This window comes from Schistocerca americana, chromosome X (assembly GCF_021461395.2).
Source record: "Schistocerca americana isolate TAMUIC-IGC-003095 chromosome X, iqSchAmer2.1, whole genome shotgun sequence".
Lineage (NCBI taxonomy): Eukaryota > Metazoa > Arthropoda > Insecta > Orthoptera > Acrididae > Schistocerca > Schistocerca americana.
The window spans coordinates 82,940,929-83,013,017 of NC_060130.1; positions in this window are offsets into that span (position 1 = coordinate 82,940,929).

Sequence of the window (72,089 nt, forward strand, 5' to 3'; positions counted from 1 at the left end):
AGATTCCGATGCTACACTTCAGGTTTACTGTATCCCTTGGACCTTCTTATTGGCGATGAAACACAGAAATTCCATCCGAATTTAAAACAAAAGCACAATGCCGACTTAATTACAAGAGGACTGACACTCTAACTTTCTATGATTTGAACCTCTCCAGTGAGTCCAGTTTTAGTTTCCAATGCTTCACTTCAGGTTTACTGTATCCATTGGACCTTCTTATTGACGATGAAACACAGATATTGCATCCGAATTTAATACAAAAGGCACAATGCCGACTTAAGTACAAGAGGACTGACACTCTAACTCTCTATGATTTGAACCTCTGCTGTGAGCCCAGTTTTAGATTCCGATGCTTCACTTCAGGTTTACTGTATCCCTTGGACCTTCTTATTGACGATGAAACACAGAAATTGCATCCGAATTTAATACAAAAGGCACAATGCCGACTTACATACAAGAGGACTGACAATCTAACTTTCTATGATTTGAACCTCTCCTGTGAGTCCAGTTTTAGATTCCGTTGCTTCGCTTCAGGTTTACTGTATCCCTTGGACATTCTTATTCACGATGAAACACAGAAATTGCATCCGAATTTAATACAAAAGGCACGATGCCGACTTAAGTACAAGATGACTGACCCTCTAACTTTCTATGATTTGAACTTCTCTTGTGAGTCCAGTTTTAGATTCCAATGCTTCACTTCAGGTTTACTGTATCCCTTGCACCTTCTTATTGACGATGATACACAGAAATTGCAACTGAATGTAATACAAACGGCAGAATGCCGACTTCAGTACAAGAGGACTGACAATCTAACTTTCTATGATTTGAACCTCTCCTGTCAGTCCAGTTTTAGATTCCGTTGCTTCACTTCAGGTTTACTGTATCCCTTGGACCTTCTTATTGGCGTTGAAACCCAGATTTTGCATCCGAATTTTATTCAAAAGCACAATGCCGACTTAAGTACAAGAGGACTGACTCTCTAACTTTCTATGATTTGAACCTCTCCTGTGAGTCCAGTTTTAGAATCCGATGCTTCACTTCAGGTGTACTGTATCCCTTGGTCCTTCTTATTGACGATGAAACAGTGAAATTGCATCCGAATTTAATACAAAATTCACAATGCCGACTTAAGTACAAGAGGACTGACACTCTAACTTCCTATGATTCGAAACTCTCCTGTGAGTCCAGTTTAAGATTCCGATGAACCACTTCAGGTGTACTGTATCCCTTGGACCTATTTATTGACGATGAAACACAGATATTGCATCCGAATTTAATACAAGAGGCACAATGCCGACTTAAGTACAAGAGGACTGACACTCTAACTTTCTATGATTGGACCCTCTCCTGTAAGTCCAGTTTGAGATTCCGATGCTTCACGTCAGGTCTACTGTATCCCTGGGACCATCCTATTGACGATGAAACACAGAAATTGCGTCCGAATATAATACAAAAGGCACAATGACAACTTAAGTAAAAGAGGACTGACAATCTAACATTCTATGATTTGAACCTCTCCTGTGAGTCAGTTTTGGATTCCGATGCTTCACTTCAGGTACACTGTATCCCTTGGACCTTCTTATTGACGATGGAACACAGAAATTGCATCCGAATATAATACAAAAGGCACAATGCAGACTTATGTACAAGATGACTGACCCTCTAACTTTCTAAGATTTGAACCTCTCCTGTGAGTCCAGTTTTAGATTCCAATGCTTCTCTTCAGGTTTACTGTATCCCTTGCACTTTCTTATTGACGATGAAACACAGAAATTGCAACTGAATGTAATACAAACCGCAGAATGGAGACCTAAGTACAAGAGGACTGACAATCTAAGTTTCTATGATTTGAACCTCTCCTGTGAGTCCAGTTTTAGATTCCGTTGCTTCACTTCAGGTTTACTGTATCCCTTGGACCTTCTTATTGGCGATGAAACACAGATATTGCTTCCGAATTTAATACAAAAGGCACAATGCTGACTTAAGTACTAGTGGACTGACACTCTAACTTTCTATGATTTGAACCTCTCCTGTGAGTCCAGTTTTAGATTCCGATGCTTCACATCAGGTTTACTGTATCCCTTGGTCCTTCTTATTGACGATGAAACAGTGATATTGCATCCGAATTTAATACAAAAGGCACAATGCCGACTTCAGTACAAGAGGACTGACACTCTAACTTCCTATGATTCGAAACTCTCCTGTGAGTCCAGTTTAAGATTCCGATGAATCACTTCAGGTTTACTGTATCCCTTGGACCTATTTATTGACGATGAAACACAGAAATTTCATCCGAATTTAATACAAAAGGCACAATGCCGACTTAAGTACAAGAGGACTGACACTCTAACTTTCTATGGTTTGAACTTCTCCTGTGAGTCCAGTTTTAGATTCCGATGCTTTACTTCAGGTCTACTGTATCCCTTGGACCATCTTATTGACGATGAAACACAGAAATTTGTCCGAATATAATACAAAAGGCACAATGCCAACTTAAGTAAAAGAGGACTGACAATCTAACATTCTATGATTTGAACCTCTCCTGTGAGTCCAGTTTTAGACTCCGATGCTTCACTTCAGGTTACCTGTATCCCTTGGACCTTCTTATTGACGATGAAACACAGAAATTGTATTCGAATATAATACAAAAGGCACAATGCCGACTTAAGTACAAGAGGACTGACACTCTAACTTTCTATGATTTGAACCTCTCCTGTGAGTCCAGTTTTAGATTCTGATGCTTCACTTCAGGTTTACTGTATCCCTTGCACCTTCTGATTGACGATGAAACACAGAAATTGCAACTGAAAGTAATACAAACGGCAGAATGCCGACTTAAGTACAAGAGGACTGACACTCTAACTTTCTATGATTTGAACCTCTCCTGTGAGTCCAGTTTTAGATCCCGATGCTTCCCTTCAGGTTTCCTGTATCCCTCGGAACTTCTTATTGACGATGAAACACAGAAATTGCATCCGAATTTAATAGAAAAGGCACAATGCCGCCTTAAGTAAAAGAGGACTGACACAATAATTTTCTATGATTTGAACCTCTCCTGTGAGTCCAGTTTTAGATTCCGATGCTACACTTGACGTTTACTGTATCCCTTGGACCTTCTTATTGACGATGAAAAACAGAATTTTATCCGAATTTAATACAAAAGCACAATGCCGACTTAAGTACAAGAGGACTGACACTCTAACTTCCTATGATTGGAACCTCTAGTGTGAGTCCAGTTTTAGATACCAATGCTTCACTTCAGGTTTACTGTATCCCTTGGACCTTCTTACTGACGATGAAACACAGATATTGCATCCGAATTTAATACAAAAGGCACAATGCCGACTTAAGTACAAGAGGACTGACACTCTAACTTTATATGATTTGAACCTCTGCTGTGAGCCCAGTTTTAGATTCCGATGCTACACTTCAGGTTTCCTGAATCCCTTGGACCATCTTATTGACGATGAAACACTGAAATAGCATTCGAATTTATTACAAAAGGCACAATGCCGACTTAAGTACAAGAGGACTGACACTCTAACTTTCTATGTTTTGAACCTCTTCTGTGAGTCCAGTTTAAGATTCCGCAGCTGCACTTCAGGTTTACTGTATCCCTTGGACCTTCTTATTGACGATGAAACACAGAAATAGCATCCGAATTTAATACAAAAGTCACAAAGCCGTCTTAAGTACAAGAGGACTGACACTCTAACTTTCTATGATTTGAAACTCTCCAGTGAGTCCAGTGTTATATTCCGATGCTTCACTTCAGGTTTACTGTATACCTTGGACCTTCTTATTGACGATGAAACACAGAAATTGCATCCGAATTTAATACAAAAGCACAATGCCGACTTAAGTACAAGAATACTGACTCTCTAACTTTCTATGATTTGAACCTCTCCTGTGAGTCCAGTTTTAGATTCCAATGCTTCACTTCAGGTTTACTGTATCCCTTGGACCTTCTTATTGACGATGAAACACAGATATTGCTTCCGAATTTAATATAAAAGGCACAATGCTGACTTAAGTACTAGTGGACTGACACTCTAACTTTCTATGATTTGAACCTTTCCTGTGAGTCCAGTTTTAGATTCCGATGCTTCACTTCAGGTTTACTGTATCCATTGGTCCTTCTTATTGACGATGAAACAGTGAAATTGCATCCGAATTTAATACAATAATCACAATGCGGACTTAAGTACAAGAGGACTGACACTCTAACTTCCTATGATTCGAATCTCTCCTGTGAGTCCAGTTTAAGATTCCGATTAATCACTTCAGGTTTACTGTATCCCTTGGACCTATTTATTGACGATGAAACACAGAAATTTCATCCGAACTTAATACAAAAGGCACAATGCCGACTTAAGTACAAGAGGACTGACACTCTAACTTTCTATGATTTGAACCTCTCCTGTGAGTCCAGTTTTAGATTCCGTTGCTTCACTTCAGGTTTACTGTATCCCTTGGACCTTCTTATTGGCGTTGAAACACAGATATTGCATCCGAATTTAATACAAAAGCACAATGCCGACTTAAGTACAAGAGGACTGACTCTCTAACTTTCTATGATTTGAACCTCTCCTGTGAGTCCAGTTTTAGATTCCGATGCTTCACTTCAGGTTTACTGTATCCTTTGGTCCTTCTTATTGACGATGAAACAGTGAAATTGCATCCGAATTTAATACAAAATTCACAATGCCGACTTAAGTACAAGAGGACTGACACTCTAACTTCCTATGATTCGAAACTTTCCTGTGAGTCCAGTTTAAGATTCCGATGAATCACTTCAGGTTTACTGTATCCCTTGGACCTATTTATTGACGATGAAACACAGAAATTGCATCCGAATTTAATACAAGAGGCACAATGCCGACTTAAGTACAAGAGGACTAACCCTCTAACTTTCTATGATTGGAACCTCTCCTGTGAGTCCAGTTTTAGATTCCGATGCTTCACTTCAGGTCTACTGTATCCCTGGGACCATCCTATTGACGATGAAACACAGAAATTGCGTCCGAATATAATACAAAAGGCTCAATGCCAACTTAAGTAAAAGAGGACTGACAATCTAACATTCTATGATTTGAACCTCTCCTGTGAGTCAGTTTTGGATTCCGATGCTTCACTTCAGGTTAACTGTATCCCTTGGACCTTCTTATTGACGATGAAACACAGAAATTGCATCCGAATATAATACAAAAGGCACAATGCCGACTTAAGTACAAGATGACTGACACTCTAACTTTCTATGATTTGAACCTCTCCTGTGAGTCCAGTTTTAGATTCCAATGCTTCTCTTCTGGTTTACTGTATCCCTTGCACTTTCTTATTGACGATGAAACACAGAAATTGCAACTGAATGTGATACAAACCGCAGAATGGAGACCTAAGTACAAGAGGACTGACAATCTAACTTTCTATGATTTGAACCTCTCCTGTGAGTCCAGTTTTAGATTCCGTTGCTTCACTTCAGGTTTACTGTATCCCTTGGACCTTCTTATTGGCGATGAAACACAGATATTGCATCCGAATTTAATCCAAAGCACAATGCCGACTTAAGTACAAGAGGACTGACTCTCTAACTTTCTATGATTTGAACCTCTCCTGTGAGTCCAGTTTTAGATTCCAATGCTTCACTTCAGGTTTACTGTATCCCTTGGACCTTCTTATTGACGATGAAACACAGATATTGCTTCCGAATTTAATACAAAAGGCACAAGGCCGACTTAAGTACAAGAGGACTGACACTCTAACTTTCTATGATTTGAACCTCTCCTGTGAGTCCAGTTTTAGATTCCGTTGCTTCACTTCAGGTTTACTGTATCCCTTGGACCTTCTTATTGGCGTTGAAACACAGATATTGCATCCGAATTTAATACAAAAGCACAATGCCGACTTAAGTACAAGAGGACTGACTCTCTAACTTTCTATGATTTGAACCTCTCCTGTGAGTCCAGTTTTAGATTCCGATGCTTCACTTCAGGTTTACTGTATCCTTTGGTCCTTCTTATTGACGATGAAACAGTGAAATTGCATCCGAATTTAATACAAAATTCACAATGCCGACTTAAGTACAAGAGGACTGACACTCTAACTTCCTATGATTCGAAACTTTCCTGTGAGTCCAGTTTAAGATTCCGATGAATCACTTCAGGTTTACTGTATCCCTTGGACCTATTTATTGACGATGAAACACAGAAATTGCATCCGAATTTAATACAAGAGGCACAATGCCGACTTAAGTACAAGAGGACTAACCCTCTAACTTTCTATGATTGGAACCTCTCCTGTGAGTCCAGTTTTAGATTCCGATGCTTCACTTCAGGTCTACTGTATCCCTGGGACCATCCTATTGACGATGAAACACAGAAATTGCGTCCGACTATAATACAAAAGGCTCAATGCCAACTTAAGTAAAAGAGGACTGACAATCTAACATTCTATGATTTGAACCTCTCCTGTGAGTCAGTTTTGGATTCCGATGCTTCACTTCAGGTTAACTGTATCCCTTGGACCTTCTTATTGACGATGAAACACAGAAATTGCATCCGAATATAATACAAAAGGCACAATGCCGACTTAAGTACAAGATGACTGACACTCTAACTTTCTATGATTTGAACCTCTCCTGTGAGTCCAGTTTTAGATTCCAATGCTTCTCTTCTGGTTTACTGTATCCCTTGCACTTTCTTATTGACGATGAAACACAGAAATTGCAACTGAATGTGATACAAACCGCAGAATGGAGACCTAAGTACAAGAGGACTGACAATCTAACTTTCTATGATTTGAACCTCTCCTGTGAGTCCAGTTTTAGATTCCGTTGCTTCACTTCAGGTTTACTGTATCCCTTGGACCTTCTTATTGGCGATGAAACACAGATATTGCATCCGAATTTAATCCAAAGCACAATGCCGACTTAAGTACAAGAGGACTGACTCTCTAACTTTCTATGATTTGAACCTCTCCGGTGAGTCCAGTTTTAGATTCCAAGCTTCACTTCAGGTTTACTGTATCCCTTGGACCTTCTTATTGACGATGAAACACAGATATTGCTTCCGAATTTAATACAAAAGGCACAATGCCGACTTAAGTACAAGAGGACTGACACTCTAACTTTCTATGATTTGAACCTCTCCTGTGAGTCCAGTTTTAGATTCCGTTGCTTCACTTCAGGTTTACTGTATCCCTTGGACCTTCTTATTGGCGTTGAAACACAGATATTGCATCCGAATTTAATACAAAAGCACAATGCCGACTTAAGTACAAGAGGACTGACTCTCTAACTTTCTATGATTTGAACCTCTCCTGTGAGTCCAGTTTTAGATTCCGATGCTTCACTTCAGGTTTACTGTATCCTTTGGTCCTTCTTATTGACGATGAAACAGTGAAATTGCATCCGAATTTAATACAAAATTCACAATGCCGACTTAAGTACAAGAGGACTGACACTCTAACTTCCTATGATTCGAAACTTTCCTGTGAGTCCAGTTTAAGATTCCGATGAATCACTTCAGGTTTACTGTATCCCTTGGACCTATTTATTGACGATGAAACACAGAAATTGCATCCGAATTTAATACAAGAGGCACAATGCCGACTTAAGTACAAGAGGACTAACCCTCTAACTTTCTATGATTGGAACCTCTCCTGTGAGTCCAGTTTTAGATTCCGATGCTTCACTTCAGGTCTACTGTATCCCTGGGACCATCCTATTGACGATGAAACACAGAAATTGCGTCCGAATATAATACAAAAGGCTCAATGCCAACTTAAATAAAAGAGGACTGACAATCTAACATTCTATGATTTGAACCTCTCCTGTGAGTCAGTTTTGGATTCCGATGCTTCACTTCAGGTTAACTGTATCCCTTGGACCTTCTTATTGACGATGAAACACAGAAATTGCATCCGAATATAATACAAAAGGCACAATGCCGACTTAAGTACAAGATGACTGACCCTCTAACTTTCTATGATTTGAACCTCTCCTGTGAGTCCAGTTTTAGATTCCAATGCTTCTCTTCTGGTTTACTGTATCCCTTGCACTTTCTTATTGACGATGAAACACAGAAATTGCAACTGAATGTGATACAAACCGCAGAATGGAGACCTAAGTACAAGAGGACTGACAATCTAACTTTCTATGATTTGAACCTCTCCTGTGAGTCCAGTTTTAGATTCCGTTGCTTCACTTCAGGTTTACTGTATCCCTTGGACCTTCTTATTGGCGATGAAACACAGATATTGCATCCGAATTTAATCCAAAGCACAATGCCGACTTAAGTACAAGAGGACTGACTCTCTAACTTTCTATGATTTGAACCTCTCCTGTGAGTTCAGTTTTAGATTCCAATGCTTCACTTCAGGTTTACTGTATCCCTTGGACCTTCTTATTGACGATGAAACACAGATATTGCTTCCGAATTTAATACAAAAGGCACAATGCTGACTTAAGTACTAGTGGACTGACACTCTAACTTTCTATGATTTGAACCTTTCCTGTGAGTCCAGTTTTAGATTCCGATGCTTCACTTCAGGTTTACTGTATCCATTGGTCCTTCTTATTGACGATGAAACAGTGAAATTGCATCCGAATTTAATACAATAATCACAATGCGGACTTAAGTACAAGAGGACTGACACTCTAACTTCCTATGATTCGAAACTCTCCTGTGAGTCCAGTTTAAGATTCCCATTAATCACTTCAGGTTTACTGTATCCCTTGGACCTATTTATTGACGATGAAACACAGAAATTTCATCCGAACTTAATACAAAAGGCACAATGCCGACTTAAGTACAAGAGGACTGACACTCTAACTTTCTATGATTTGAACCTCTCCTGTGAGTCCAGTTTTAGATTCCGTTGCTTCACTTCAGGTTTACTGTATCCCTTGGACCTTCTTATTGGCGTTGAAACACAGATATTGCATCCGAATTTAATACAAAAGCACAATGCCGACTTAAGTACAAGAGGACTGACTCTCTAACTTTCTATGATTTGAACCTCTCCTGTGAGTCCAGTTTTAGATTCCGATGCTTCACTTCAGGTTTACTGTATCCTTTGGTCCTTCTTATTGACGATGAAACAGTGAAATTGCGTCCGAATTTAATACAAAATTCACAATGCCGACTTAAGTACAAGAGGACTGACACTCTAACTTCCTATGATTCGAAACTTTCCTGTGAGTCCAGTTTAAGATTCCGATGAATCACTTCAGGTTTACTGTATCCCTTGGACCTATTTATTGACGATGAAACACAGAAATTGCATCCGAATTTAATACAAGAGGCACAATGCCGACTTAAGTACAAGAGGACTAACCCTCTAACTTTCTATGATTGGAACCTCTCCTGTGAGTCCAGTTTTAGATTCCGATGCTTCACTTCAGGTCTACTGTATCCCTGGGACCATCCTATTGACGATGAAACACAGAAATTGCGTCCGAATATAATACAAAAGGCTCAATGCCAACTTAAGTAAAAGAGGACTGACAATCTAACATTCTATGATTTGAACCTCTCCTGTGAGTCAGTTTTGGATTCCGATGCTTCACTTCAGGTTAACTGTATCCCTTGGACCTTCTTATTGACGATGAAACACAGAAATTGCATCCGAATATAATACAAAAGGCACAATGCCGACTTAAGTACAAGATGACTGACCCTCTAACTTTCTATGATTTGAACCTCTCCTGTGAGTCCAGTTTTAGATTCCAATGCTTCTCTTCTGGATTACTGTATCCCTTGCACTTTCTTATTGACGATGAAACACAGAAATTGCAACTGAATGTGATACAAACCGCAGAATGGAGACCTAAGTACAAGAGGACTGACAATCTAACTTTCTATGATTTGAACCTCTCCTGTGAGTCCAGTTTTAGATTCCGTTGCTTCACTTCAGGTTTACTGTATCCCTTGGACCTTCTTATTGGCGATGAAACACAGATATTGCATCCGAATTTAATCCAAAGCACAATGCCGACTTAAGTACAAGAGGACTGACTCTCTAACTTTCTATGATTTGAACCTCTCCTGTGAGTCCAGTTTTAGATTCCAATGCTTCACTTCAGGTTTACTGTATCCCTTGGACCTTCTTATTGACGATGAAACACAGATATTGCTTCCGAATTTAATACAAAAGGCACAATGCTGACTTAAGTACTAGTGGACTGACACTCTAACTTTCTATGATTTGAACCTCTCCTGTGAGTCCAGTTTTAGATTCCGATGCTTCACTTCAGGTTTACTGTATCCCTTGGTCCTTCTTATTGACGATGAAACAGTGAAATTGCATCAGAATTTAATACAATAATCACAATGCGGACTTAAGTACAAGAGGACTGACACTCTAACTTCCTATGATTCGAAACTCTCCTGTGAGTCCAGTTTAAGATTCCGATAAATCACTTCAGGTTTACTGTATCCCTTGGACCTATTTATTGACGATAAAACACAGAAATTTCATCCGAATTTAATACAAAAGGCACAATGCCGACTTAAGTACAAGAGGACTGACACTCTAACTTTCTATGATTTGAACCTCTCCTGTGAGTCCAGTTTTAGATTCCGTTGCTTCACTTCAGGTTTACTGTATCCCTTGGACCTTCTTATTGGCGTTGAAACACAGATATTGCATCCGAATTTAATACAAAAGCACAATGCCGACTTAAGTACAAGAGGACTGACTCTCTAACTTTCTATGATTGGAACTTCTCCTGTGAGTCCAGTTTTAGATTCCGATGCTTCACTTCAGGTCTACTGTATCCCTGGGACCATCCTATTCACGATGAAACACAGAAATTGCGTCCGAATATAATACAAAAGGCACAATGCCAACTTAAGTAAAAGAGGGCTGACAATCTAACATTCTATGATTTGATTCTCTCCTGTGAGTCAGTTTTGGATTCCGATGCTTCACTTCAGGTTAACTGTATCCCTTGGACCTTCTTATTGACGATGAAACACAGAAATTGCATCCGAATATAATACAAAAGGCACAATGCCGACTTAAGTACAAGATGACTGACCCTCTAACTTTCTATGATTTGAACCTCTCCTGTGAGTCCAGTTTTAGATTCCAAAGCTTCTCTTCAGGTTTACTGTATCCCTTGCACTTTCTTATTGACGATGAAACACAGAAATTGCAACTGAATGTAATACAAACCGCAGAATGGAGACCTAAGTACAAGAGGACTGACAATCTAACTTTCTATGATTTGAACCTCTCCTGTGAGTCCAGTTTTAGATTCCGTTGCTTCACTTCACGTTTACTGTATCCCTTGGACCTTCTTATTGGCGATGAAACACAGATATTGCATCCGAATTTAATCCAAAGCACAATGCCGACTTAAGTACAAGAGGACTGACTCTCTAACTTTCTATGATTTGAACCTCTCCTGTGAGTCCAGTTTTAGATTCCAATACTTCACTTCAGGTTTACTGTATCCCTTGGACCTTCTTATTGACGATGAAACACAGATATTGCTTCCGAATTTAATACAAAAGGCACAATGCTGACTTAAGTACTAGTGGACTGACACTCTAACTTTCTATGATTTGAACCTCTCCTGTGAGTCCAGTTTTAGATTCCGATGCTTCACATCAGGTTTACTGTATCCCTTGGTCCTTCTTATTGACGATGAAACAGTGATATTGCATCCGAATTTAATACAAAAGGCACAATGCCGACTTCAGTACAAGAGGACTGACACTCTAACTTCCTATGATTCGAAACTCTCCTGTGAGTCCAGTTTAAGATTCCGATGAATCACTTCAGGTTTACTGAATCCCTTGGACCTATTTATTGACGATGAAACACAGAAATTTCATCCGAATTTAATACAAAAGGCACAATGCCGCCTTAAGTAAAAGAGGACTGACACAATAACTTTCTATGATTTGAACCTCTCCTGTGAGTCCAGTTTTAGATTCCGATGCTACACTTGACGTTTACTGTATCCCTTGGACCTTCTTATTGACGATGAAAAACAGAATTTTATCGGAATTTAATACAAAAGCACAATGCCGACTTAAGTACAAGAGGACTGACACTCTAACTTCCTATGATTTGAACCTCTAGTGTGAGTCCAGTTTTAGATACCAATGCTTCACTTCAGGTTTACTGTATCCCTTGGACCTTCTTACTGACGATGAAACACAGATATTGCATCCGAATTTAATACAAAAGGCACAATGCCGACTTAAGTACAAGAGGACTGACACTCTAACTTCATATGATTTGAACCTCTGCTGTGAGCCCAGTTTTAGATTCCGATGCTACACTTCAAATTTCCTGAATCCCTTGGACCATCTTATTGACGTTGAAACACTGAAATAGCATTCGAATATATTACAAAAGGCACAATGTCGACCTCAGTACAAGAGGACTGACACTCTAACTTTCTATGTTTTGAACCTCTTCTGTGAGTCCAGTTTAAGATTCGGCAGCTGCACTTCAGGTTTACTGTATCCCTTGGACCTTCATATTGACGATGAAACACAGAAATTGTATCCGAATTTAATACAAAAGGCACAATGCCGACTTAAGTACAGGAGGACTGACACTCTAACTTTCTATGATTTGAACCTCTCCAGTGAGTCCAGTGTTATATTCCGATGCTTCACTTCAGGTTTACTGTATACCTTGGACCTTCTTATTGACGATGAAACACACAAATTGCATCCGAATGAAAATAAAAAAGGCACAATGCCGACTTAAGTACAAGAGGACTGACACTCTAACTTTCTATGATTTGAACCTCTCCCGTGAGTCCAGTTTTAGATTCCGTTGCTTCACTTCAGGTTTACTGTATCCCTTGGACCTTCTTATTGGCGTTGAAACACAGATATTGCATCCGAATTTAATACAAAAGCACAATGCCGACTTAAGTACAAGAGGACTGACTCTCTAACTTTCTATGATTTGAACCTCTCCTGTGAGTCCAGTTTTAGATTCCGATGCTTCACTTCAGGTTTACTGTATCCCTTGGTCCTTCTTATTGACGATGAAACAGTGAAATTGCATCCGAATTTAATACAAAATTCACAATGCCGACTTAAGCACAAAAGGACTGACACTCTAACTTTCTATGATTGGAACTTCTCCTGTGAGTCCAGTTTTAGATTCCGATGCTTCACTTCAGGTCTACTGTATCCCTGGGACCATCCTATTCACGATGAAACACAGAAATTGCGTCCGAATATAATACAAAAGGCACAATGCCAACTTAAGTAAAAGAGGGCTGACAATCTAACATTCTATGATTTGATCCTCTCCTGTGAGTCAGTTTTGGATTCCGATGCTTCACTTCAGGTTAACTGTATCCCTTGGACCTTCTTATTGTCGATGAAACACAGAAATTGCATCCGAATATAATACAAAAGGCACAATGCCGACTTAAGTACAAGATGACTGACCCTCTAACTTTCTATGATTTGAACCTCTCCTGTGAGTCCAGTTTTAGATTCCAAAGCTTCTCTTCAGGTTTACTGTATCCCTTGCACTTTCTTATTGACGATGAAACACAGAAATTGCAACTGAATGTAATACAAACCGCAGAATGGAGACCTAAGTACAAGAGGACTGACAATCTAACTTTCTATGATTTGAACCTCTCCTGTGAGTCCAGTTTTAGATTCCGTTGCTCCACTTCACGTTTACTGTATCCCTTGGACCTTCTTATTGGCGATGAAACACAGATATTGCATCCGAATTTAATCCAAAGCACAATGCCGACTTAAGTACAAGAGGGCTGACTCTCTAACTTTCTATGATTTGAACCTCTCCTGTGAGTCCAGTTTTAGATTCCAATACTTCACTTCAGGTTTACTGTATCCCTTGGACCTTCTTATTGACGATGAAACACAGATATTGCTTCCGAATTTAATACAAAAGGCACAATGCTGACTTAAGTACTAGTGGACTGACACTCTAACTTTCTATGATTTGAAACTCTCCTGTGAGTCCAGTTTTAGATTCCGATGCTTCACATCAGGTTTACTGTATCCCTTGGTCCTTCTTATTGACGATGAAACAGTGATATTGCATCCGAATTTAATACAAAAGGCACAATGCCGACTTCAGTACAAGAGGACTGACACTCTAACTTCCTATGATTCGAAACTCTCCTGTGAGTCCAGTTTAAGATTCCGATGAATCACTTCAGGTTTACTGAATCCCTTGGACCTATTTATTGACGATGAAACACAGAAATTTCATCCGAATTTAATACAAAAGGCACAATGCCGCCTTAAGTAAAAGAGGACTGACACAATAACTTTCTATGATTTGAACCTCTCCTGTGAGTCCAGTTTTAGATTCCGATGCTACACTTGACGTTTACTGTATCCCTTGGACCTTCTTATTGACGATGAAAAACAGAATTTTATCGGAATTTAATACAAAAGCACAATGCCGACTTAAGTACAAGAGGACTGACACTCTAACTTCCTATGATTTGAACCTCTAGTGTGAGTCCAGTTTTAGATACCAATGCTTCACTTCAGGTTTACTGTATCCCTTGGACCTTCTTACTGACGATGAAACACAGATATTGCATCCGAATTTAATACAAAAGGCACAATGCCGACTTAAGTACAAGAGGACTGACACTCTAACTTCATATGATTTGAACCTCTGCTGTGAGCCCAGTTTTAGATTCCGATGCTACACTTCAAATTTCCTGAATCCCTTGGACCATCTTATTGACGTTGAAACACTGAAATAGCATTCGAATATATTACAAAAGGCACAATGTCGACCTCAGTACAAGAGGACTGACACTCTAACTTTCTATGTTTTGAACCTCTTCTGTGAGTCCAGTTTAAGATTCGGCAGCTGCACTTCAGGTTTACTGTATCCCTTGGACCTTCTTATTGACGATGAAACACACAAATTGCATCCGAATGAAAATAAAAAAGGCACAATGCCGACTTAAGTACAAGAGGACTGACACTCTAACTTTCTATGATTTGAACCTCTCCTGTGAGTCCAGTTTTAGATTCTGATGCCTCACTTCAGGTTTACTGTATCACTTGGACCTTCTTATTGACGATGAAACACAGAAATTGCATCCGAATTTAATACAAAGGGCACAATGCCGACTTACATACAGAGGACTGACAATCTAACTTTCAATGATTTGAACCTCTCCTGTGAGTCCAGTTTTAGATTCCGTTGCTTCACTTCAGGTTTACAGTTTCCCTTGGACATTCTTATTGACGATGAAACACAGAAATTGCATCCGAAATTAATACAAAAGCACAATGCCGACTGAAGTACAAAATGACTGACCCTCTAACTTTCTATGATTTGAACTTCTCCTGTGAGTCCAGTTTTAGATTCCAATGCTTCACTTCAGGTTTACTGTATCCCTTGCACCTTCCTATTGACGATGAAGCACAGAAATTGCAACTGAATGTAATACAAACGGCAGATTGCCGACTTAAGTACAAGAGGACTGACTCTCTAACTATCTATGATTTGAACCTCACCTGTGTGTCCAGTTTTAGTTTCCAATGCTTCACTTCAGGTTTATCTGTATCCCCTGGACCTTCTTATGGACGAGGAAACACATATATTGCATCCGAATTTAATACAAAAGGCACAATGCTGACCTAAGTACAAGTGGACTGACACTCTAACTTTCTAGGATTTGAACCTCTCCTGTGAGTCCAGTTTTAGATTCCGTCGCTTCACTTCAGGTTTACTGTATCCCTTGGACAATCTTATTGACGCTGAAACACAGAAATTGAATCCGAATTTAATACAAAAACGCAATGCCGACTTAAGTACAAGATGACTGACACTCTAACTTTCTATTATTTGAACCTCTCCTGAGAGTCCAGTTTTAGATTCCAATGCTTCACTTCAGGTTTACTGTATCCCTTGCACCTTCTTATTGACGATGAAACACAGAAAATGCAACTGAATGAAATACAAACGGCAGAATGCCGACTTAAGTACAAGAGGACTGAGACTCTAACTTTCTATGATTTGAGCCTCTCCTGTGAGTCCAGTTTTAGATCCCGATGCTTCACTTCAGGTTTACAGTATCCCTTGGACCCTCTTATTGACGATGAAACACAGATATTGCATCCGAATTTAATACAAAAGGCACAATGCCAACTTAAGTACAAGAGGACTGACACTCTAACTTTCTATGATTTCAACCTCTTCTGTGAGTCCAGTATAAGATTCCGCAGCTGCACTTCAGGTTTACTGTATCCCTTGGACCTTCTTATTGACGATGAAACACAGAAATAGCATCCGAATTTAATACAAAAGTCACAAAGCCGACTTAAGTACAAGAGGGCTGACACTCTAACTTTCTATGATTAGAACCTCTCCTATGAGTCCAGTTTTAGATTCCGATGCTTCACTTCAGGTTTACTGTATCCCATGGACCTTCATATTGACGATGAAACACAGAAATTGTATCCGAATTTAATACAAAAGGCACAATGCCGACTTAAGTACAGGAGGAGTGACACTCTAACTTTCTATGATTTGAACCTCTCCAGTGAGTCCAGTGTTATATTCCGATGCTTCACTTCAGGTTTACTGTATACCTTGGACCTTCTTATTGACGATGAAACACAGAAATTGCATCCGAATGAAAATAAAAAAGGCACAATGCCGACTTAAGTACAAGAGGACTGACACTCTAACTTTCTATGATTTGAACCTCTCCTGTGAGTCCAGTTTTAGATTCTGATGCCTCACTTCAGGTTTACTGTATCACTTGGACCTTCTTATTGACGATGAAACACAGAAATTGCATCCGAATTTAATACAAAAGGCACAATGCTGACTTACATTCAGAGGTCTGACAATCTAACTTTCAATGATTTGAACCTCTCCTGTGAGTCCAGTTTTAGATTCCGTTGCTTCACTTCAGGTTTACAGTTTCCCTTGGACATTCTTATTGACGATGAAACACAAAAATTGCATCCGAAATTAATACAAAAACACAATGCCGACTGAAGTACAAAATGACTGACCCTCTAACTTTCTATGATTTGAACTTCTCCTGTGAGTCCAGTTTTAGATTCCAATGCTTCACTTCAGGTTTACTGTATCCCTTGCACCTTCCTATTGACGATGAAGCACAGAAATTGCAACTGAATGTAATACAAACGGCAGATTGCCGACTTAAGTACAAGAGGACTGACTCTCTAACTATCTATGATTTGAACCTCACCTGTGAGTCCAGTTTTAGTTTCCAATGCTTCACTTCAGGTTTATCTGTATCCCCTGGACCTTCTTATGGACGAGGAAACACATATATTGCATCCGAATTTAATACAAAAGGCACAATGCTGACCTAAGTACAAGTGGACTGACTCTCTAACTTTCTAGGATTTGAACTTCTCCTGTGAGTCCAGTTTTAGATTCCGTCGCTTCACTTCAGGTTTACTGTATCCCTGGGACATTCTTATTCACGCTGAAACACAGAAATTGAATCCGAATTTAATACAAAAACGCAATGCCGACTTAAGTACAAGATGACTGACACTCTAACTTTCTATTATTTGAACCTCTCCTGAGAGTCCAGTTTTAGATTCCAATGCTTCACTTCAGGTTTACTGTATCCCTTGCACCTTCTTATTGACGATGAAACACAGAAAATGCAACTGAATGAAATACAAACGGCAGAATGCCAACTTAAGTACAAGAGGACTGACGTTCTAACTTTCTATGATTTGAGCCTCTCCTGTGAGTCCAGTTTTAGATCCCGATGCTTCACTTCAGGTTTACAGTATCCCTTGGACCCTCTTATTGACGATGAAACACAGATATTGCATCCGAATTTAATACAAAAGGCACAATGCCAACTTAAGTACAAGAGGACTGACACTCTAACTTTCTATGATTTCAACCTCTCCTGTGAGTTCAGTTTTATATTCCGATGCTTCACCTCAGGTTTACTGTATCCCTTGGTCCTTCTTATTGGCTATGAAACACTGAAATAGCATCCGAATTTTATACAAAAGGCACAATGCCGACTTAAGTACAAGAGGACTGACACTCTATTTTTCTATGATTCGAACCTCTCCTGTGAGTCCAGTTTAAGATTCCGATGCTTCACTTCAGGTTTACTGTATCCCTTGGACCTTTTTATTGACGATGAAACACAGAAATTGCATCCGAATTTAATACAAAAGGCTTACTGCCGACATAAGAACAAGAGGACTGACACTGTAACTTTCTATGATTTGAACCTCTCCTGTTAGTCCAGTTTTAGATTCCGATGCTTCACTTCAGTTTAACCGTATCCCTTGGACCTTCATATTGACGATGAAACACAGATATTGCTTCCGAATTTAATACAAAAGGCACAATGCTGACTTAAGTACTAGTGGACTGACACTCTGACTTTCTATGATTTGAACCTCTCCTGTGAGTCCAGTTTTAGATTCCAATGCTTCACTTCAGGTTTACTGTATCCCTTGCACCTTCTTATTGACGATCAAACACAGAAATTGCAACTGAATGTAATACAAACAGCAGAATGCCGACCTAAGTACAAGAGGACTGACAATCTAACTTTCTATGATTTGAACCTCTCCTGTGAGACCAGTTTTAGATTCCGTTGCTTCACTTCAGGTTTACTGTATACCTTGGACCTTCTTATTGGCGATGAAACACAGATATTGCATCCGAATTTAATACAAAAGCACAATGCCGACTTAAGTACAAGGGGACTGACTCTCTAACTTTCTATGATTTGAACCTCTCCTGTGAGTCCAGTTTTAGATTCCGATGCTACACTTGACGTTTACTGTATCCCTTGGACCTTCTTATTGACGATGAAAAACAGAAATTCCATCCGAATTTAATACAAAAGCACAATGCCGACTTAAGTACAAGAGGACTGACACTCTAACTACCTATGATTTGAACCTCTAGTGTGATTCCAGTTTTAGATTCCAATGCTTCACTTCAGGTTTACTGTATCCCTTGGACCTTCTTATTGACGATGAGACACAGATATTGCATCCGAATTTTATACAAAAGGCACAATGACGACTTAAGTACAAGAGGACTGACACTCTAACTTTATATGATTTGTACCCCTGCTGTGAGCCCAGTTTTAGATTTCGATGCTTCACTTCTGGTTTCCTGAATCCCTTGGACCATCTTATTGACGATGAAACACTGAAATAGCATCCGAATTTAATACAAAAGGCACAATGCCGACTTAAGTACAAGAGGACTGACACTATAACTTTCTATGATTTGAACTTCTCCTGTGAGTCCAGTTTTAGATTCCAATGCTTCACTTCAGGTTTACTGTATCCCTTGCACCTTCCTATTGACGATGAAGCACAGAAATTGCAACTGAATGTAATACAAACGGCAGATTGCCGACTTAAGTACAAGAGGACTGACTCTCTAACTATCTATGATTTGAACCTCACCTGTGAGTCCAGTTTTAGTTTCCAATGCTTCACTTCAGGTTTATCTGTATCCCCTGGACCTTCTTATGGACGATGAAACACATATATTGCATCCGAATTTAATACAAAAGGCACAATGCTGACCTAAGTACAAGTGGACTGACACTCTTACTTTCTAGGATTTGAACCTCTCCTGTGAGTCCAGTTTTAGATTCCGTCGCTTCACTTCAGGTTTACTGTATCCCTTGGACATTCTTATTGACGCTGAAACACAGAAATTGAATCCGAATTTAATACAAAAACGCAATGCCGACTTAAGTACAAGATGCCTGACACTCTAACTTTCTATTATTTGAACCCCTCCTGAGAGTCCAGTTTTAGATTCCAATGCTTCACTTCAGGTTTACTGTATCCCTTGCTTCTTCTTATTGACGATGAAACACAGAAAATGCAACTGAATGAAATACAAACGGCAGAATGCCGACTTAAGTACAAGAGGACTGACGCTCTAACTTTCTATGATTTGAGCCTCTCCTGTGAGTCCAGTTTTAGATCCCGATACTTCACTTCAGGTTTACAGTATCCCTTGGACCCTCTTATTGACGATGAAACACAGATATTGCATCCGAATTTAATACAAAAGGCACAATATCAACTTAAGTACAAGAGGACTGACACTCTAACTTTCTATGATTTCAACCTCTCCTGTGAGTCCAGTTTTATATTCCGATGCTTCACTTCAGGTTTACTGTATCCCTTGGTCCTTCTTATTGGCTATGAAACACTGAAATAGCATCCGAATTTTATACAAAAGGCACAATGCCGACTTAAGTACAAGAGGACTGACACTCTAACTTTCTATGATTTGAACCTCTCCTGTGAGTCCAGTTTTAGATTCCAATGCTTCACTTCAGGTTTACTGTATCCCTTGCACCTTCTTATTGACGATGAAACACAGAAATTGCAACTGAATGTAATACAAACAGCAGAATGCCGACCTAAGTACAAGAGGACTGACACTCTAACTTTCTATGATTTGAACCTCTCCTGTGAGTCCAGTTTTAGATTCCGATGCTTCACTTCAGTTTAACCGTATCCCTTGGACCTTCATATTGACGATGAAACACAGATATTGCTTCCGAATTTAATACAAAAGGCACAATGCTGACTTAAGTACTAGTGGACTTACACTCTGACTTTCTATGATTTGAACCTCTCCTGTGAGTCCAGTTTTAGATCCCGATGCTTCCCTTCAGGATTCCTGTATCCCTTGGAACTTCTTATTGACGAAGAAACACAGATATTGCATCCGAATTTAATACAAAAGGCACAATGCCGCCTTAAGTAAAAGAGGACTGACACAATAACTTTCTATGATTTGAACCTCTCCTGTGAGTCCACTTTTAGATTCCGTTGCTTTACTTCAGGTTTACTGTATACCTTGGACCTTCTTATTGGCGATGAAACACAGATATTGCATCCGAATTTAATACAAAAGCACAATGCCGACTTAAGTACAAGGGGACTGACTCTCTAACTTTCTATGATTTGAACCTCTCCTGTGAGTCCAGTTTTAGATTCCAATGCTTCACTTCAGGTTTACTGTATCCCTTGGACCTTCTTATTGACGATGAAACACAGATATTGCTTCCGAATTTAATACAAAAGGCACAATGCTGACTTAAGTACTAGTGGACTGACACTCTAACTTTCTATGATTTGAACCTCTCCTGTGAGTCCAGTTTTAGATCCCGATGCTTCCCTTCAGGATTCCTGTATCCCTTGGAACTTCTTATTGACGAAGAAACACAGAAATTGCATCCGAATTTAATACAAAAGGCACAATGCCGCCTTAAGTAAAAGAGGACTGACACAATAACTTTCTATGATTTGAACCTCTCCTGTGAGTCCAGTTTTAGATTCCGATGCTACACTTGACGTTTACTGTATCCCTTGGACCTTCTTATTGACGATGAAAAACAGAAATTCCATCCGAATTTAATACAAAAGCACAATGCCGACTTAAGTACAAGAGGACTGACACTCTAACTTCCTATGATTTGAACCTCTAGTGTGATTCCAGTTTTAGATTCCAATGCTTCACTTCAGGTTTACTGTATCCTTTGGACCTTCCTATTGACGATGAGACACAGATATAGCATCCGAATTTTATACAAAAGGCACAATGACGACTTAAGTACAAGAGGACTGACACTCTAAATTTATATGATTTGTACCTCTGCTGTGAGCCCAGTTTTAGATTTCGATGCTTCACTTCAGGTTTCCTGAATCCCTTGGACCATCTTATTCACGATGAAACACTGAAATAGCATCCGAATTTAATACAAAAGGCACAATGCCGACTTAAGTACAAGAGGACAGACACTCTAACTTTCTATGATTTGAACCTCTCCTGTGAGTCCAGTTTAAGATTCCGCAGTTGCACTTCAGGTTTACTGTATCCCTTGGACCTTCTTATTGACGATGAAACACAGAAATAGCTTCCGAATTTAATACAAAAGGCACAAAGCCGACTTAAGTACAAGAGGACTGACACTCTAACTTTCTATGATTAGAACCTCTCCTATGAGTCCAGTTTTAGATTCCGATGCTTCACTTCAGGTTTACTGTATCCTTTGGACCTTCATATTGACGATGAAACAGAGAAATTGTATCCGAATTTAATACAAAAGGGACAATGCCGACTTAAGTACAGGAGGACTGACACTCTAACTTTCTTTGATTTGAACCTCTCCAGTGAGTCCAGTGTTATATTCCGATGCTTCACATCAGGTGACTGTATACCTTGGACCATCTTATTGACGATGAAACACAGAAATTGCACCCGAATTAAAATAAAAATTGCACAATGCCGACTTAAGTACAAGAGGACTGACACTCTAACTTTCTATGATTTGAACCTCTCCTGTGAGTCCAGTTTTAGATTCTGATCCTTCACTTCAGGTTTACTGTATCCCTTGCACCTTCCTATTCACGATGAAGCACAGAAATTGCAACTGAATGTAATACAAACGGCCGAATGCCGACTTAAGTACAAGAGGACTGACGCTCTAACTTTCTATGATTTGAACCTCTCCTGTGAGTCCAGTTTTAGATTCCGATGCTACACTTCAGGTTTACTGTACCCCTTGGACCTTTTTATTGACGATAAAACACTGATATTGCATCCGAATTTAATACAAAAGCACAATGCCGACTTAAGTACAAGAGGAGTGACTCTCTAACTTTCTATGATTTGAACCTCTCCCGTGAGTCCAGTTTTAGATTCCAATGCTTCTCTTCAGGTTTACTGTATCCCTTGGACCTGCTTATTGACGATGAAACACAGATATTGCATCCGAATTTAATACAAAAGGCACACTGCCGATTAAGTACTAGAGGACTGACACTCTAACTTTCTATGATTTCAGCCTCTCCTGTGAGTCCAGTTTTATATTCCGATGCTTCACTTCAGGGTTACTGTATCCCTTGTACCTTTTTATTGACGATGAAACACAGAAATTGCATCCGAATTTAATACAAAAGGCACAATGCCGACTTAAGTAAAAGAGGACTGACACTCTAACTTTATATGATTTGTACCTCTGCTGTGAGCCCAGCTTTAGATTTCGATGCTTCACTTCAGGTTTCCTGAATCCCTTGGACCATCTTATTGACGATGAAACATTGAAATAGCATCCGAATTTAATACAAAAGGCACAATGCCGACTTAAGTACAAGAGGACTGACACTCTAACTTTCTATGATTTGAACCTCTCCTGTGAGTCCAGTTTAAGATTCCGCAGCTGCACATCAGGTTTCCTGTATCCCTTGGACCTTCTTATTGACGATGAAACACAGAAATAGCTTCCGAATTTAATACAAAAGGCACAAAGCCGACTTAAGTACAAGAGGACTGACACTCTAACTTTCTATGATTAGAACCTCTCCTATGAGTCCAGTTTTAGACTCCGATGCTTCACTCCAGGTTTACTGTATCCTTTGGACCTTCATATTGACGATGAAACACAGAAATTGTATCCGAATTTAATACAAAAGGCACAATGCCGACTTAAGTACAGGAGGACTGACACTCTAACTTTCTATGATTAGAACCTCTCCAGTGAGTCCAGTGTTATTTATCTGATGCTTCACATCAGGTTTACTGTATACCTTGGACCTTCTTAATGACGATGAAAAACAGAAATTGCATCCGAATTTAATACAAAAGGCCCAATGCCGACTTACGTACAAGAGGACTGACAACCAAATTTTCTATGATTTGAACCTCTCCTGTGAGTCCAGTTTTAGATTCCGTTGCTTCACTTCAGGTTTACTGTATCCCTTGCACCTTCCTATTGACGATGAAGCACAGAAATTGCAACTGAATGTAATACAAACGGCAGAATTCCGACTTAAGTACAAGAGGACTGCCACTCTAACTTTCTATGATTTGAACCTCTCCTGTGAGTCCAGTTTTAGATTCTGATCCTTCACTTCAGGTTTACTGTTTCCCTTGGACATTCTTATTGACGATGAAACACAGAAATTGCATCCGAAATTAATACAAAAACACAATGCCGACTGAAGTACAAAATGACTGACCCTCTAACTTTCTATGATTTGAACCTCTCCTGTGAGTCCAGTTTTAGATTCCAATGCTTCACTTCAGGTTTACTGTATCCCTTGCACCTTCCTATTGACGATGAAGCACAGAAATTGCAACTGAATGTAATACAAACGGCAGAATGCCGACTTAAGTACAAGAGGACTGACGCTCTAACTTTCTATGATTTGAACCTCTCCTGTGAGTCCAGTTTTAGATTCCGATGCTACACTTCAGGTTCACTGTATCCCTTGGACCTTTTTATTGACGATGAAACACTGATATTGCATCCGAATTTAATACAAAAGCACAATGCCGACTTAAGTACAAGAGGAGTGACTCTCTAACTTTCTATGATTTGAACCTCTCCTGTGAGTCCAGTTTTAGATTCCAATGCTTCTCTTCAGGTTTACTGTATCCCTTGGACCTGCTTATTGACAATGAAACACAGATATTGCATCCGAATTTAATACAATAGGCACAATGCCGATTAAGTACAAGAGGACTGACACTCTAACTTTCTATGATTTCAGCCTCTTCTGTGAGTCCAGTTTTATATTCCGATGCTTCACTTCAGGTTTACTGTATCCCTTGGTCCTTCTTATTGGCGATGAAACACTGAAATAGCATCCGAATTTTATGCAAAAGGCACAATGCCGACTTAAGTACAAGAGGACTGGCACTCTAACTTTCTATGATTCGAATCCCTCCTGTGAGTCCAGTTTATGATTCCGATGCTTCACTTCAGGTTTACTGTATCATTTGTACCTTTTTATTGACGATGAAACACAGAAATTGCATCCGAATTTAATACACAAGGCTTACTGCCGACTTAAGAACAAGAGGACTGACACTCTAACCATCTATGATTTGAACCTCTCCTGTGAGTCCAGTTTTAGATTCCGATGCTTCACTTCAGTGTAACCGTATCCCTTGGACCTTCTTATTGACGATGAAACACAGAAATCGCTTCCGAATTCAATACAAAAGGAACAATGGCGACTTAAGTACAAGAGGCCTGACACTCTAACTTCCTATGATTTGAACCTCTAGTGTGAGTCCAGTTTTAGATTCCAATGCTTCACTTCTGGTTTACTGTGTCCCTTGGACCTTCTTATTGACGATGAGACACAGATATTGCATCCGAATTTAATACAAAAGGCACAATGCCGACTTGAGTACAAGAGGACTGACACTCTAACTTTATATGATTTGAACCTCTGCTGTGAGCCCAGTTTTAGATTTCGATGCTTCACTTCAGGTTTCCTGAATCCCTTGGACCATCTTATTGACGATGAAACACTGAAATATCATCCGAATTTAAAACAAAAGGCACAATGCCGACTTAAGTACAAGAGGACTGACACTCTAACTTTCTATGATTTGAACCTCTCCTGTGAGTCCAGTTTAAGATTCCGCAGCTGCACTTCAGGTTTACTGTATCCCTTGGACCTTCTTATTGACGATGAAACACAGAAATAGCTTCCGAATTTAATACAAAAGGCACAAAGCCGACTTAAGTACTAGAGGACTGACACTCTAACTTTCTAAGATTTGAACCTCTCCAGTGATTCCTGTTATAGATTCTGTTGCTTCACTTCAGGTTTACTGTATCCCTTGGACATTCTTATTGACGATGAAACACAGAAATTGCATCCGAATTTAATAGAAAAACACAATGCCGACTTCAGTACAAGATGACTGACACTCTAACTTTCTATGATTTGAACCTCTCCTGTGAGTCCAGTTTTAGATTCCAATGCTTCACTTCAGGTTTACTGTATCCCTTGCACCTTCTTATTGACGATGAAACACAGAAATTTCAACTGAATGTAATACAAACGGCAGAATGCCGACTTAAGTACAAGAGGACTGACACTCTAACTTTCTATGATTTGAACCTCTCCTGTGAGACCAGTTTTAGATCCCTATGCTTCACTTCATGTTTACTGTATCCCTTGGACCTTCTTATTGACGATGAAACACAGAAATTGCATCCGAATTTAATACAAAAGGCACAATGCCGCCTTAAGTACAAGAGGACTGACACAATAACTTTCTATGATTTGAACCTCTCCTGTGAGTCCAGTTTTAGATTCTGATGCTACACTTCAGGTTTACTGTATCCCTTGGACCTTTTTATTGACGTTGAAACACAGAAATTGCAACCGAATTTAATACAAAAGGCACAATGCCGACTAAAGTACAAGAGGACTGACACACTAACTTTCTATGATGTGAACCTCTCCTGTGAGTCCAGTTTTTGATCTCGATGCTTCACTTCAGGTTTACTGTATCCCTTGGACCTTCTTATTGACGATGAAACACAGAAATTGCATCCGAATTTAATACAAAAGGCACAATGCCGCCTTCAGTACAAGAGGACTGACACAATAACTTTCTATGATTTGAACCTCTCCTGTGAGTCCAGTTTTAGATTCCGATGCTACACTTCAGGTTTACTGTATCCCATGGACCTTTTTATTGGCGATGAAACACTGATATTGCATCCGAATTTAATACAAAAGCACAATGCCGACTTAAGTACAAGAGGACTGACTCTCTAACTTTGTATGATTTGAACCTCTCCTGTGAGTCCAGTTTTAGATTCCAATGCTTCTCTTCAGGTTTTTGACGATGAAACACAGATATTGCATCCAAATTTAATAGAAAAGGCACAATGCCGACTTAAGTACAGGAGGACTGACACTCTAACTTTCTATGATTTGAACCTCTCCAGTGAGTCCAGTGTTACATTCCGATGCTTCACATCAGGTTTACTGTATACCTTGGACCTTCTTATTGACGATGAAACACAGAAATTGCATCCGAATTTAATACAAAAGGCACAATGCCGACGTAAGTACAAGAGGACTGACACCCTAACTTTCTATGATTTGAACCTCTCCTGTGAGTCCAGTTTAAGATTCTGCAGCTGCACTTCAGGTTTACTGTATCCCTTGGACCTCCTTATTGACGATGAAAGACAGAAATAGATTCCGAATTTAATACAAAAGGCACAAAGCCGACTTAAGTACAAGAGGACTGACACTCTAACTTTCTATGATTAGAACTCTCCGATGAGTCCAGTTTTAGATTCCGATGCTTCACTTCAGGTTTACTGTATCCTTTGGACCTTCATATTGACGATGAAACACAGAAATTGTATCCGAATTTAATACAAAAGGCACAATGCCGACTTAAGTACAGGAGGACTGACACTCTAACATTCTATGATTTGAACCTCTCCAGTGAGTCCAGTGTTATATTCCGATGCTTCACATCAGGTTTACTGTATACCTTGCACCTTCTTATTGACGATGAAACACAGAAATTGCATCCGAATTAAAATAAAAATTGCACAATGCCGACTTAAGTACAAGAGGACTGACACTCTAACTTTCTATGATTTGAACCTCTCCTGTGAGTCCAGTTTTAGATTGTGATGCTTCACTTCAGGTTTACTGTATCCCTTGGACCTTCTTATTGACGATGAAACACAGAAATTGCATCCGAATTTAATACAAAAGGCACAATGCCGACTTACATACAAGAGGACTGACAATCAAATTTTCTATGATTTGAACCTCTCCTGTGAGTCCAGTTTTAGATTCCGTTGCTTCACTTCAGGTTTACTGTTTCCCTTGGACATTCTTATTGACGATGAAACACAGAAATTGCATCCGAAATTAATACAAAAACACAATGCCGACTGAAGTACAAATTGACTGACCCTCTAACTTTCTATGATTTGAACCTCTCCTGTGAGTCCAGTTTTAGATTCCGATGCTACACTTCAGGTTTACTGTATCCCTTGGACCTTTTTATTGACGATGAAACACTGATATTGCATCCGAATTTAATACAAAAGCACAATGCCGACATAAGTACAAGAGGAGTGACTCTCTAACTTTCTATGATTTGGACCTCTCCTGTGAGTCCAGTATTAGATTCCAATGCTTCTCTTCAGGTTTACTGTATCCCTTGGACCTGCTTATTGACGATGAAACACAGATATTGCATCCGAATTTAATACAAAAGGCACAATGCCGATTAAGTACAAGAGGACTGACACTCTAACTTTCTATGATTTCAGCCTCTCCTGTGAGTCCAGTTTTATATTCCGATGCTTCACTTCAGGTTTACTGTATCCCTTGGTCCTTCTTATTGGCGATGAAACACTGAAATAGCATCCGAATTTTATGCAAAAGGCACAATGCCGACTTAAGTACAAGAGGACTGACACAATAACTTTCTATGATTTGAACCTCTCCTGTGAGTCCAGTTTTAGAATCTGATGCTACACTTCAGGTTTACTGTATCTCTTGGACCCTCGTATTGACGATGAAACACAGAAATAGTATCCGAATTAAATACAAAAGCACAATGCTGACTTGAGTACAAGAGGACTGACTCTCTAACTTTTTATGATTTGATCCTCTCCTGTGAGTCCAGTTTCAGATTCCAATGCTTCACTTCAGGTTTACTGTATCCCTTGCACCTTCTTATTGACGATGAAACACAGAAATTGCAACTAAATGTAATACAAACGGCAGAATGCCGACTTAAGTACAAGAGGACTGTCACTTTAACTTTCTATGATTTGAACCTCTCCTGTGAGTCCAGTTTTGGATCCCGATGCTTCACTTCAGGTTTACTGTATCCCTTGGACATTCTTATTGACGATGAAACACAGACACTGCATCCGAATTTAACACAAAAGGCACAATGCCGACTCAACTACAAGAGGACTGACACTCTAACTTTCTATGATCGGACCTCTCCTGTGAGTCCAGTTTAAGATTCCGATGCTTCACTTCAGGTTTACTGTATCCCTTGGACCTTTTTATTGACGTTGAAACACAGAAATTGCAACCGAATTTAATACGAAAGGCACAATGCCGACTAAAGTACAAGAGGACTGACACACTAACTTTCTATGATGTGAACCACTCCTGTGAGTCCAGTTTTTGATCTCGATGCTTCACTTCAGGTGTACTGTATACCTTGCACCTTCTTATTGACGATGAAACACAGAAATTGTATCCGAATTTAATACAAAAGGCACAATGCCGCCTTAAGTACAAGAGGACTGACACAATAACTTTCTATGATTTGAACCTCTCCTGTGAGTCCAGTTTTAGATTCCGATGCTATACTTCAGGTTTACTGTATCCCATGGACCTTTTTATTGACGATGAAACACTGATATTGCATCCGAATTTAATACAAAAGCACAATGCCGACTTAAGTACAAGAGGACTGACTCTCTAACTTTCTATGATTTCAACCTCTCCTGTGAGTCCAGTTTTACATTCCAATGCTTCTCTTCAGGATTTTGACGATGAAACACAGATATTGCATCCAAATTTAATACAAAAGGCACAATCCCGACTTAAGTACAACTGGACTGACACTCTAACTTTCTATGATTTGAACCTCTGCTGTGAGTCCTGTTTTAGATTCCGTTGCTTCGCTTCAGGTTTACTGTATCCCTTGGACATTCTTATTGACGATGAAACACAGAAATTGCATCCGAATTTAATACAAAAGGCACAATCCCGACTTAAGTACAACTGGACTGACACTCTAACTTTCTATGATTTGAACCTCTGCTGTGAGTCCTGTTTTAGATTCCGATGCTTCACTTCAGGTCTACTGTATCCCTTGGACCATCTTATTGACGATGAAACACAGAAATTGCATCCGAATTTAATACAAAATGCACAATGCCGACTTAAGTACAAGAGGACTGACAATCTAACTTTCTATGATTTGAACCTCTCCTGTGAGTCCAGTTTTGGATTCCGGTGCTTCACTTCAGGTTTACTGTATCCCTTGGACCTTCTTATTGCCGATGAAACACAGAAATTGCTTCCGAATTTAATACAAAAACACAATGCCGACTTAAGTACAAGAGGACTGACACAATAACTTTCTATGATTTGAACCTCTCCTGTGAGTCCAGTTTTAGATTCCGATGCTACACTTCAGGTTCACTGTATCCGTTGGACCTTCTTATTGACGATGAAACACAGAAATTGTATCCGAATTTAATACAAAAGGCACAATGCCGAATTAAGTACAGAGGACTGACACTCTATTTTTCTATGATTTGAACCTCTCCTGTGAGTCCAGTTTTAGGTTCCAATGCTTCTCTTCAGGTTTTTGTCGATGAAACACAGATATTGCATCCGAATGTAATACAAAAACACAATGCCGACTTCAGTACAAGATGACTGACACTCTAACTTTCTATGATTTGAACCTCTCCTGTGAGTCCAGTTTTAGATTCCAATGCTTCACTTCAGGTTTACTGTATCCCTTGCACCTTCTTATTGACGATGAAACACAGAAATTGCAACTGAATGTAATACAAACGGCAGAATGCCGACTTAAGTATAAGAGGACTGACACTCTAACTATCTATGATTTGAACCTCTCCTGTGAGACCAGTTTTAGATCCCTATGCTTCACTTCATGTTTACTGTATCCCTTGGACCTTCTCATTGACGATGAAACACAGAAATTGCATCCGAATTTAATACAAAAGGCACAATGCCGCCTTAAGTACAAGGGGACTGACACAATAACTTTCTATGATTTGAACCTCTCCTGTGAGTCCAGTTTTAGATTCCGATGCTACACTTCAGGTTTACTGTATCCCTTGGACCTTCGTATTGACGATGAAACACAGAAATTGCATCCGAATTTAATACAAAAGCACAATGCCGACTTAAGTACAAGAGGACTGACTCTTTAACTTTTTATGATTTGAACCTCTCCTGTGAGTCCAGTTTCAGATTCCAATGCTTCACTTCAGGTTTACTGTATCCCTTGCACCTTCTTATTGACGATGAAACACAAAAATTGCAACTGAATGTAATGCAAAGGGCAGAATGGCGACTTAAGTACAAGAGGACTGTCACTTTAACTTTCTATGATTTGAACCTCTCCTGTGAGTCCAGTTTTAGATCCCGATGCTTCACTTCAGGTTTACTGTATCCCATGGACCTTCTTATTGACGATGAAACACAGAAACTGCATCCGAATTTAACACAAAAGGCACAACGCCGACTTAAGTACAAGAGGACTGACACTCTAACTTTCTATGTTTTGAACATCTCCTGTGAGTCCAGTTTTAGATTCCGATGCTTCACTTCAGGTCTACTGTATCCCTTGGACCATCTTATTGACGATGAAACACAGAAATTGCATCCGAATATAATACAAAAGGCACAATGCCGACTCAAGTACAAGAGGACTGCAAATCTAACTTTCTATGATTTGAACCTCTCCTGTGAGTCCAGTTTTAGTTTCCGTTGCTTCACTTCAGGTTTACTGTATCCCTTGGACATTCTTATTGACGATGAAACACAGAAATTGAATCCGAATTTAATACAAAAACACAATGCCGACTTAAGTACAAGAGGACTGACACTCTAACTTTCTATGACTTGAACCTCTCCTGTATGTCTAGTTTTAGATCCCGATGCTTCAATTCAGGTTTACTGTATCCCTTGGACTTTCTTATTGACGATGAAACACAGAAATTGCATCCGAATTTAATACAAAAGGCACAATGCCGACTTAAGTACAAGAGGACTGACACAATAACTTACTATGATTTGAACCTCTCCTGTGAGCCCAGTTTTAGATTCCGATGCTACACTTCAGGTTTACTGTATACCTTGCACCTTCTTATTGACGATGAAACACAGAAATTGCAACTGAATGTAATACAAATGGCTGAATGCCGACTTAAGTACAAGAGGACTGACACTCTAACTTTCTATGATTTGAACCTCTCCAGTGAGTCCAGTTTTGGATCCCGATGCTTCACTTCAGGTTTACTGCATCCCTTGGACCTTCTTATTGACGATGAAACACAGAAACTGCATCCGAATTTAATACAAAAGGCGCAATGCCGACTCAACTACAAGAGGACTGACACTCTAACTTTCTATGATTCGAACCTCTCCTGCGAGTCCAGTTTAAGATTCCGATGCTTCACTTCAGGTATACTGTATCCATTGGACCTTTTTATTGACGATGAAACACAGAAATTGCATCCGAATATAATACAAAAGGCACAATGCCGACTCAAGTACAAGAGGACTGCAAATCTAACTTTCTATGATTTGAACCTCTCCTGTGAGTCCAGTTTTAGTTTCCGTTGCTTCACTTCAGGTTTACTGTATCCCTTGGACATTCTTATTGACGATGAAACACAGAAATTGAATCCGAATTTAATACAAAAACACAATGCCGACTTAAGTACAAGATGACTGACACTCTAAGTTTATATGATTTGAACCTCTCCTGTGAGTCCAGTTTTAGATTCCAATGCTTCACTTCAGGTTTAATGTATACCTTGCACCTTCTTATTGACGATGAAACACAGAAATTGCAACTGAATGTAATACAAATGGCAGAATGCCGACTTAAGTACAAGAGGACTGACACTCTAACTTTCTATGATTTGAACCTCTCCAGTGAGTCCAGTTTTGGATCCCGATGCTACACTTCAGGTTTACTGTATCCCTTGGACCTTCTTATTGACGATGAAACACAGAAACTGCATCCGAATTTAATACAAAAGGCACAATGCCGACTCAACTACAAGAGGACTGACACTCTAACTTTCTATGATTCGAACCTCTCCTGCGAGTCCAGTTTAAGATTCCGATGCTTCACTTCAGGTATACTGTATCCATTGGACCTTTTTATTGACGATGAAACACAGAAATTGTTTCCGAATTTAATACAAAAGCACAATGCCGAATTAAGTACAGAGGACTGACACTCTATTTTTCTATGATTTGAACCTCTCCTGTGAGTCCAGTTTTAGGTTCCAATGCTTCTCTTCAGGTTTTTGACGATGAAACACAGATATTGCATCCGAATTTAATACAAAAGGCACCATGCCGACTTAAGTACAAGAGGACTGACACTCTAACTTTCTATGATTTCAACCTCTCCTGTGAGTCCAGTTTTAGACTCCGATGCTTCCCTTCAGGATTACTGTATCCCTTGGTCCTTCTTATTGACGATGAAACACTGAAATAGCATCCGAATTATATACAAAAGGCACAATGCCGACTTAAGTATAAGAGGACTGACACTCAAACTTTCTATGATTCGAACCTCTCCTGTGAGTCCAGTTTAAGATTCCGATGCTTCACTTCAAGTCTACTGTATCCCTTGGACCTCTTTATTGACGATGATACACAGAAATTGTATCCGAATTTAATACAAAAGGCACAATGCCGACTCAACTACAAGAGGACTGAGACTCTAACTTTCTATGATTCGAACCTCTCCTGCGAGTCCAGTTTAAGATTCCGATGCTTCACTTCAGGTATACTGTATCCATTGGACCTTTTTATTGACGATGAAACACAGAAAGTGCATCCGAATTTAATACAAAAGGCACAATGCCGACTTAAGTACAAGAGGACTGACACTCTAACTTTCTATGATTTGAACCTCTGCTGTGAGTCCTGTTTTAGATTCCGATGCTTCACTTCAGGTCTACTGTATCCCTTGGACCATCATATTGACGATGAAACACAGAAATTGCAACTGAATGTAATACAAATTGCAGAATGCCGACTTAAGTACAAGAGGACTGACACTCTAACTTTCTATGATTTAAACCACTCCTGTGAGTCCAGTTTTAGATTCCGTTGCTTCACTTCAGGTTTACTGTATCCCTTGGACAATCTTATTGACGATGAAACACAGAAATTGCTTCGGAATTTAATACAAAAACACAATGCCGACTTAAGTAGAAGAGGACTGACACAATAACTTTCTATGATTTGAATCTGTCCTGTGAGTCCAGTTTTGGATCCCGATGCTTCACTTCAGGTTTACTGTATCCCTTTGACCTTCTTATTGACGATGAAACACAGAAACTGCATCCGAATTTAACACAAAAGGCACAATGCCGACTCAACTACAACAGGACTGACACTCTAACTTTCTATGATTCGAACCTCTCCTGTGAGTCCAGTTAAAGATTCCGATGCTTCACTTCAGGTTTACTGTATCCCTTGGACCTTTTTATTGACGATGAAACACAGAAATTGCAACCGAATTTAATACAAAAGGCACAATGCCGACTTAAGTACAAGAGGACTGACACTCTAACTTTCTATGATTTGATCCTCTCCTGTGAGTCCAGTTTATGATTCCGAAGCTTCACTTCAGGTCTACTGTATCCCTTGGACCATCTTATTGTCGATGAAACACAGAAATTGCATCCGAATATAATACAATAGGCACAATGCCGACTTAAGTACAAGAGGACTGACACTCTAACTTTCTATGACTTGAACCTCTCCTGTGAGTCCAGTTTTAGATTCCGATGCTTCACTTCAGGTTAACTGTATCCCTTTGATCTCCTTATTGACGATGACACACAGAAATTGCTTCCAATTTGTTACAAAAGGCACAATGCCGACTTAAGTACAAGAGGACTGACACTCTAACTTTCTATGATTTGAACCTCTCCCATGAGTCCAGTTTAAGATTCCGATGCTTCAGTTCAGGTTTACTGTATCCCTTGGACCTTCTTATTGACGATGAAACACAGAAATTGCATCCGAATTTAATACAAAATGCACAATGCCGACTTAAGTACAAGAGGACTGACAATCTAACTTTCTATGATTTGAACCTCTCCTGTGAGACCAGTTTTAGATCCCTATGCTTCACTTCATGTTTACTGTATCCCATGGACCTTCTTATTGACGATGAAACACAGAAATTGCATCCGAATTTAATACAAAAGGCACAATGTCACCGTAAGTACAAGAGGGCTGACACAATAACTTTCTATGATTTGAACCTCTCCTGTGAGTCCAGTTTTAGATTTAGATGCTACACTTCAGGTTTACTGTATCCCTTGGACCTTCGTATTGACGATGAAACACAGATTTTGCATCCGAATTTAATACAAATGCACAATGCCGACTTAAGTACAAGAGGACTTACTCTCTAACTTTTTATGATTTGAACCTCTCCTGTGAGTCCAGTTTCAAATTCCAATGCTTCACTTCAGGTTTACTGTATCCCTTGCACCTTCTTATTGACGATGAAACACAGAAATTGCAACTGAATGTAATACAAAGGGCAGAATGCCGACTTAAGTACAAGAGGACTGTCACTTTAACTTTCTATGATTTGAAACTCTCCTGTGCGTCCAGTTTTGGATCCCGATGCTTCACTTCAGGTTTACTGTATCCCTTGGACCTTCTTATTGACGATGAAACACAGAAACTGCATCTGAATTTAACACAAAACGCACAATGCCGACATACGTACAAGAGGACTGACACTCTAACTTTCTATGATTTGAACCTCTCCTGTGAGTCCAGTTTTAGATTTTCGATGCTTCACCTCAGGTCTACTGTATTCCTTTGTACCATCTTATTGACGATGAAACACAGAAATTGCATCCGAATATAATACAAAAGGCACAATGCCGACTTAAGTACAAGAGGACTCAAATCTAACATTCTATGATTTCAACCTCTCCTGTGTGTCCAGTTTTAGATTCCGTTGCTTCGCTTCAGGTTTACTGTATCCCTTGGACATTCTTATTGACGATGAAACACAGAAATTGCATCCGAATTTAATACAAAAGGCACAATGCCGACTTAAGTACAACAGGACTGACACTCTAACTTTCTATGATTTGAACCTCTGCTGTGAGTCCTGTTTTAGATTCCGATGCTTCACTTCAGGTCTACTGTATCCCTTGGACCATCTTATTCACGATAAAACACAGAAATTGCATCCGAATTTAATACAAAATGCACAATGCCGACTTAAGTACAAGAGGACTGACAATCTAACTTTCTATGATTTGAACCTCTCCTGTGAGTCCAGTTTTGGATTCCGTTGCTTCACTTCAGGTTTACTGTATCCCTTGGACCTTCTTATTGACGATGAAACACAAAAATTGCTTCCGAATTTAATACAAAAACACAATGCCGACTTAAGTACAGGAGGACTGACACAATAACTTTCTATGATTTGAACCTCTCCTGTGAGTCCAGATTTAGATTCCGATGCTACACTTCAGGTTCACTGTATCCGTTGGACCTTCTTATTGACGATGAAACACAGAAATTGTATCTGAATTTAATACAAAAGGCACAATGCCGAATTAAGTACAGAGGACTGGCACTCTATTTTTCTATGATTTGAACCTCTCCTGTGAGTCCAGTTTTAGGTTCCAATGCTTCTCTTCAGGTTTTTGACGATGAAACACAGATATTGCATCCGAATTTAATACAAAAGGCACAATGCCGACTTAAGTACAAGAGGACTGACTCTCTAACTTTCTATGATTTCAACCTCTCCTGTGAGTCCAGTTTTAGATTCCGATGCTTCACTTCAGGATTACTGTATCCCTTGGTCCTTCTTATTGACGATGAAACACTGAAATAGCATCCGAATTTCATACAAAAGGCACAATGCCGACTTAATTATAAGAGGATTGGCACTCAAACTTTCTATGATTCGAACCTCTCCTGTGAGTCTAGTTTAAGATTCCGATGCTTCACTTCAAGTCTACTGTATCCCTTGGACCTCTTTATTGACGATGAAACACAGAAATTGCATCCGAATTTAATACAAAAGGCTTACGGCCGACTTAAATACAAGAGGACTGACACTCTAACTTTCCATGATTTGAACCTCTCCTGTGAGTCCAGTTTTAGATTCCGATGCTTCACTTCAGTTTAACTGTATCCCTTGGACCTTCTTATTGACGATGAAACACAGAAATTGCATCCGAATTTAATACAAAATCACAATGCCGACTTAAGTACAAGAGGACTGACACAATAACTTACTATGATTTGAACCTCTCCTGTGAGTCCAGTTTTAGATTCCGATGCTACACTTCAGGTTTACTGTATCCCTTGGACCTTTTTATTGACGATGAAACACAGAAATTGCATCCGAATTTAATACAAAAGGCACAATGCCGACTTAAGTACAAGACGACTGACACTCTAACTTTCTATGATTTGAACCTCTGCTGTGAGTCCAGTTTTAGATTCCGATGCTTCACTTCAGGTCTACTGTATCCCTTGGACCATCTTATTGACGATGAAACACAGAATTTGCATCCGAATATAATACAAAAGGCACAATGCCGACTCAAGTACGAGAGGACTGCAAATCTAACTTTCTATGATTTGAACCTCTCCTGTGAGTCCAGTTTTAGATTCCGTTGCTTCACTTCAGGTTTACTGTATCCCTTGGACCTTTTTCTTGACGATGAAACACAGAAATTGCATCCGAATTTAATACAAAAGGCACAATGCCGACTTAAGTACAAGAGGACTGACACAATAACTTTCTATGATTTGAACCTCTCCTGTGAGTCCAGTTTTAGATTCCGTTGCTTCACTTCAGGTTTACTGTCCCCCTTGGACATTCTTATTGACGATGAAACACAGAAATTGAATCCGAATTTAATACAAAAACACAATGCCGACTTAAGTACAAGATGACTGACACTCTAACTTTCTATGATTTGAACCCCTCCTGTGAGTAAAGTTTTAGATTCCAATGCTTCACTTCAGGTTTACTGTATACCTTGCACCTTCTTATTGACGATGAAACACAGAAATTGCAACTGAATGTAATACAAATGGCAGAATGCTGACTTAAGTACAAGAGGACTGACACTCTAACTTTCTATGATTTGAACCTCTCCAGCGAGTCCAGTTTAGGATCCCGATGCTTCACTTCAGGTTTACTGTATCCCTTGGACCTTCTTATTGACGATGAAACACAGAAACTGCATCCGAATTTAATACAAAAGGCACAATGCCGACTCAACTACAAGAGGACTGACACTCTAACTTTCTATGATTCGAACCTCTCCTGCGAGTCCAGTTTAAGATTCCGATGCTTCACTCCAGGTATACTGTATCCATTGGACCTTTTTATTGACGATGAAACACAGAAATTGCATCCGAATTTAATACAAAAGGCACAATGCCGACTTAAGTACAAGAGGACTGACACTCTAACTTTCTATGATTTGAAACTCTGCTGTGAGTCCTGTTATAGATTCCGATGCTTCACTTCAACTCTACTGTATCCCTTGGACCATCTTATTGACGATGAAACACAGAAATTGCATCCGAATTTAATACAAAATGCACAATGCTGAATTAAGTACAAGAGGACTGACAATCTAACTTTCTATGATTTATACCTCTCCTGTGAGTCCAGTATTAGATTCCGTTGCTTCACTTCAGGTTTACTGTATCCCTTGGACATTCTTATTGACGATGAAACACAGAAATTGCTTCGGAATTTAATACAAAAACACAATGCCGACTTAAGTAGAAGAGGACTGACACAATTACTTTCTATGATTTGAACATCTCCTGTGAGTCCAGTTTTAGATTCCGATGCTTCACTTCAGGGTTACTGAATACCTTGGACCTTCTTATTGACGATGAAACACTGCAATTGTGCCAGCATTTAATACAAAAGGCACAATGCCGACTTCAGTACAAGAGGACTGACACTTAAACTTTCTATGATTTGAACCTCTCCTGTGAGTCCAGTTTTAGATTCCGATGCTTCACTTCAGGTTCACTGTATCGCCTGGACCTTCTTATTGACGATGAAACACTGATATTGCATCCGAATTTAATACAAAAGACACAATGCCGACTTAAGTACTAGAGGACTGACACTCTATCTTACTATGATTTGAACCTCTCCTGTGAGTCCAGTTTTAGATGCGGAAGCTTCACTTCAGGTTTACTGTATCCCTTGGACTTTCTTATTAGCGATGCAACACAGAAATTAAATCCGAATTTAATACAAAGGGCACAAAGCCGACTTAAGTGCAAGAGGACTGACACTCTAACTTTCTATGATTTGAACCTATCCTGTGAGTCCAGTTTTAGATGCGGATGCATCACTTCAGGTTTACTGTATCCCTGGGACCTTCTTATAGACGATGAAACACAGAAATTGCATCCGAAGTTAATACAAAAGGCACAATGCAGACTTAAGTACAGGAGGACTGACACTCTAACACTCTATGATATGAACCTCTCCTGTGAGTCCAGTTTTAGATTCCGAAGCTTCACTTCAGGTTAACTGTATCCCTTTTACCTTCTTATTGACGATGAAACACAGAAATTGCATCCGAATTTAATACAAAAACACAATGCCGACTTAAGTACAAGGTGACTGACACTCTAACTTTCTATGATTTGAACCTCTCCTGTGAGTCCAGTTTTAGATTCCGATGCTTCACTTCAGGTTTACTGTATCCCGTGGGCCTTCTTGTTGACGATGAAACACAGAAGTTGCATCCGAATTTGATACAAAAGGCTTAATGCCGACTTAAGTACACGAGGACTGACACTCTAACTTTCTATGATTTGAACCTCTCCAGTGAGTCCAGTTTTAGATTCCGATGCTTCACTTCAGGTTCACTGTATCGCTTGGACCTTCTTATTGACGATGAAACACAGAAATTGCATCCGAATTTAATACAAAAGGCACAATCCCGACTTAAGTACAAGAGGACTGACATTCCAACTTTCTATGATTTGAACCTCTCCTGTGAGTCCAGTTTTAATTTCCGATGATTCACTTCAGGTTTACTGTTTCCCTTGGACTTTCTTATTGACGATGAAACACACAAATTGCATCCAAATTTAATACAAAAGGCACAATGCCGACATCAGTACAAGAGGACTGACACTCTAACTTTCTATGAATTGAACCTCTCCTGTGAGTCCAGTTTTAGATTCCGATGCTTCACTTCAGGTTTACTGAATACCTTGGACCTTCTTATTGACGATGAAACACAGAAATTGCACCCGAATTAAATACAAAAGGCACAATGCCGACTTCAGTACAAGAGGACTGACACTCAAATTTCTATGATTTGAACCTGTCCTGTGAGTCCAGTTTTAGATTCCAATGCTTCACTTCAGGTTCACTGTATCGCTTGGACCTTCTTATTGACGATGAAACACAGAAATTGCAACCCGAATTTAATACAAAAGGCACAATGCCAACTTAAGTACAAAATGACAGACACAATAACTTTCTATGATTCGAACCTCTCTTGTGAGTCCAGTTTTAGATTCCGATGCTTCACTTCAGAATTACTGTATCCCTTGGACTTTCTGATTGGCGATGAAACACAGAAATTGCATCCGAATTTAATACAAAAGGCACAATGCCGACATAAGTACAAGAGGACTGACACTCTAACATTCTATGATTTCATCCTCTCCTGTGAGTCCAGTTTTAGATTCCGATGCTTCACTTCAGGTTTACTGTATCCCTTGGACCTTCTTATTGACGATGAAAAACAGAAATTGCATCCGAAATTAATAGAAAAGGCACAATGCCGACTTAAGTACAAGAGAACTGACACTCTCATTTTCTATTATTTGAACCTATCCTGTGAGTCCAGTTTTAGATTACGATGCTTCACTTCAGGCTTACTGTATCCCTGGGACCTTCTTATAGACGATGAAATGCAGAAATTGCATCCAAAGTTAATACAAAAGGCACAATGCAGAATTAAGTACAGGAGGACTGACACTCTAACATTCTATGATATGAACCTCTCCTGTGAGTCCAGTCTTAGATTCCGAAGCTTCACTTCGGTTAACTGTATCCCTTGGACCTTCTTATTGACGATGAAACACAGAAATTGCATCCGAATTTAATTCAAAAACACAATGCCGACTTAAGTACAAGATGACTGACACTCTAACTTTCTATGATGTGAACCTCTCCTGTGAGTCCAGTTTTAGATTCCGATGCTTCACTTCAGGTATACTGTTTCATTTGGACTTTCTTATTGACGATGAAACACACAAATTGCATCCAAATTTAATACAAAAGGCACAATGCCGACTTCAGTACAAGAGGACTGTCACTCTTACTTCCTATGAATTGAACCTCTCGTGTGAGTCCAGTTTTAGATTCCGATGCTTCACTTCAGGTTTACTGAACACCTTGGATCTTCTTATTAACGATGAAACACAGAAATTGCATCGGAATTTAATACAAAAGGCACAATGCCAACTTAAGTACAAGAGGACTGACACTCAAACTTTCTATGATTTAAACCTCTCCTGTGAGTCCAGTTTTAGATTCCGATGCTTCACTTCAGGTTCACTGTATCCCTTGGACCTTCTTATTGACGATGAAACACAGAAATTGCATCCGAATTTAATAGAAAAGGCACAATGCCGACTTAAGTACAAGAGGACTGACACTCTAACTTTCTGGGATTTGAACCTATCCTGAGAGTCCAGTTTTAGATTCGGATGCTTCATTTCAGGTTTACTGTATCCCTGGGACCTTCGTATAGACGATGAAACACAGAAATTGCATCCGAAGTTAGTACAAATGGCACAATGCAGACTTAAGTACAGGAGGACTGACACTCTAACATTCTATGATTTGAACCTCTCCTGTGAGTCCAGTTTTAGATTCCGAAGCTTCACTTCAGGTTAACTGTATCCCATGGACCTTCTTATTGACGATGAAACACAGAAATTGCATCCGAATTTAATACAAAAACACAATGCCGACTTAAGTACAAGAGGACTGACACTCTAACTTTCTATGATTTGAACCTCTCCTGTGAGTCCAGTTTTAGATTCCGATGCTTCACTTCAGGTTCACTGTATCGCTTGGACCTTCTTATTGACGATGAAACACAGAAATTGCATCCGAATTTAATACAAAAGGCACAATACCGACTTAAGTACAAGAGGACTGACATTCCAACTTTCTATGATTTGAACCTCTCCTGTGAGTCCAGTTTTAATTTCCGAAGCTTCACTTAAGGTTTACTGTTTCCCTAGGACTTTCTTATTGACGATAAAAAACACAAATTGCATCCAAATTTAATACAAAAGGCACAATGCCGACTTCAGTACAAGAGGACTGACACTCTAACTTTCTATGAATTGAACCTCTCCTGTGAGTCCAGTTTTAGATTCCGATGCTTCACTTCAGGTTTACTGAACACCTTGGACCTTCTTATTGACGATGAAATACAGAAATTGCATCCGAATTTAATACAAAAGGCACAATGCCAACTTAAGTACAAGAGGACTGACACTCTAACTTTATATGATTTGAACCTCTCCTGTGAGTCCAGTTTTAGATTCCGATGCTTCACTTCAGGTTTACTGAATACCATGGACCTTCTTAGTGACGATGAAACACAGAAATTGCACCCGAATTTAATACAAAAGGCACAATGCCGACTTCAGTACAAGAGGACTGACACTCAAACTTTCTATGATTTGAACCTCTCCTGTGAGTCCAGTTTTAGATTCCGATGCTTCACTTCGGGTTCACTGTATCGCTTGGACCTTCTTATTGACGATGAAACACGGATATTGCATCCAAATTTAATACAAAAGACACAATGCCGACTTAAGTACAAGAGGACTGACACTCTATCTATCTGTGATTTGAACCTATCCTGAGAGTCCAGTTTTAGATTCGGATGCTTCACTTCAGGTTTACTGTATCCCTTGGGCCTTCTTGTTGACGATGAAACACAGAAGTTGCATCCGAATTTGATGTAAAAGGCTTAATGCCGACTTAAGTACAAGAGGACTGACACTCTAACTTTCTATGATTTGAACCTCTCCTGTGAGTCCAGCATTAGATTCCGATGCTTCACTTCAGGTTAAACGTATCACTTGGACCTTCATATTGACGATGAAGCACAGATATTGCAGCCGAATTTAATACAAAAGGCACAATGCCGACTTAAGTACGAGAGGACTGACATTCCAACTTTCTATGATTTGAACCTCTCCTGTGAGTCCAGTTTTAATTTCCGATGCTTCACTTCAGGTTAACTGTATCCCTTGGACCTTCTTATTGACGATGAAACACAGAAATTGCAACCGAATTTAATACAAAAGGCACAATGCCGACTTATGTACAAGAGGACTGACACTCTAACTTTCAATGATTCGAACCTCTCCTGTGAGTCCAGTTTAAGATTCCGACGCTTCACTTCAGGTTTACTGTATCCCTTGGACCATTTTATTGACGATGAAACACAGAAATTGCATCCGAATTTAATACAAAAGGCACAATGCCGACTTAAGTACAAGCGGACTGACACTCTAACTTTCTATGATTTGAACCCCTCCTGTGAGTCCAGTTTTAATTTCCGATGCTTCACTTCAGGTTTACTGTATCACTTGGACCTTCTTATTGACGACGAAACACAGAAATTGCACCCGAATTTAATACAAAAGGCATAATGCTGATTTAAGTACAAGAGGACTGACACTCTAAGTTTCTATGATTTGAACCTATCCTGTGAGTCCAGTTTTGGATTCAGATGCTTCACTTCAGGTTTACTGTATCCCTGGGACCTTCTTATTGACGATGAAACTCAGAAATTGCATCCGAATTTAATACAAAAGGCACAATGCAGACTTAAGAACAGGAGGACTGACTCTCTAACATTCTATGATTTGAACCTCAACTGTGAGTCCAGTTTTAGATTCCGATGCTTCACTTCAGGTTAAATGTATCACTTGGACCTACATATTGACGATGAAACACAGATATTGCAGCCGAATTTAATACAAAAGGCACAATGCCGACATAAGTACAAGAGGACTGACATTCCAACTTTCTATGATTTGAACCTCTCCTGTGAGTCCAGTTTTAATTTCTGATGCTTCACTTCAGGTTTACTGTATCCCTTGGACTTTCTTACTGACGATGAAACACAGAAATTGCAACTGAATGTAATACAAACGGCAGAATGCCGACTTAAGTACAAGAGGACTGACGCTCTAACTTTCTATGATTTGAACCTCTCCTGTGAGTCCAGTTTTAGATTCCGATGCTACACTTCAGGTTTACTGTATCCCTTGGACCTTTTTATTGACGATGAAACACTGATATTGCATCCGAATTTAATACAAAAGCACAATGCCGACTTAAGTACAAGAGGAGTGACTCTCTAACTTTCTATGATTTGAACCTCTCCTGTGAGTCCAGTTTTAGATTCCAATGCTTCTCTTCAGGTTTACTGTATCCCTTGGACCTGCTTATTGACGATGAAACACAGATATTGCATCCGAATTTAATACAAAAGGCACAATGCCGATTACGTACAAGAGGACTGACACTCTAACTTTCTATGATTTCAGGCTCTCCTGTGAGTCCAGTTTTATATTCCGACGCTTCACTTCAGGTTTACTGTATCCCTTGGTCCTTCTTATTGGCGATGAAACACTGAAATAGCATCCGAATTTTATGCAAAAGGCACAATGCCGACTTAAGTACAAGAGGACTGACACTCTAACTTTCTATGATTTGAACCTCTCCTGTGAGTCCAGTTTAAGATTCCGCAGCTGCACTTCAGGTTTACTGTATCCCTTGGACCTTCTTATTGACGATGAAACACAGAAATAGCTTCCGAATTTAATACAAAAGGCACAAAGCCGACTTAAGTACAAGAGGACTGACACTCTAACTTTCTATGATTTGAACCTCTCCTGTGAGTCCAGTTTTAGATTCCGATGCTTCACTTCAGGTTCACTGTATTGCTTGGACCTTCTTATTGATTATGAAACACAGAAATTGCATCCGAATTTAATACAAAAGGCACAATGCCGACTTAAGTACAAGAGGACTGACACTCTAAGTTTCTATGATTTGAACCTATCCTGTGAGTTAAGTTTTGGATTCAGATGCTTCACTTAAGGTTTACTGTATCCCTGGGACCTTCTTATTGACGATGAATCACAGAAATTGCATCCGAATTTAATACAAAAGGCACAATGCAGACTTAAGAACAGGAGGACTGACTCTCTAACATTCTATGATTTGAACCTCTCCTGTGAGTCCAGTTTTAGATTCCGATGTTTCACTTCAGGTTAAATGTATCACTTGGACCTTCTTATTGACGATGAAACACAGAAATTGCATCCGAATTTAATACAAAAGGCACAATGCCGACTTAAGTACAAGAGGACTGACACTCTATCTGTCTATGATTTGAACCTCTCCTGTGAGTCCAGTTTTAGATTCCGATGTTTCACTTCAGGTTTACTGAATACCTTGGACCTTCTTATTGACGATGAAACACAGAAATTGCACCCGAATTTAATACAAAAGGCACATTGCCGACTTAAGTACAAGAGGACAGACACAATAACTTTCTATGATTTGAACCTCTCCTGTGAGACCAGTTTTGGATTCCGATGCTTCACTTAAGGTTTACTGTATCCCTTGAACCTTCTTATTGGCGATGAAACACAGAAATTGCATCCGAATTTAATACAAAAGGCACAATGCCGACTTAAGTACAAGAGGACTGACAGTCTAACATTCTATGATTTCATCCTCTCCTGTGAGACCAGTTTTAGATTCCGATGCTTCACTTCAGGTTTACTGTATCCCTTGGACCTTCTTATTGACGATCAAACACAGAAATTGCATCCGAATTTAATAGAAAAGGCACAATGCCGACTTAAGTACATAAGGACTGACACTCTAACTTTCTGTGATTTGAACCTATCCTGAGAGTCCAGTTTTAGATTCGGATGCTTCACTTCAGGTTTACTGTATCCCTTGGGCCTTCTTGTTGACGATGAAACACAGAAGTTGCATCCGAATTTGATATAAAAGGCTTAATGCCGACTTAAGTACAAGAGGACTGACACTCTAACTTTCTATGATTTGAACCTCTCCTGTGAGTCCAGCTTTAGATTCCGATGCTTCACTTCAGGTTCACTGTATTGCTTGGACCTTCTGATTGACGATGAAACACAGAAATTGCATCCGAAATTAATACAAAAGGCACAATGCCGACTTAAGTACAAGAGGACTGACACTCTAAGTTTCTATGATTTGAACCTATCCTGTGAGTCCAGTTTTGGATTCAGATGCTTCACTTCAGGTTTACTGTATCCCTGGGACCTTCTTATTGACGATGAAACACAGAAATTGCATCCGAATTTAATACAAAAGGCACAATGCAGACTTAAGAACAGGAGGACTGACTCTCTAACATTCTATGATTTGAACCTCTCCTGTGAGTCCAGTTTTAGATTCCGATGCTTCACTTCAGGTTAAATGTATCACTTGGACCTTCATATTGACGATGAAACACAGATATTTCAGCCGAATTTAATACAAAAGGCACAATGCCGACTTAAGTACAAGAGGACTGACATTCCAACTTTCTATGATTTGAACCTCTCCTGTGAGTCCAGTTTTAATTTCCGATGCTTCACTTCAGGTTAACTGTATCCCTTGGACCTTCTTATTGACGATGAAACACAGAAATTGCAACCGAATTTAATACAAAAGGCACAATGCCGACTTATGTACAAGAGGACTGACACTCTAACTTTCTATGATTCGAACCTCTCCTGTGAGTCCAGTTTAAGATTCCGACGCTTCACTTCAGGTTTACTGTATCCCTTGGAACATTTTATTGACGATGAAACACAGAAATTGCATCCGAATTTAATACAAAAGGCACAATGCCGACTTAAGTACAAGAGGACTGACACTCTAACTTTCTATGATTTGAACCTATCCTGTGAGTCCAGTTTTGGATTCAGATGCTTCACTTCAGGTTTACTGTATCCCTGGGACCTTCTTATTGACGATGAAACTCAGAAATTGCATCCGAATTTAATACAAAAGGCGCAATGCAGACTTAAGAACAGGAGGACTGACTCTCTAACATTCTATGATTTGAACCTCTCCTGTGAGTCCAGTTTTAGATTCCGATGCTTCACTTCAGGTTAAATGTATCACTTGGACCTACATATTGACGATGAAACACAGATATTGCAGCCGAATTTAATACAAAAGGCACAATGCCGACATAAGTACAAGAGGACTGACATTCCAACTTTCTATGATTTGAACCTCTCCTGTGAGTCCAGTTTTAATTTCCGATGCTTCACTTCAGGTTTACTGTATCCCTTGGACTTTCTTACTGACGATGAAACACAGAAATTGCATCCGAATTTTATACTAATGGCACAATGCCGACATAAGTACAAGAGGACTGACACTCTAACTTTCTATGATTTGAACCTCTCCTGTGAGTCTAGTTTTAGATTCCGTTGCTTCACTTCAGGTTTACTGTTTCCCTTGGACATTCTTATTGACGATGAAACACAGAAATTGCATCCGAAATTAATACAAAAACACAATGCCGACTGAAGTACAAAATGACTGACCCTCTAACTTTCTATGATTTGAACCTCTCCTGTGAGTCCAGTTTTGGATTCCAATGCTTCACTTCAGGTTTACTGTATACCTTGCACCTTCCTATTGTCGATGAAGCACAGAAATTGCAACTGAATGTAATACAAACGGCAGAATGCCGACTTAAGTACAAGAGGACTGACGCTCTAACTTTCTATGATTTGAACCTCTCCTGTGAGTCCAGTTTTAGATTCCGATGCTACACTTCAGGTTTACTGTATCCCTTGGACCTTCTTATTGACGATGAAACACTGATATTGCATCCGAATTTAATACAAAAGCACAATGCCGACTTAAGTACAAGAGGAGTGACTCTCTAACTTTCTATGATTTGAACCTCTCCTGTGAGTCCAGTTTTAGATTCCAATGCTTCTCTTCAGTTTACTGTATCCCTTGGACCTGCTTATTGACGATGAAACACAGATATTGCATCCGAATTTAATACAAAAGGCACAATGCCGATTAAGTACAAGAGGACTGACACTCTAACTTTCTATGATTTCAGCCTCTCCTGTGAGTCCAGTTTTATATTCCGATGCTTCACTTCTGGTTTACTGTATCCCTTGGTCCTTCTTATTGGCGATGAAACACTGAAATAGCATCCGAATTTTATGCAAAAGGCACAATGCCGACTTAAGTACAAGAGGACTGACACTCTAACTTTCTATGATTTGAACCTCTCCTGTGAGTCCAGTTTAAGATTCCGCAGCTGCACTTCAGGTTTACTGTATCCCTTGGACCTTCTTATTGACGATGAAACACAGAAATAGCTTCCGAATTTAATACAAAAGGCACAAAGCCGACTTAAGTACAAGAGGACTGACACTCTAACTTTCTATGATTCGAACCTCTCCTGTGAGTCCAGTTTTAGTTTCCGATGCTTCACTTCAGGTTCACTGTATTGCTTGGACCTTCTTATTGATTATGAAACACAGAAATTGCATCCGAATTTAATACAAAAGGCACAATGCCGACTTAAGTACAAGAGGACTGACACTCTAAGTTTCTATGATTTGAACCTATCCTGTGAGTTAAGTTTTGGATTCAGATGCTTCACTTAAGGTTTACTGTATCCCTGGGACCTTCGTATTGACGATGAAACACAGAAATTGCATCCGAATTTAATACAAAAGGCACAATGCAGACTTAAGAACAGGAGGACTGACTCTCTAACATTCTATGATTTGAACCTCTCCTGTGAGTCCAGTTTTAGATTCCGATGCTTCACTTCAGGTTAAATGTATCACTTGGACCTTCATATTGACGATGAAACACAGATATTGCAGCCGAATTTAATACAAAAGGCACAATGCCGACTTAAGTACAAGAGGACTGACATTCCAACTTTCTATGATTTGAACCTCTCCTGTGAGTCCAGTTTTAATTTCCGATGCTTCACTTCAGGTTAACTGTATCCCTTGGACCTTCTTATTGACGATGAAACACAGAAATTGCAACCGAATTTAATACAAAAGGCACAATGCCGACTTATGTACAAGAGGACTGACACTCTAACTTTCTATGATTTGAACCCCTCCTGTGAGTCCAGTTTTAATTTCCGATGCTTCACTTCAGGTTTACTGTATCACTTGGACCTTCTTATTGACGACGAAACACAGAAATTGCATCCGAATTTAATACAAAAGGCATAATGCTGACTTAAGTACAAGAGGACTGACACTCAAAGTTTCTATGATTTGAACCTATCCTGTGAGTCCAGTTTTGGATTCAGATTCTTCACTTCAGGTTTACTGTATCCCTGGGACCTTCTTATTGACGATGAAACACAGAAATTGCATCCGAATTTAATACAAAAGGCACAATGCTGACTTAAGAACAGGAGGACTGACTCTCTAACATTCTATGATTTGAACCTCTCCTGTGAGTCCAGTTTTGGATTCCGATGCTTCACTTCAGGTTAAATGTATCACTTGGACCTTCATATTGACGATGAAACACAGATATTGCAGCCGAATTTAATACAAAAGGCACAATGCCGACTAATGTACAAGAGGACTGACACTCTAACTTTCTATGATTCGAACCTCTCCTGTGAGTCCAGTTTAAGATTCCGACGCTTCACTTCAGGTTTACTGTATCCCTTGGACCATTTTATTGACGATGAAACACAGAAATTGCATCCGAATTTAATACAAAAGGCACAATGCCGACTTAAGTACAAGAGGACTGACACTCTAACTTTCTATGATTTGAACCCCTCCTGTGAGTCCAGTTTTAGATTCCGATGCTTCACATCAGGTTTACTGTATAGCTTGGACCTTCTTATTGACGATGAAACACAGAAATTGCATCCGAATTTAATACAAAAGGCACAATGCCGACATAAGTACAAGAGGACTGACATTCCAACTTTCTATGATTTGAACCTCTCCTGTGAGTCCAGTTTTAATTTCCAATGCTTCACTTCAGGTTTACTGTATCCCTTGCACTTTCTTACTGACGATGAAACACAGAAATTGCATCCGAATTTAATACAAATGGCACAATGCCGATATAAGTACAAGAGGACTGACACTCTAACTTTCTATGATTTGAACCACTCCTGTGAGTCCAGTTTTAGATTCCGTTGCTTCACTTCAGGTTTATTGTTTCCCTTGGACATTCTTATTGACGATGAAACACAGAAATTGCATCCGAAATTAATACAAAAACACAATGCCGACTGAAGTACAAAATGACTGACCCTCTAACTTTCTATGATTTGAACCTCTCCTGTGAGTCCAGTTTTAGATTCCAATGCTTCACTTCAGGTTTACTGTATCCCTTGCACCTTCCTATTGACGATGAAGCACAGAAATTGCAACTGAATGTAATACAAATGGCAGAATGCCGACTTAAGTACAAGAGGACTGACGCTCTAACTTTCTATGATTTGAACCTCTCCTGTGAGTCCAGTTTTAGATTCCGATGCTACACTTCAGGTTTACTGTATCCCTTGGACCTTTTTATTGACGATGAAACACTGATATTGCATCCGAATTTAATACAAAAGCACAATGCCGACTTAAGTACAAGAGGAGTGACTCTCTAACTTTCTATGATTTGAACCTCTCCTGTGAGTCCAGTTTTAGATTCCAATGCTTCTCTTCAGGTTTACTGTATCCCTTGGACCTGCTTATTGACGATGAAACACAGATATTGCATCCGAATTTAATACAAAAGGCACAATGCCGATTAAGTACAAGAGGACTGGCACTCTAACTTTCTATGATTCGAACCCCTCCTGTGAGTCCAGTTTAAGCTTCCGATGCTTCACTTCAGGTTTACTGTATCCCTTGTACCTTTTTATTGACGATGAAACACAGAAATTGCATCCGAATTTAATACACAAGGCTTACTGCCGACTTAAGAACAAGAGGACTGACACTCTAACTTTCTATGATTTGAACCTCTGCTGTGAGTCCAGTTTTAGGTTCCGATGCTTCACTTCAGTTTAACCGTATCCCTTGGACCTTCTTATTGACGATGAAACACAGAAATCGCTTCCGAATTCAATACAAAAGGAACAATGCCGACTTAAGTACAAGAGGACTGACACTCTAACTTCCTATGATTTGAACCTCTAGTGTGAGTCCAGTTTTAGATTCCAATGCTTCACTTCAGGTTTACTGTATCCCTTGGACCTTTTTATTGACGTTGAAACACAGAAATTGCAACCGAATTTAATACAAAAGGCACAATACCGACTAAAGTACAAGAGGACTGACACCATAACTTTCTATGATTTGAACGTCTCCTGTGAGTCCAGTTTTAGATTCCGATGCTACACTTCAGGTTTACTGTATCCCTTGGACCTTCGTATTGACGACGAAACACAGAAATTGCAACGAAATGTAATACAAACGGCAGAATGCCGACTTAAGTACAAGAGGACTGTCACTTTAACTTTCTATGATTTGAACTCTACTGTGAGTCCAGTTTTGGATCCCGATGCTTCACATCAGGTTTACTGTATCCCTTGGACCTTCTTATTGACGATGAAACACAGAAACTGCATCCGAATTTAACACAAAAGGCACAATGCCGACTCAACTACAAGAGGACTGACACTCTAACTTTCTATGATCGGACCACTCCTGTGAGTCCAGTTTAAGATTCCGATGCTTCACTTCAGGTTTACTGTATCCCTTGGACCTTTTTATTGACGTTGAAACACAGAAATTGCAACCGAATTTAATACAAAAGGCACAATACCGACTAAAGTACAAGAGGACTGACACCATAACTTTCTATGATTTGAACGTCTCCTGTGAGTCCAGTTTTAGATTCCGATGCTACACTTCAGGTTTACTGTATGGCTTGGACCTTCTTATTGACGATGAAACACAGAAATTGCATCCGAATTTAATACAAAAGGCACATTGCCGACATAAGTACAAGAGGACTGACATTCCAACTTTCTATGATTTGAACCTCTCCTGTGAGTCCAGTTTTAATTTCCGATGCTTCACTTCAGGTTTACTGTATCCCTTGCACTTTCTTACTGACGATGAAACACAGAAATTGCATCCGAATTTAATACAAATGGCACAATGCCGATATAAGTACAAGAGGACTGACACTCTAACTTTCTATGATTTGAACCACTCCTGTGAGTCCAGTTTTAGATTCCGTTGCTTCACTTCAGGTTTATTGTTTCCCTTGGACATTCTTATTGACGATGAAACACAGAAATTGCATCCGAAATTAATACAAAAACACAATGCCGACTGAAGTACAAAATGACTGACCCTCTAACTTTCTATGATTTGAACCTCTCCTGTGAGTCCAGTTTTAAATTCCAATGCTTCACTTCAGGTTTACTGTATCCCTTGCACCTTCCTATTGACGATGAAGCACAGAAATTGCAACTGAATGTAATACAAACGGCAGAATGCCGACTTAAGTACAAGAGGACTGACGCTCTAACTTTCTATGATTTGAACCTCTCCTGTGAGCCCAGTTTTAGATTCCGATGCTACACTTCAGGTTTACTGTATCCCTTGGACCTTTTTATTGACGATGAAACACTGATATTGCATCCGAATTTAATACAAAAGCACAATGCCGACTTAAGTACAAGAGGAGTGACTCTCTAACTTTCTATGATTTGAACCTCTCCTGTGAGTCCAGTTTTAGATTCCAATGCTACTCTTCAGGTTTACTGTATCCCTTGGACCTGCTTATTGACGATGAAACACAGATATTGCATCCGAATTTAATACAAAAGGCACAATGCCGATTAAGTACAAGAGGACTGGCACTCTAACTTTCTATGATTCGAACCCCTCCTGTGAGTCCAGTTTAAGATTCCGATGCTTCACTTCAGGTTTACTGTATCCCTTGTACCTTTTTATTGACGATGAAACACAGAAATTGCATCCGAATTTAATACACAAGGCTTACTGCCGACTTAAGAACAAGAGGACTGACACTCTAACTTTCTATGATTTGAACCTCTGCTGTGAGTCCAGTTTTAGATTCCGATGCTTCACTTCAGTTTAACCGTATCCCTTGGACCTTCTTATTGACGATGAAACACAGAAATCGCTTCCGAATTCAATACAAAAGGAACAATGCCGACTTAAGTACAAGAGGACTGACACTCTAACTTCCTATGATTTGAACCTCTAGTGTGAGTCCAGTTTTAGATTCCAATGCTTCACTTCAGGTTTACTGTATCCCTTGGACCTTTTTATTGACGTTGAAACACAGAAATTGCAACCGAATTTAATACAAAAGGCACAATACCGACTAAAGTACAAGAGGACTGACACCATAACTTTCTATGATTTGAACGTCTCCTGTGAGTCCAGTTTTAGATTCCGATGCTACACTTCAGGTTTACTGTATCCCTTAGACCTTCGTATTGACGACGAAACACAGAAATTGCAACGAAATGTAATACAAACGGCAGAATGCCGACTTAAGTACAAGAGGACTGTCACTTTAACTTTCTATGATTTGAACTCTCCTGTGAGTCCAGTTTAAGATTCCGATGCTTCACTTCAGGTTTACTGTATCCCTTGGACCTTTTTATTGACGTTGAAACACAGAAATTGCAACCGAATTTAATACAAAAGGCACAATACCGACTAAAGTACAAGAGGACTGACACCATAACTTTCTATGATTTGAACGTCTCCTGTGAGTCCAGTTTTAGATTCCGATGCTACACTTCAGGTTTACTGTATCCCTTGGACCTTCGTATTGACGACGAAACACAGAAATTGCATCCGAATTTAATACAAAAGCACAATGCCGACTTAAGTACAAGAGGACTGACTCTCTAACTTTTTATGATTTGAACCTCTCCTGTGAGTCCAGTTTCAGATTCCAATGGTTCACTTCAGGTTTACTGTATCCCTTCCACCTTCTTATTGACGATGATACACAGAAATTGCAACTGAATGTAATACAAACGGCAGAATGCCGACTTAAGTACAAGAGGACAGCCACTTTAACTTTCTATGATTTGAACCTCTCCTGTGAGTCCAGTTTTGGATCCCGATGCTTCACTTCAGGTTTACTGTATCCTTTGGACCTTCATATTGACGATGAAACACAGAAATTGTATCCGAATTTAATACAAAAGGCACAATGCCGACTTAAGTACAGGAGGATTGACACTCTAACTTACTATGATTTGAACCTCTCCAGTGAGTCCAGTGTTATATTCCGATGCTTCACATCAGGTTTACTGTATACCTTGGACCTTCTTATTGACGATGAAACACAGATATAGCATCCGAATTTAATACAAAAGGCACAATGCCGACTTAAGTACAAGAGGACTGACACTCTAACTTTCTATGATTTGAACCTCTCCTGTGGGTCCAGTTTAAGATTCCGCAGCTGCACTTCAGGTTTACTGTATCCCTTGGACCTTCTTATTGACGATGAAACACAGAAATAGCTTCCGAATTTAATACAAAAGGCACAAAGCCGACTTAAGTACAAGAGGACTGACACTCTAACTTTCTATGATTAGAGTCTTTCCTATGAGTCCAGTTTTAGATTCCGATGCTTCACTTCAGGTTTACTGTATCCTTTGGATCTTCATATTGACGATGAAACACAGAAATTGTATCCGAATTTGATACAAAAGGCACAATGCCGACTTAAGTACAGGAGGACTGACACTCTAACATTCTATGATTTGAACCTCTCCAGTGAGTCCAGTGTTATATTCCGATGCTTCACATCAGGTTTACTGTATACCTTTGACCTTCTTATTGACGATGAAACACTGAAATTGCATCCGAATAAAAATAAAAATTGCACAATGCCGACTTAAGTACAAGAGGACTGACACTCTAACTTTCTATGATTTGAACCTCTCCTGTGAGTCCAGTTTTAGATTCTGATGCTTCACTTCAGGTTTACTGTATCCCTTGGACCTTCGTATTGACGATGAAACACAGAAATTGCATCCGAATTTAATACAAAAGGCACAATGCCGACTTACGTACAAGAGGACTGACAATCAAATTTTCAATGATTTGAACCTCTCCTGTGAGTCCAGTTTTAGATTCCGTTGCTTCACTTCAGGTTTACTGTTTCCCTTGGACATTCTTATTGACGATGAAACACAGAAATTGCATCCGAAATTAATACAAAAACACAATGCCGACTGAAGTACAAAATGACTGACCCTCTAACTTTCTATGATTTAAACCTCTCCTGTGAGTCCAGTTTTAGATTCCAATGCTTCACATCAGGTTTACTGTATCCCTTGCACCTTCGTATTGACGATGAAGCACAGAAATTGCAACTGAATGTAATACAAACGGCAGAATGCCGACTTAAGTACAAGAGGACTGACGCTCTAACTTTCTATGATTTGAACCTCTCCTGTGAGTCCAGTTTTAGATTCCGATGCTACACTTCAGGTTTACTGTATCCCTTGGACCTTTTTATTGACGATGAAACACTGATATTGCATCCGAATTTAATACAAAAGCACAATGCCGACTTAAGTACAAGAGGAGTGACTCTCTAACTTTCTATGATTTGAACCTCTCCTGTGAGTCCAGTTTTAGATTCCAATGCTTCTCTTCAGGTTTACTGTATCCCTTGGACCTTTTTATTGACGATGAAACACAGAAATTGCATCCGAATTTAATACACAAGGCTTACTGCCGACTTAAGAACAAGAGGACTGACACTCTAGCTTTCTATGATTTGAACCTCTCCTGTGAGTCCAGTTTTAGATTCCGATGCTTCACTTCAGTTTAACCGTATCCCTTGGACCTTCTTATTGACGATGAAACACAGAAATCGCTTCCGAATCCAATACAAAAGGCACAATGCCGACTTAAGTACAAGAGGACTGACACTCTAACTTCCTATGATTTGAACCACTAGTGTGAGTCCAGTTTTAGATTCCAATGCTTCACTTCAGGTTTACTGTATCCCTTGGACCTTCTTATTGACGATGAGACACAGATATTGCAACCGAATTTAATGCAAAAGGCACAATGCCGACTTAAGTACAAGAGGACTGACACTCTAACTTTATATGATTTTTAGATTTCGATGCTTCACTTCAGGTATCCTGAATCCCTTGGACCATCTTATTGACGATGAAACACTGAAATAGCATCCGAATTTAATACAAAAGGCACAATGCCGACTTAAGTGCAAGAGGACTGACACTCCAACTTTCTATGATTTGAACCTCTCCTGTGAGTCCAGTTTAAGATTCCGCAGCTGCACTTCAGGATTACTGTATCCCTTGGACCTTCTTATTGACGATGAAACACAGAAATAGCTTCAGAATTTAATACAAAAGGCTCAAAGCCGACTTAAGTACAAGAGGACTGACACTCTAACTTTCTATGATTTGAACCTCTCCTGTGATTCCAGTTATAGATTCTGTTGCTTCACTTCAGGTTTACTGTATCCCTTGCACTTTCTTATTGACGATGAAACACAGAAATTGCAACTGAATGTAATACAAACGGCAGAATGCCGACTTAAGTACAAGAGGACTGACACTTTAACTTTCTATGATTTGAACCTCTCCTGTGAGACCAGTTTTAGATCCCTATGCTTCACTTCATGTTTACTGTATCCCTTGGACCTTCTTATTGACGTTAAAACACAGGAATTGCAACCGAATTTAATACGAAAGGCACAATGCCGATTAAAGTACAAGAGGACTGACACACTAACTTTCTGTGATGTGAACCTCTACTGTGAGTCCAGTTTTTGATCTCGATGCTTCACTTCAGGTTTACTGTATCCCCTGGACCTTCTTATTGACGATGAAACACAGAAATTGTATCCGAATTTAATACAAAACGCACAATGCCGCCTTAAGTACAAGAGGACTGACACAATAACTTTCTATGATTTGAACCTCTCCTGTGAGTCCAGTTTTAGATTCCGATGCTACACTTCAGGTTTACTGTATCCCATGGACCTTTTTATTGACGATGAAACACTGATATTGCATCCGAATTTAATACAAAAGCACAATGCCGACTTAAGTACAAGAGGACTGACTCTCTAACTTTCTATGATTTGAACCTCTCCTGTGAGTCCAGTTTTAGATTCCAATGCTTCTCTTCAGGTTTTTGACGATGAAACACAGATATTGCATCCAAATTTAATACAAAAGGCACAATGCCGACTTAAGTACAAGAGGACTGACACCATAACTTTCTATGATTTGAACGTCTCCTGTGAGTCCAGTTTTAGATTCCTATGCTACACTTTAGGTTTACTGTATCCCTTGGACCTTCGTATTGACGACGAAACACAGAAATTGCATCCGAATTTAATACAAAAGCACAATGCCGACTTAAGTACAAGAGGACTGACTCCCTAACTTTTTATGATTTGAACCTCTCCTGTGAGTCCAGTTTCAGATTCCAATGCTTCACTTCAGGTTTACTGTATCCCTTGCACCTTCTTATTGACGATGATACACAGAAATTGCAACTGAATGTAATACAAACGGCAGAATGCCGACTTAAGTACAAGAGGACTGTCACTTTAACTTTCTATGATTTGAACCTCTTCTGTGAGTCCAGTTTTGGAACCCGATGCTTCACTTCAAGTTTACTGTATCCCTTTGACCTTCTTATTGACGATGAAACACAGAAACTGCATCCGAATTTAACACAAAAGGCACAATGCCGACTAAACTACAACAGGACTGACACTCTAACTTTCTATGATTCGAACCTCTCATGTGAGTCCAGTTTAAGATTCCGATGCTTCACTTCAGGTTTACTGTATCCCTTTGACCTCCTTATTGACGATGAAACACAGAAACTGCATCCGAATTCAACACAAAAGGCACAATGCGACTCAACTACAACAGGACTGACACTCTAACTTTCTATGATTCGAACCTCTCCTGTGAGTCCAGTTTTAATTTCCGATGCTTCACTTCAGGTTAACTGTATCCCTTGGACCTTCTTATTGACGATGAAACACAGAAATTATAACCGAATTTAATAACAAAAGACACAATGCCGACTTATGTACAAGAGGACTGACACTCTAACTTTCTATGATTTGAACCTCTCCTGTGAGTCCAGTTTAAGATTCCGACGCTTCACTTCAGGTTTACTGTATCCCTTGGACCATTTTATTGACGATGAAACACAGAAATTGCATCCGAATTTAATACAAAAGGCACAATGCCGACTTAAGTACAAGAGGACTGACACTCTAACTTTCTATGATTTGAACCCCTCCTGTGAGTCCAGTTTTAATTTCCGATGCTTCACTTCAGGTTTACTGTATCACTTGGACCTTCTTATTGACGACGAAACACAAAATTGCATCCGAATTTAATACAAAAGGCATAATGCTGACTTAAGTACAAGAGGACTGACACTCTAAGTTTCTATGATTTGAACCTATCCTGTGAGTCCAGTTTTGGATTCAGATGCTTCACTTCAGGTTTACTGTATCCCTGGGACCTTCTTATTGACGATGAAACACAGAAATTGCATCCGAATTTAATACAAAAGGCACAATGCAGACTTAAGAACAGGAGGACTGACTCTCTAACATTCTATGATTTGAACCTCTCCTGTGAGTCCAGTTTTAGATTCCGATGCTTCACTTCAGGTTAAATGTATCACTTGGACCTTCATATTGACGATGAAACACAGATATTGCAGCCGAATTTAATACAAAAGGCACAATGCCGACTTATGTACAAGAGGACTGACACTCTAACTTTCTATGATTCGAACCTCTCCTGTGAGTCCAGTTTAAGATTCCGACGCTTCACTTCAGGTTTACTGTATCCCTTGGACCATTTTATTGACGATGAAACACAGAAATGGCATCCGAATTTAATACAAAATGCACAATGCCGACTGAAGTACAAGAGGACTGACACTCTAACTTTCTATGATTTGAACCCCTCCTGTGAGTCCAGTTTTAGATTCCGATGCTTCACTTCAGGTTTACTGTATAGCTTGGACCTTCTTATTGACGATGAAACACAGAAATTGCATCCGAATTTAATACAAAAGGCACAATGCCGACATAAGTACAAGAGGACTGACATTCCAACTTTCTATGATTTGAACCTCTCCTGTGAGTCCAGTTTTAATTTCCGATGCATCACTTCAGGTGTACTGTGTCCCTTGGACTTTCTTACTGACGATGAAACACAGAAATTGCATCCGAATATAATACAAATGGCACAATGCCGACATAAGTACAAGAGGACTGACACTCTAACTTTCTATGATTTGAACCTCTCCTGTGAGTCCACTTTTAGATTCCGTTGCTTCACTTCAGGTTTACTGTTTCCCTTGGACATTCTTATTGACGATGAAACACAGAAATTGCATCCGAAATTAATACAAAAACACAATGCCGACTGAAGTACAAAATGACTGACCCTCTAACTTTCTATGATTTGAACCTCTCCTGTGAGTCCAGTTTTAGATTCCAATGCTTCACTTCAGGTTTACTGTATCCCTTGCACCTTCCTATTGACGATGAAGCACAGAAATTGCAACAGAATGCCGACTTAAGTACAAGAGGACTGACGCTCTAACTTTCTATGACTTGAACCTCTCGTGTGAGTCGAGTTTTAGATTCCGATGCTACACTTCAGGGTTACTGTATCCCTTGGACCTTTTTATTGACGATGAAACACAGATATTGCATCCGAATTTAATACAAAAGCACAATGCCGACTTAAGTACAAGAGGAGTGACTCTCTAACTTTCTATGATTTGAACCTCACCTGTGAGTCCAGTTTTAGATTCTAATGCTTCTCTTCAGGCTTACTGTATCCCTTGGACCTGCTTATTGACGATGAAACGCAGATATTGCATCCGAATTTAATACAAAAGGCACAATGCCGATTAAGTACAAGAGGACTGACACTCTAACTTTCTATGATTTCAGCCTCTACTGTGAGTCCAGTTTTATATTCCGATGCTTCACTTCAGGTTTACTGTATCCATTGGTCCTTCTTATTGGCGATGAAACACTGAAATTGAGTGCGAATTTTATGCAAAAGGCACAATTCCGACTTAAGTACAAGAGGACTGACACTCTAACTTTCTATGATTTTAACCACTCCTGTGAGTCCACTTTAAGATTCCGCAGCTGCACTTCAGGTTTACTGTATCCCTTGGACCTTCTTATTGACGATGAAACACAGAAATAGCTTCCGAATTTAATACAAAAGGCACAAAGCCGACTTAAGTACAAGAGGACTGACACTCTAACTTTCTATGATTAGATTCTCTCCTGTGAGTCCAGTTTTAGATTCCGATGCTTCACTTCAGGTTTACTGTTTCCGTTGGACATTCTTATTGACGATGAAACACAGAAATTTCATCCGAATTTAATACAAAAGGCACAATGCAGATTAAGTACAAGAGGACTGACACTCTAACTTTCTATGATTTCAGCCTCTCCTGCGAGTCCAGTTTTATATTCCGATGCTTCACTTCAGGTTTACTGTATCCCTTGGTCCTTCTTATTGGCGATGAAACACTGAAATAGCATCCGAATTTTATGCAAAAGGCACAATGCCGACTTAAGTACAAGAGGACTTGCACTCTATCTTTCTATGATTCGAACCCCTCCTGTGAGTCCAGTTTAAGATTCCGATGCTTCACTTCAGGTATACTGTATCCCTTGAACCTTTTTATTGACGATGAAACACAGAAATTGCATCCGAATTTAATACACAAGGCTTACTGCAGACTTAAGAACAAGAGGACTGTCACTCTAACTTTCTATGATTTGAACCTCTCCTGTGAGTCCAGTTTTAGATTCCGATGCTTCACTTCAGTTTAAGCGTATCCCTTGGACCTTCTTATTGACAATGAAACACAGAAATCGCTTCCGAATTCAATTCAAAAGGAGCAATGCCGACTTAAGTACAAGAGGACTGACTCTCTAACTTTTTATGATTTGATCCTCTCCTGTGAGTCCAGTTTCAGATTCCAATGCTTCACTTCAGGTTTACTGTATCCCTTGCACCTTCTTATTGACGATGAAACACAGAAATAGCAACGAAATGTAATACAAACGGCAGAATGCCGACTTAAGTACAAGAGGACTGTCACTTTAACTTTCTATGATTTGAACCTCTACTGTGAGTCCTGTTTTGGATCCCGATGCTTCACTTCATGTTTACTGTATCCCTTGGACCTTCTTATTGACGATGAAACACAGAAACTGCATCCGAAGTTAACACAAAAGGCAGAATGCCGACTCAACTACAAGAGGACTGACACTCTAACTTTCTATGATCGGAGCTCTCCTGTGAGTCCAGTTTAAGATTCCGATGCTTCACTTCAGGTTTACTGTATCCCTTGGACCTTTTTATTGACGATGAAACACAGAAATTGTAACCGAATTTATTACAAAAGGCACAATGCCGACTTAAGTACAAGAGGACTGACACTCTAACTTTCTATGATTTGATCGTCTCCTGTGAGTCCAGTTTATGATTCCGAAGCTTCACTTCAGGTCTACTGTATCCCTTGGACCATCTTATTGTCGATGAAACACATAAATTGCATCCGAATATAATACAAAAGGCACAATGCCGACTTAAGTACAAGAGGACTGACACTCTAACTTTCTATGACTTGAACCTCTCCTGTGAGTCCAGTTTTAGATTCCGATGATTCACTTCAGGTTAACTGTATCCCTTTGACCTTCTTATTGACGATGAAACACAGAAATTGCTTCCGAATTTAATACAAAAGGCACAATGCCGACTTAAGTACAAGAGGACTGACACTCTAACTTTCTATGATTTGAACCTCTCCCATGAGTCCAGTTTAAGATTCCGATGCTTCAGCTCAGGTTTACTGTATCTCTTTGACCTTCCTATTGACGATGAAACACAGAAACTGCATCCGAATTTAACACAAAAGGCACAATGCCGACTCAACTACAACAGGACTGACACTCTAACTTTCTATGATTCGAACCTCTCCTGTGAGTCCAGTTTTAATTTCCGATGCTTCACTTCAGGTTAACTGTATCCCTTGGACCTTCTTATTGACGATGAAACACAGAAATTGCAACCGAATTTAATACAAAAGGCACAATGCCGACTTATGTACAAGAGGACTGACACTCTGACTTTCTATGATTCGAACCTCTCCTGTGAGTCCAGTTTAAGATTCCGACGCTTCTCTTCAGGTGTACTGTATCCCTTGGACCATTTTATTGACGATGAAACACAGAAATTGCATCCGAATTTAATACAAAAGGCACAATGCCGACTTAAGTACAAGAGGACTGACACTCTAACTTTCTATGATTTGAACCCCTCCTGTGAGTCCAGTTTTAATTTCCGATGCTTTACTTCAGGTTTACTGTATCACTTGGACCTTCTTATTGACGACGAAACACAGAAATTGCATCCGAATTAATTACAAAAGGCATAATGCTGACTTAAGTACAAGAGGACTGACACTCTAAGTTTCTATGATTTGAACCTATCCTGTGAGTCCAGTTTTGGATTCAGATGCTTCACTTCAGGTTTACTGTATCCCTGGGACCTTCTTATTGACGATGAAACACAGAAATTGCATCCGAATTTAATACAAAAGGCACAATGCAGACTTAAGAACAGGAGGACTGACTCTCTAACATTCTATGATTTGAACCTCTCTTGTGAGTCCAGTTTTAGATTCTGATGCTTCACTTCAGGTTTACTGTATAGCTTGGTTCTTCTTATTGACGATGAAACACAGAAATTGCATCCGAATTTAATACAAAAGGCACAATGCCGACATAAGTACAAGAGGACTGACATTCCAACTTTCTATGATTTGAACCTCTCCTGTGAGTCCAGTTTTAATTTCCGATGCTTCACTTCAGGTTTACTGTATCCCTTGGACTTTCTTACCGACGATGAAACACAGAAATTGCATCCGAATTTAATACAAATGGCACAATGCCGACATAAATACAAGAGGACTGACACTCTAACTTTCTATGATTTGAACCTCTCCTGTGAGTCCAGTTTTAGATTCCGTTGCTTCACTTCAGGTTTACTGTTTCCCTTGGACATTCTTATTGACGATGACACACAGAAATTGCATCCGAAATTAATACAAAAACACAATGCCGACTGAAGTACAAAATGACTGACCCTCTAACTTTCTATGATTTGAACCTCTCCTGTGAGTCCAGTTTTAGATTCCAATGCTTCACTTCAGGTTTACTGTATCCCTTGCACCTTCCTATTGACGATGAAGCACAGAAATTGCAACTGAATGTAATACAAACGGCAGAATGCCGACTTAAGTACAAGAGGACTGACGCTCTAACTTTCTATGATTTGAACCTCTCCTGTGAGTCCAGTTTTAGATTCCGATGCTACACTTCAGGTTTACTGTATCCCTTGGACCTTTTTATTGACGATGAAACACTGATATTGCATCCGAATTTAATACAAAAGCACAATGCCGACTTAAGTACAAGCGGAGTGACTCTCTAACTTTCTATGATTTGAACCTCTCCTGTGAGTCCAGTTTTAGATTCCAATGCTTCTCTTCAGGTTTACTGTATCCCTTGGACCTGCTTATTGACGATGAAACACAGATATTGCATCCGAATTTAATACAAAAGGCACAATGCCGATTAAGTACAAGAGGACGGACACTCTAACTTTCTATGATTTCAGCCTCTCCTGTGAGTCCAGTTTTATATTCCGATGCTTCACTTCAGGTTTACTGTATCCCTTGGTCCTTCTTATTGGCGATGAAACACTGAAATAGGATCCGAATTTTATGCAAATGGCACAATGCCGACTTAAGTACAAGAGGACTGACACTCTAACTTTCTATGATTTGAACCTCTCCTGTGAGTCCAGTTTAAGATTCCGCAGCTGCACTTCAGGTTTAGTGTATCCCTTGGACCTTCTTATTGACGATGAAACACAGAAATAGCTTCCGAATTTAATACAAAATTCACAAAGCCGACTTAAGTACAAGAGGACTGACACTCTAACTTCCTATGATTAGAACCTCTCCTGTGAGTCCAGTTTTAGATTCCGATGCTTCACTTCAGTTTTACTGTTTCCCTTGGACATTCTTATAGACGATGAAACACAGAAATTTCATCTGAATTTAATACAAAAGGCACAATGCCGATTAATTACAAGAGGACTGGCACTCTAAGTTTCTAAGATTTCAGCTTCTCCTGTGAGTCCAGTTTTATATTCCGATGCTTCACTTCAGGTTTACTGTATCCCTTTGTCCTTCTTATTGGCGATGACACACTGAAATAGCATCCGAATTTTATGCAAAAGGCACAATGCCGACTTAAGTACAAGAGGACTGGCACTCTAACTTTCTATGTTTCGAACCCCTCCTGTGAGTCCAGTTTAAGATTCCGATGCTTCACTTCAGGTTTACTGTATCCCTTGTACCTTTTTATTGACGATGAAACACAGAAATTGCATCCGAATTTAATACACAAGGCTTACTGCCGACTTAAGAACAAGAGGACTGACACTCTAACTTTCTATGATTTGAACCTCTCCTGTGAGTCCAGTTTTAGATTCCGATGCTTCACTTCAGTTTAACCGTATCCCTTGGACCTTCTTATTGAAGATGAAACACAGAAATAGCTTCCGAATTTAATACAAAAGGCACAAAGCCGACTTAAGTACAAGAGGACTGACACTCTAACTTTCTATGATTAGAACCTCTCCTGTGAGTCCAGTTTTAGATTCCGATGCTTCACTTCAGGTTTACTGTTTCCCTTGGACATTCTTATTGACGATGAAATACAGAAATTTCATCCGAATTTAATACAAAAGGCCCAATGTCGACTTAAGTACAAGAGGACTGACACTCTAACTTTCTATGATTTGAACCTCTCCTGTGAGTCCAGTTGTAGATTCCGATGCTTCACTTCAGGTCTACTGTATCCCTTGGACCATCTTATTGACGACGAAACACAGAAATTGCGTCCGAATATAATACAAAAGGCACAATGCCAACTTAAGTAAAAGAGGACTGACAATCTAACATTCTATGATTTGAACCTCTCCTGTGAGTCCAGTTTTAGATTCCGATGCTTCACTTCAGGTTAACTGTATACCTTGGACCTTCTTATTGACGATGAAACACAGAAATTGCATTCGAATACAATACAAAAGGCACAATGCCGACTTAAGTACAAGAGGACTGACACTCTAACTTTCTATGATTTGAACCTCTCCTGTGAGTCCAGTTTTAGATTCTGATGCTTCACTTCAGGTTTACTGTATCCCTTGCACCTTCTGATTGACGATGAAACACAGAAATTGCAACTGAAAGTAATACAAACGGCAGAATGCCGACTTAAGTATAAGAGGACTGACACTCTAACTTTCTATGATTTGAACCTCTCCTGTGAGTCCAGTTTTAGATCCCGATGCTTCCCTTCAGGTTTCCTGTATCCCTTGGAACTTCTTATTGACGATGAAACACAGAAATTGCATCCGAATTTAATACAAAAGGCACAATGCCGACTTAAGTACAAGAGGACTGACACTCTAACTTTCTATGATTTGAACCCCTCCTGTGAGTCCAGTTTTAGATTCCGATGCTTCACTTCAGGTTTACTGTATAGCTTGGACCTTCTTATTGACGATGAGACACAGATATTGCATCCGAATTTAATACAAAAGGCACAATGCCGACTTAAGTACAAGAGGACTGACACTCTAACTTTGAATGATTTGTACCTCTGCTGTGGGCCCAGTTTTAGATTTCGATGCTACACTTCAGGTTTCCTGAATCCCTTGGACCATCTTATTGACGATGAAACAATGAAATAGCATCTGAATTTAATAAAAAAGGCACAATGCTGACTTAAGTACAAGAGGACTGACACTCTAACTTTCTATGATTTTAACCTCTCCTGTGAGTCCAGTTTAAGATTCCGCAGCTGCACTTCAGGTTTACTGTATCCCTTGGACCTTCTTATTGACGATGAAACACAGAAATAGCTTCCGAATTTAATACAAAAGGCACAAAGCCGACTTAAGTACAAGAGGACTGACACTCTAACTTTCTATGATTAGAACCTCTCCTATGAGTCCAGTTTTAGATTCCGATGCTTCACTTCAGGTTTACTGTATCCTTTGGACCTTCATATTGACGATGAAACACAGAAATTGTATCCGAATGTAATACAAAAGGCACAATGCCGACTTAAGTACAGGAGGACTGACACTCTAACTTTCTATGATTTGAACCTCTCCAGTGATTCCAGTGTTATATTCCGATGCTTCACATCAGGTTTACTGTATACCTTGGACCTTCTTATTGACAATGAAACACAGAAATTGCATCCGAATTAAAATAAAAATTGCACAATGCCGACTTAAGTACAAGAGGACTGACACTCTAACTTTCTATGATTTGAACCTCTCCTGTGGGTCCAGTTTTAGATTCTGATCCTTCACTTCAGGTTTACTGTATCCCTTAGACCTTCTTATTGACAATGAAACACAGAAATTGCATCCGAATTTAATACAAAAGGCACAATGCCGACTTACGTACAAGAGGACTGACAATCAAATTTTCTATGATTTGAACCTCTCCTGTGAGTCCAGTTTTAGATTCCGTTGCTTCACTTCAGGTTTACTGTTTCCCTTGGACATTCTTATTGACGATGAAACAGAGAAATTGCATCCGAAATTAATGCAAAAACACAATGCCGACTGAAGTACAAAATGACTGACCCTCTAACTTTCTATGATTTGAACCTCTCCTGTGAGTCCAGTTTTAGATTCCAATGCTTCACTTCAGGTTTACTGTATCCCTTGCACCTTCCTATTGACGATGAAGCACAGAAATTGCAACTGAATGTAATACAAACGGCGGAATGCCGACTTAAGTACAAGAATACTGACGCTCTAACTTTCTATGATTTGAACCTCTCCTGTGAGTCCAGTTTTAGATTCCGTTGCTTCACTTCAGGTTTACTGTATCCCTTGGACCTGCTTATTGACGATGAAACACAGATATTGCATCCGAATGTAATACAAAAGGCACAATGCCGATTAAGTACAAGAGGACTGACAATCTAACTTTCTATGATTTCAGCCTCTCCTGTGAGTCCAGTTTTATATTCCGATGCTTCACTTCAGGTTTACTGTATCCCTTGGTCCTTCTTATTGGCGATGAAACACTGAAATAGCATCCGAATTTTATGCAAAAGGCACAATGCCGACTTAAGTACAAGAGGACTGGCACTCTAACTTTCTATGATTCGAACCCCTCCTGTGAGTCCAGTTTAAGATTCCGATGCTTCACTTCAGTTTTACTGTATCCCTTGTACCTTTTTATTGACGATGAAACACAGAAATTGCATCCGAATTTAATACACAAGGCTTACTGCCGACTTAAGAACAAGAGGACTGACACTCTAACTTTCTATGATTTGAACCTCTCCTGTGAGTCCAGTTTTAGATTCCGATGCTACACTTGACGTTTACTGTATCCCTTGGACCTTCTTATTGACGATGAAAAACAGAAATTCCATCCGAATTAAATACAAAAGCACAATGCCGACTTAAGTACAAGAGGACTGACACTGTAACTTCCTATGATTTGAACCTCTTAGTGTGAGTCCAGTTTTAGATTCCAATGCTTCACTTCAGGTTTACTGTATCCCTTGGACCTTCTTATTGACGATGAGACACAGATATTGCATCCGAATTTAATACAAAAGGCACAATGCCGACTTAAGTACAAGAGGACTGACACTCTAACTTTATATGATTTGTACCTCTGCTGTGAGCCCAGTTTTAGATTTCGATGCTTCACTTCAGGTTTCCTGAATCCCTTGGACCATCTTATTGACGATGAAACACTGAAGTAGCATGCGAATTTAATACAAAAGGCACAATGCCGACTTAAGTACAAGAGGACTGACACTCTAACTTTCTATGATTAGAACCTCTCCTATGAGTCCAGTTTTAGATTCCGATGCTTCACTTCAGGTTTACTGTATCCTTTGGACCTTCATATTGACGATGAAACACAGAAATTGTATCCGAATTTAATACAAAAGGCACAATGCCGACTTAAGTACAGGAGGACTGACACTCTAACTTTCTATGATTTGAACCTCTCCAGTGAGTCCAGTGTTATATTCCGATGCTTCACATCAGGTTTACTGTATACCTTGGACCTTCTTATTGACAATGAAACACAGAAATTGCATCCGAATTAAAATAAAAATTGCACAATGCCGACTTAAGTACAAGAGGAGTGACACTCTAACTTTCTATTATTTGAACCTCTCCTGTGGGTCCAGTTTTAGATACTGATCCTTCACTTCAGGTTTACTGTATCCCTTGGACCTTCTTATTGACAATGAAACACAGAAATTGCATCCGAATTTAATACAAAAGGCACAATGCCGACTTACGTACAAGATGACTGACAATCAAATTTTCTATGATTTGAACCTGTCCTGTGAGTCCAGTTTTAGATTCCGTTGCTTCACTTCAGGTTTACTGTTTCCCTTGGACATTCTTATTGACGATGAAACACAGAAATTGCTTCCGAAATTAGTACAAAAACACAATGCCGACTGAAGTACAAAAGGACTGACCCTCTAACTTTCTCTGATTTGAACCTCTCCTGTGAGTCCAGTTTTAGATTCCAATGCTTCACTTCAGGTTTACTGTATCCCTTGCACCTTCCTATTGACGATGAAGCACTGAAATTGCAACTGAATGTAATACAAACGGCAGAATGCCGACTTAAGTACAAGAGGACTGACGCTCTAACTTTCTATGATTTGAACCTCTCCTGTGAGTCCAGTTTTAGATTCCGATGCTACACTTCAGGTTTACTGTATCCCTTGGACATTTTTATTGACGATGAAACACTGATATTGCATCCGAATTTAATACAAAAGCACAATGCCGACTTAAGTACAAGAGGAGTGACTCTCTAACTTTCTATGATTTGAACCTCTCCTGTGAGTAAAGTTTTAGATTCCAATGCTTCTCTTCAGGTTCACTGTATCCCTTGGACCTTCTTATTGACGATGAGACACAGATATTGCATCCGAATTTAATACAAAAGGCACAATGCCGACGTAAGTACAAGAGGACTGACACTCTAACTTTCTATGATTTGAACCTCTCCTGTGAGACCAGTTTTAGATCCCTATGCTTCAAATCATGTTTACTGTATCCCTTGGACCTTCTTATTGACGATGAAACACAGAAATTGCATCCGAATTTAATACAAAAGGCACAATGCCGTCTTAAGTACAAGAGGACTGACACAATAACTTTCTATGATTTGAACCTCTCCTGTAAGTCCAGTTTTAGATTCTGATGCTACACTTCAGGTTTACTGTATCTCTTGGACCTTCGTATTGACGATGAAACACAGAAATTGTATCCGAATTTGATACAAAAGCACAATGCCGACTTAAGTACAAGAGGACTGACTCTCTAACTTTTTATGATTTGATCCTCTCCTGTGAGTCCAGTTTCAGATTCCAATGCTTCACTTCAGGTTTACTGTATACCTTGCACCTTCCTATTGACGATGAAGCACAGAAATTGCAACTGAATGTAATACAAACGGCAGAATGCCGACTTAAGTACAAGAGGACTGACGCTCTAACTTTCTATGATTTGAACCTCTCCTGTGAGTCCAGTTTTAGATTCCAATGCTTCTCTTCAGGTTTACTGTATCCCTTGGACCTGCTTATTGACGATGAAACACAGATATTGCATCCGAATTTAATACAAAAGGCACAATGCCGATTAAGTACAAGAGGACTGACACTCTAACTTTCTATGATTTCAGCCTCTCCTGTGAGTCCAGTTTTATATTCCGATGCTTCACTTCAGGTTTACTGTATCCCTTGGTCCTTCTTATTGGCGATGAAACACTGAAATAGCATCCGAATTTTATGCAAAAGGCACAATGCCGACTTAAGTACAAGAGGACTGGCACTCTAACTTTCTATGATTCGAACCCCTCCTGTGAGTCCAGTTTAAGATTCCGATGCTTCACTTCAGGTTTACTGCATCCCTTGTACCTTCTTATTGACGATGAAACACAGAAATTGCATCCGAATTTAATACATAAGGCTTACTGCCGACTTAAGAACAAGAGGACTGACACTCTAACTTTCTATGATTTGAACCTCTCCTGTGAGTCCAGTTTCAGATTCCAATGGTTCACTTCAGGTTTACTGTATCCCTTGGACATTCTTATTGACGATGAAACACAGAAATAGCTTCCGAATTTAATACAAAAGGCACAAAGCCGACTTAAGTACAAGAGGACTGACACTCTAACTTTCTATGATTTGAACCTCTCCTGTGAGTCCAGTTTAAGATTCCGCAGCTGCACTTCAGGTTTACTGTATCCCTTGGACCTTCTTATTGACGATGAAACACAGAAATAGCTTCCGAATTTAATACAAAAGGCACAAAGCCGACTTAAGTACAAGAGGACTGACACTCTAACTTTCTATGATTTGAACCTCTCCTGTGAGTCCAGTTTTAGATTCCAATGCTTCTCTTCAGGTTTTTGCCGATGAAACACAGATATTGCATCCAAATTTAATACAAAAGGCACAATGCCGACTTAAGTAGAAGAGGACTGACACAATAACTTCCTATGATTTGAACCTCTCCTGTGAGTCCGTTTTAGATTCCGATGCTACGCTTCAGGATTACTGTACCCCTTGGACCTTCTTATTGACGACGAAACACAGAAATTGTATCCGAATTTAATACAAAAGCACAATGCCGACTTAAGTACAAGAGGACTGACACTGTAACTTCCTATGATTTGAACCTCTTAGTGTGAGTCCAGTTTTAGATTCCAATGCTTCACTTCAGGTTTGCTGTATCCCTTGGACCTTCTTATTGACGATGAGACACAGATATTGCATCCGAATTTAATACAAAAGGCACAATGCCGACTTAAGTACAAGAGGACTGACACTCTAACTTTATATGATTTGTACCTCTGCTGTGAGCCCAGTTTTAGATTTCGATGCTTCACTTCAGGTTTCCTGAATCCCTTGGACCATCTTATTGACGATGAAACACTGAAGTAGCATGCGAATTTAATACAAAAGGCACAATGCCGACTTAAGTACAAGAGGACTGACACTCTAACTTTCTATGATTAGAATATCTCCTATGAGTCCAGTTTTAGATTCCGATGCTTCACTTCAGGTTTACTGTATCCTTTGGACCTTCATATTGACGATGAAACACAGAAATTGTATCCGAATTTAATACAAAAGGCACAATGCCGACTTAAGTACAGGAGGACTGACACTCTAACTTTCTATGATTTGAACCTCTCCAGTGAGTCCAGTGTTATATTCCGATGCTTCACATCAGGTTTACTGTATACCTTGGACCTTCTTATTGACAATGAAACACAGAAATTGCATCCGAATTAAAATAAAAATTGCACAATGCCGACTTAAGTACAAGAGGAGTGACACTCTAACTTTCTATTATTTGAACCTCTCCTGTGGGTCCAGTTTTAGATACTGATCCTTCACTTCAGGTTTACTGTATCCCTTGGACCTTCTTATTGACAATGAAACACAGAAATTGCATCCGAATTTAATACAAAAGGCACAATGCCGACTTACGTACAAGATGACTGACAATCAAATTTTCTATGATTTGAACCTGTCCTGTGAGTCCAGTTTTAGATTCCGTTGCTTAACTTCAGGTTTACTGTTTCCCTTGGACATTCTTATTGACGATGAAACACAGAAATTGCTTCCGAAATTAGTACAAAAACACAATGCCGACTGAAGTACAAAAGGACTGACCCTCTAACTTTCTCTGATTTGAACCTCTCCTGTGAGTCCAGTCTTAGATTCCAATGCTTCACTTCAGGTTTACTGTATCCCTTGCACCTTCCTATTGACGATGAAGCACTGAAATTGCAACTGAATGTAATACAAACGGCAGAATGCCGACTTAAGTACAAGAGGACTGACGCTCTAACTTTCTATGATTTGAACCTCTCCTGTGAGTCCAGTTTTAGATTCCGATGCTACACTTCAGGTTTACTGTATCCCTTGGACATTTTTATTGACGATGAAACACTGATATTGCATCCGAATTTAATACAAAAGCACAATGCCGACTTAAGTACAAGAGGAGTGACTCTCTAACTTTCTATGATTTGAACCTCTCCTGTGAGTAAAGTTTTAGATTCCAATGCTTCTCTTCAGGTTCACTGTATCCCTTGGACCTTCTTATTGACGATGAGACACAG